General features: G+C 42.1%; 4 protein-coding genes across 6 annotated transcripts in view; all 4 read left to right on the plus strand.

Moving 5' to 3' along the window:
* The window catches only part of tnika (TRAF2 and NCK interacting kinase a), a 71169-nt gene extending 65715 nt beyond the window's left edge, over positions 1-5454 (plus strand). Inside the window, exons 30-34 of the mRNA XM_080837353.1 lie at positions 907-1007; positions 1347-1496; positions 2062-2221; positions 3114-3253; positions 3932-5454. Coding sequence (XP_080693479.1) covers positions 907-1007; positions 1347-1496; positions 2062-2221; positions 3114-3253; positions 3932-4015 — 635 coding nt within the window. The 3' untranslated portion in view covers positions 4016-5454. The remainder of the gene's footprint in view (positions 1-906; positions 1008-1346; positions 1497-2061; positions 2222-3113; positions 3254-3931) is intronic.
* A 1829-nt stretch (positions 5455-7283) lies between these two features.
* On the plus strand, positions 7284-12712 carry slc2a2 (solute carrier family 2 member 2; the record flags this gene model as incomplete). The annotated part of the gene is made up of 11 exons (XM_080836490.1): positions 7284-7298; positions 8313-8408; positions 8687-8889; positions 9167-9291; positions 9420-9535; positions 9706-9868; positions 10222-10409; positions 10614-10718; positions 11277-11378; positions 12047-12250; positions 12521-12712. The coding sequence occupies 11 exons, from the start codon at positions 7284-7286 to the stop codon at positions 12710-12712; spliced, it is 1509 nt and encodes a 502-aa protein (XP_080692616.1).
* Positions 12713-24365: 11653 nt separating this feature from the next.
* Positions 24366-28828, plus strand: LOC308363667 (caspase-3-like; the record flags this gene model as incomplete). Its single annotated transcript, XM_080836492.1, has 6 exons — positions 24366-24418; positions 26204-26343; positions 26522-26650; positions 27468-27643; positions 27905-28022; positions 28602-28828. The coding sequence occupies 6 exons, from the start codon at positions 24366-24368 to the stop codon at positions 28826-28828; spliced, it is 843 nt and encodes a 280-aa protein (XP_080692618.1).
* A 7399-nt stretch (positions 28829-36227) lies between these two features.
* eif5a2 (eukaryotic translation initiation factor 5A2) lies at positions 36228-59889 on the plus strand. 3 transcript variants are annotated; one of them, XM_080836832.1, is made up of 4 exons: positions 36228-36543; positions 36677-36781; positions 38229-38360; positions 59791-59889. In XM_080836832.1, the coding sequence occupies exons 1-4, from the start codon at positions 36370-36372 to the stop codon at positions 59869-59871; spliced, it is 492 nt and encodes a 163-aa protein (XP_080692958.1). In that variant the 5' UTR covers positions 36228-36369; the 3' UTR covers positions 59872-59889. The 3 variants fall into 3 exon arrangements, with proteins under 3 accessions (XP_080692958.1, XP_080692959.1, XP_080692957.1); XM_080836833.1 differs by lacking the exon at positions 59791-59889 and adding an exon at positions 39901-41418; XM_080836831.1 differs by lacking the exon at positions 59791-59889 and adding an exon at positions 39490-39864.
* Positions 59890-72089: the final 12200 nt, after the last annotated feature.

The raw sequence follows: 72089 nt of genomic DNA on the forward strand, positions 1-72089 counted from the left end.
GAATATGTAAATGTGTATGTATGTCAACTACTTTGTGCTTTTGAGGTGTAGTTTCGGATTATTTACTGCTACATACTCATAAAGGTAACAGTAGGTGTAGACCATTAGGCCTGCAGGCCAATTCCCGCCCCCCAAGCGATTTTATCCGGTCAAAGTTCCATTGATTAAAAAAAAAAAAACGATTTAAATGGGCCACCCCAACGTTAACCATAAAACTCTGGCCTCCCAATGACTAGCGTCTCTTTGAGCTGTTAGTTGTGCTAGTTTCGTTGGCGTGAAAACAGGCAAAATGTGAAAACAGCCTAAATGTCTGATATACCAGTGTTATTTTACCCTGGTGCATAATTGCCTAATCCGATAATTGTATTGGTTATAAGAGTAATGTCACATGCTAATATCCCGTCACAGCATCACACATTTTGTCATTGCAATTATAAATAGTGGTGACATGACACCATTATATAATTTGAAATGATCTGTCATGTAACTTTATGATTTTATTTAATTATCTGTTGCATGTTTATGACACAGTAGGCCTCTGAGTGAGTTTCAGTAAAGTGGGCTTGATTTCTGAAGGCTTTGTTTGGCTGTGGCATGGGGACACATTTCAGGAGGCATTAGCAGAGCATCTTCTAACAGACTGGACTTGGTTAAGCTCCTCATTGTTAATATTTGGCTTTGAATTTGGCAATGGAGGGAAACTTGTGCCTGTGTTTAAGTTTGGTTAGTGAGTCAGTGATGTGAAACCAGAGAGCTGAATTGTGTGCTGTGCTGTGCCGTGCAGTGTCCCAGTGATCCCATGCACAGGTAGAGCCTGTGACTGAGTCAGTGCAGACAGTGGTGGGGGAGCAAGATGGCTCTTAATTGAAAGGGCTTCTGATTTAATGTTTTCCCCTGCCTCCCCAGTGAAATATGAGCGAATCAAATTCCTGGTGATTGCTCTGAAGAACTCCGTGGAGATTTATGCCTGGGCCCCCAAGCCCTACCATAAATTCATGGCATTCAAGGTAACAGCAGTCCTGTGTTTTTTTTTTTTTTCTCCTCTCATATTCTGATTCACACAATCGCGCTGTTTTCCATTCATATTTTGATGTGACTATAAAATGGAAATTGGCGTAAAATGAAAAGAGCGTGAATAAATCATCACAGCAATATGCCATGGTCTAAGCACTTGACATTACCATACAAAGTTGATTTTCTAGTCCTAGGGGTTGTCATAACAGTTTAAAACTTTAATCTTTGGCTTGAAAGCTCTATGTAAACATTTCTGTCTGTCCTTTACTCTTTCTTTTACACTTTCTCTCATTCCTACTCCTTGCACTCTATTTTTTTTTCCCCTCTGCTAGTCTTTCACAGATCTGCCTCAGAGGCCTCAGCTGGTGGATTTGACAGTGGAGGAAGGTCAGAGGCTGAAGGTCATCTACGGCTCCAACATGGGCTTCCATGTCATTGATGTGGACTCCGGGAACCCTTACGACATCTACATCCCTTCACACGTAAGCCAGACCTAAGCACAGCTGACTATCTGACTGATGACTGAGAGTACCTGCCTTTCTGCTGAGGTAGCCTGCTGTGTGTAGCCTCAGAGCTGGCTTGCAGCCATACTGCACATGCTATCTTAGGGAGGGTCCTTTGTGTTTTAGTGTTATGCTGTAAAATTAGCAGTTAGGTGACCTGCTACGTGTTTTAGCACGTACGCATTTGCTAATCTGAGGTTAAACGCTGACATTTAGCAGTCAGTGCCGTAAAGGTAATCCTACAGCTTGGGATGAGTGACTGAGCTATCTCGACCCGCTGCAGTGTGCGTGTGTTTCAGTGTGAGTGTCAGTGTGAGACTGCTCTCGCTTTTGCGGTGGGTTCTGCTGCCATCAGGTGGACTGTTGGAAGCATTGACAGCATCCACTCACTCCCCAGCTAACAGCTTTTTTTTATTCATCTATCCCACCCTCTATCCTTCTGTCCCTTTCTCTCTTCCTGTCCCTTTAACTTCCTTTCCTTCCCTCCTGATCTCTCTCTCTCTCGCTCCTTCTCTCTCTCTATCTCTCTCTCTTGCCCACTCAGATCCAGAGCAGCGTGACTCCGCACGCCATTGTGGTGCTCCCCAAGACGGACGGCATGGAGATGCTGCTGTGCTACGAGGACGAGGGCGTGTACGTCAACACGTACGGACGCATCACCAAGGACGTGGTGTTGCAGTGGGGAGAGATGCCGACCTCAGTCGGTGAGGACACAATTTTCAGCTCAAGCCCACAATGGGGAAAGAAGCTGTTCTGCTAGTTTCCCCCGTGTGTTGTTAAAGTGTTCAAAATCCCAAACATGCGACAGCCAAAGGGCCTGTGGGAGGAGATTACTGTGAGTTCAGTCCGAGTTTAATATCATTCAAACTCCAGCTAAACTGTGACTGTGTGGTGATGGAAAGGAAGTGTGTGTGTGTGTGTGTGTGTGTGTGTGTGTGTGTGTGTGTGTGTGTGTGTGTGTGTGTGTGTGTGTGTGTGTGTGTGTGTGTGTGTGTGTGTGTGTGTGTGTGTGTGTGTGTGTGTGTGTGTGTGTGTGTGTGTGTGTGTGTGTGTGTGTGTGTGTGTGTGTGTGTGTGTGTGTGTGTGTGTGTGTGCGTGCGAGAGAGATGTAAGCGCACACAATCACTAGAGATTTTAGACATGCTCTCTGGTTGATTTTCTAAAATGAATAATTCCGTATACATGGGTTTATTAGAATTATTCATTCATGAGGGCTGGGTACCCCAGTACCCCAGCAGTAGTGCTAATTATCTACCTTGTTAGCTATTAGCTGTTGCTATTAGAGTATAGATCAGTGCTACAGTTGGATATCAACATCAGAACAAGCCAGTGGGGTAGCAATTATAGTTTGTGTTTAATATTCATGAATGAATTTCCTTGAGCAAATCCTTAGTGTTCTACCACAAAGGAGGTTCACCCTTAATTAACTCATCAGACTACATTACACAGTCTACAGTGAAAGCACAGGACTTTTCATTGAAAGAATTACAAATCCATTACAAACGTATACACGCTAAAGATATCTTAACTGCTCTGTGCTGTAGGTTGGTGTTAAGGGGAATGCAGGACTTACGCATGTGTGTATTTGTATTGCAGCTTATATCCACTCCAACCAGATCATGGGCTGGGGAGAGAAGGCCATTGAGATCCGCTCTGTGGAGACGGGCCACCTGGACGGGGTCTTCATGCACAAGCGAGCGCAGCGCTTGAAGTTCCTCTGTGAGAGGAATGACAAGGTAGCTGCTCTTTGTGTTCATATCTTCCTGTGCAGTACTGAAAGCTGTCAATGTGGTTCTGTCACTGTGGTTATGGAAAGTTCCAAAGTTTCGAGTGGTGATTGACTGTAGCCACAGACTCACCGTTGTTTGAATGAAGACCATAATAATAAACCTGGCGGGTGCTGCAAGAGGATTATGTCAACTGAGTTTTCAATTGAATTATGGTCTTAGCGTTCTTAGGGTAAAAAGAACTGAAAGGACCAAGAAAAATAAAATGGTTTTGTTCAGAGAGCCGTGTATGGATGTCAAAAAAGGTTACAGGAGGAAGTAGTGAAAATCTGCACAGGAAGTCACATCCGGTTTTGTTGAGGGAAACATGTACTTTGCTCCTTGTAACTTGGAGCAATAAGTATATTTACCAAAAGGCCTTTGTAATCTAGCACAACATGTTTTAATCTTTCAAGCTCAATTTTCACAAGATAAAAGCTGATCCTGTCCCCAGGTGATGAACTTTAAATTACTTCCCAATGCAAGGTGTCCAGAGTGATGCTTATTGTGCAGGTGAAAAATAAAAAAAATGACTAGCCCAAAGAAGGGAATGTGTTTTTGTTCAGGCACTTCCATTTCGTGATCCCTGATGCAGTTTAACTGTTCAATGACCCTCTGCTCACCATAATGCTGTCTTTCTCTCTGCAGGTGTTCTTTGCCTCGGTCCGCTCGGGTGGCAGCAGTCAGGTGTTCTTCATGACTCTCAACAGGAACTCTATGATGAACTGGTGAAGCTGTGAAGCTCCTGTCCGAGTTGACGCCACTGAGGCAACCCTAGTCACAAGGAGCCAAGATGGTGTCTGATTTTTTTAGGTACATTTAACACTGGTTCAAAAGAATGAAAAATGAAGAAGAAAATACTACAGTTCTAGAGAAACTAAAGAGCCTCAGACTCTGATCAAGCCAAGTTTCCAGATCTCCAGTTTTGGAAAGGATTGCCTTGTATCAAGCTTTTTGGTTGGAGAGCAACGGAACTGGCTTTTTGAACTGTTCTCCACAGTGACATGCCATCTCCAGCAGGGGGAGCCAGAGGCGGCTTGCTGTTGGGAAAAGAGACTGTTCATGGAGCGTCCTCTGAGGCCGCCCTCCACTTCTCTGTGTGCTATTCCACCCTCACACCTTACAATATGACTTTAAACCTGTGGACTTTTAACCTGTGGGAGAAAGTGCTGTTTTACTGCTTTACTGTCTCGTGCAGCAGAGGGGCAGGATTATCACAGCAAGCTGTACAGAAAATATGTGTGTGTGCGTGCGTGTGTGGGTGTGTGTGTGTGTGTGTTGGGTGGTCGTGGGGAATGTGAAAAGATAAAAAAAAAATAAAGAGGCAACCTCTGACCCGAGGGAAACTTCTAGACCATTGATGTTTTCATCCACAGTGAAATCAGGTTGTTTTTGTTTCTCGCTCCCGCAGCTCCTGTGATACATTGGTGTAGGAGGAGAGGAGTGCAGCAGGTTGGTGCTAAACATGAGCACTATACCTACACTGTATTGAGGGCTGTAGTCCTTTTTGGGGCTGGTGCTCTTGTTGTCCCCATCACCCTCTCAGCCTTCATATCACCACTGCTGTCTTTGGCTCAGGCCTTTGTGGAGTGGAACTCAGACCTTATGCTCTTGGACATTCCTCCTAGGTTCTGGTGCATCATATGTCTGAGTTTAACCTTGTCCTTCAGCTCATCACCTCCCAAGCCCGTAATTGTGTTCCAAACATTCCTGTCGATTCCCGCCAACCCTTCAAAATGCTCGTGTCTTCAGAACTGCTCCACCAAGCAGGCCCCAAATGTCAACACGGCTGCCTCTTGTGCACTGCTTAATCGTAACAACTACTGTACACGTTGGGACTGTAATTGACCTACCTCGTAATCATGTGTCTTGGGTTATTTCTTGTCAGAAAGGCATCGAGAGACCTTACATTAAAGCTGATACCTTCATCCTTATGAAAATCACAGTGGGATTGCCAGAATAGGAGAACTCACTTAAGACACAGTTTCAGACTAGGATCATTTGTTATTCTGATATGAGCAGGAAAAGAAAATATAGGTATATTTTCTTTTATTGAAATAATTTTGAATTTGAATCAATGTCCTCAGCAAATTGATGATGTATCATCTAGCATTGTAGAAAATCAACTAAAATAGTTCCCTTTATATATACATACTGAGGGGGAAAAAAAGATTGACCTTGTTTTAACATAGTAAATGTGACCTAAAATAATATGACCGTAAGTGTGTTTTAACTTGTAAGTAGGCAAAAGACAAGTCTGATTTATCACTCACAGAATGCAGCAAGCAGAAATGTGTAGCCCTGCTTGCGGATTTAAAACCACTGTAGCCATTCATTGCCGATTGATTGACATGGGAAAACAGACGGGGAAGCCAGACCATGTGAAGGAAGTGCCCTTGAGAAGGGAAGCGAAGGGGCTTTGGACTGGTGCCTCGTAAACAGGCTCAGGTGGGCAAGCCCCACTTCCATTGGTGTGGATCTGAGCACACCTCCACACATACCACATCTTCAGAACTCCTGGGTTGAGTCATGGGAGCAGCCCTGTACATCCTCTCAATCCATCTCATAGCTATAGGGTAGTATACACATTCCGGAAATGTCCGAAGAGTACACCGGAGTCCTAAAACTGGATTATTTACCTTTTTTTTCTTGTTTACTGTTTAGGATAAGGGAGGTGCTACCTTTTCTTCCTTTTAATTGATGTCTTTGAAATATTTTGTAAATATTTCACACCATCAAGTGACCACAGTTGAAGCGGTGCAAGTGTTATTTCTGATACAGCCATACTGCATCCATTACAGATTTGTTTATCTTGTTTTCACGTACACTGTAATTGTCTTAGTCCCCTGTGTGCAATCACATGAGCCCTGGGAGTGTATCTATCGTTCAATCTTCTGAACATCTCTCTGGGGTCATCTGTCATTTTGCACACTGTACATATTTTTATTTCAGACATGCATTTAAATGGACAAAGAGAAGAGTTATGTGGAGACATGAGTGTTTGCACTCCTGATATAGAGTTTTAGCAATAATGATGTCTTGCTGGGTGTGTGCGTGTGCGTTCATGCGCATGCGTGTGTGTGTGTGTGTGTGTGTGTGTGTAGTGATTGAGTGAATGTTTGGGAGGAACACTGTGCTAGCTTGTGCTTGGGAGTTTTAAAGAGAATCAGACTCTCCTGTCACTTTGACTTTCACATATTTGACTTTCAGTTCTGGTGGCATTGACACTTTAATCACCTCAAACAATGATTGGGTAGTGTTTTAGTTTTTGACATGTTCCCCAAGGAGACGGTCATGGTTTCCACCCACACAAGACATCAATGGTTGTCATTAATTTTGTTTTTTAAGAATAAAGATAAGAACAAAAGAAAGTTTTACCTTGTCCTGTCCTCTTGTCCTATCTTACTGTGTGAGATGGAAAAAAATGGAGACACAGCAGCTGTGTGTGTGTGTGTGTGTGTGTGTGTGTGTGTGTGTGTGTGTGTGTGTGTTGCAGCCCTTGTCTCATCACTCGTGTTAATCGACCCTCAGACTTTGGTCCCCCTGCTTTTACTGTGTATCATTAACCATATTATTTCAGCATGTTTTCCTCCACCTGAAGATTTGAGGCGGATATTGAGAATCACAGTTTACAACTGATTTCCAAGTTCTATTTTGAACTATGAACAATACTGTCACCAAATGCAGCCACGCACAACCACTCCATACAGCACATATAGGATGCCAAATCCTTTTATACATTGCTGTTATCTAACCATTTATGTGATGTTGTATTATAAGCAAGCGGATTGTTGACTGATTGTCAATTGTATTTAAATTCATAATATCAAAAGAAATGGTGTCAAGCCAGCACTGAAAATTAGCTTGTCAATGTCAGGGGAGAGGGGGGCGGTCAAGACCCCTTCTGTTGGGAGAGTGGCTACTGCATGAACTGACAGGATTGATTATTTACCAAGAAAAGCAGCATGTAGTCCTGTTCGCGGAGGGAGTTGCACCCAAAATGGATTCTGGAAAGGTAAAGTGCTATAAGAAAATCCCTCTTTTGACTTGCATACAGACCGGACCTTGAAACGGGTTCAATCATTATAGGAATTCATACACATTGATTGATTGAGTTTTGATTTTATAATAAAATGATAAAGCCGTTTTGACTTTTGCCATCTGAAGGTCTTAATATCTCGGTAAAAAGTATGTAATGTCCTCAGTGTTGTTTGATGTTTTTGCTGCTGTTGTTGATGCTTGGTGTTTTCAAATGTATTTATACATTTAGAGGGATTACAATGCGCTTGGTGATTTTCAATTGACAATTGACATAAAAATTGAAGGTAGTGAGATCTCAGTCCGTGCCAGTGCATAACAAACTAATTTGCAGGTTTCAGAGGTTATATCACATTTAGACAGTATATATCCGACCACAGAATTGAACTTAATTTCTGTTTTGTCTTTTTGTTTGTTATCAATATTTGTACTAGTTACGTGTGTTTGGTCTATTAGAATATTCTATTGCATAAACGAGCATGTACACGAGTCATTCTATAGAGGTCATTAACCCAGGACGTCAGAAAAGTGAACATACATTACATTCCTAAGTATACATTGTGTAATAAGTCTTTTGTTTCTTAGTGTCCTAGCTTCATGGCTTCTTATCAATTTTAGAGGTTGAAATAATAATTAGTATATATTTTTTCATCTGAATCTATATGACTCAGTTTTGGGGTAAAAATTGATTCAGGGATAACTGTTAACTATCATGGGATACTGTTAACTGAATTCAGGTTTTACTAGAGATGGTAAAAAATTGCTTTGCTTTCCCCCACTATTTCTTTCTTTGTGCATTTTCTGCTCTGAGGAGCTCAGATTTAGTATGTTACCCCTAACGGTTCCAGGTGACACTGTTGCCCTGCTCCTCACTCTATGCCTAGTATTAACTGTATGTAGTCTCATGCAGTCTCTCTACAGTACGTGTGTGTTTGGGCACCTGTGTGCACCCACTCTGCGTAGCTGATGTGCTTCTGTGCTCATTCTGCAGCAGCTCTCAGGGACTCTGGTCCTGGCCGTGTTCACTGCAGTCCTGGGATCTCTGCAGTATGGATACAGCCTAGGGGTCATCAATGCTCCTCAGGAGGTTAACCATCTTAATAAGCACATAAACACATACAATAGAATCTGACTGACTTGTTGAACCAGCATCACATCAGGATCATGTGTGGATCACAGATGATTATGTTTACTCACCAGAGAAGTTGGGAAAAGAATATTCCCATTTTTGTCTAGATTGTAAAGTTCTAAAATGAAATGCTCAATGTCTTCACTGAACAATTAACTGTTTGAAGAGTGGGTATCATTTGGCCATTGGTTGCGAATAGAACAGTGAGATACGGAGACCTTTTTGTACTATGGCAGGTGATCGAGAGGCACTATGGTCGCTCCCTTGGCTTTGAGAGTGATGACTTGACTCGTGTGAGCATGGAACTGGGCAACTCCACCGAGTTAGTGGAGCTTCACCAATCAGTAGTCATGTACTGGTCCCTGTCTGTGGCCATTTTCTCCGTCGGTGGAATGGTCTCATCCTTCTTGGTTGGCTTTGTGGCTGACTATCGAGGAAGGTGAGAACTATTTTATGAGTGAACAACCTATCCCGGAACCAGAATGTGATATTATTATTTTTCGAATCCATCTTTGTCATTATCATATTATGTCATAGTATGTCTCTACATTTTCATCTTCTGGGTAGTGTTTATCATTGTGTGCAAACCTCAGGTTGAATTGAAAAAGTTGAAAAACAAAACACTGCCATGTTAAATCATTTCGTCAGTGAGATGAGTCTTGGTATCAGACATATCCCACCAGATGCTAACGTCTCATCCTCTCCCGGCCCACCAGGATTAAAGGCATGCTAGCAGTTAATGTTCTGGCCATCGCTGCTGGCCTACTGATGGGCCTGGCCAAAATGGGCAAAGCCCACATCATGGTCATCGCAGGTCGGGCTGTTATGGGCTTCTACTGTGGTAAGAAGTCATTCAAAGTACGTTATAGGATTTTGCCACACTAGGATGACCCAAAGATACCAGATGAAGACCCAGTATGTCACTGTGTAAGTGACTGAGTTATTTGTATTATTTCTTTAACTGCTCAGGCCTCTCCTCCGGACTGGTCCCCATGTATGTTGGAGAAATTTCTCCTATAGCATACAGAGGTGCTTTAGGAACGCTTCACCAACTGGCAGTAGTTACAGGCATTCTCATCAGTCAGGTAATAAACACATCGCTGAATATGACTAATTCACCAAAGCAGAATAAGAGGCAATTTTGAAACAGCTGAAGCAAATCATGAATTTAGATTTTCAGGAAAAACATGATCCCCCACTGATAAAGTGGATCATTTGGAAGAGATAACCAAGTCTCCCCTTCTCCGGTCCATAGGTCATTGGGCTTGACTTCCTGCTGGGCAATGATGCCTTCTGGCCCCTGCTGCTTGGCCTGTCTGGTGCCCCTGCCATCCTGCAGACGTTACTGCTCCCTCTGTGTCCAGAGAGTCCGCGCTACCTCTGTATCATGCAGGGCAAGGAGGAGGAAGCCCGCAAATGTATGCTGAGAATACTAATACTTTTCAAACAGCACGGCACTGCTCTTAAGAACAGGCAGAAAAGGGAAGGCTCTTACATTTTAAAATACTGGTCAGCATAATGTTACTGGTCAGCACATATTATATTTATAATAATTTAAATAGGAAATGCTGACTTAGTCAAAGCATATATCTCTTAGAGGTTTGCAATTTATCATTAAAGATGTTTAGGTTTTCTTTGAGTCGTATCTAGGCTTGTCATAATAAATAAGTGGTAACCTGTAAAACATCTGAATCAGATATATTGAAGTGGTACAATATTTGATTGACTCTGCACTCTTAGTGATCTTAGCCTGACCCTTTGAATGCCACAGCACTGAAGAGGTTCAAGGGCGAGTATGACACCTCCAAAGACATAGCAGAGATGAGGGCTGAAAAGGAGGAGCTGATGAAGGAGGAAAAGATGACCATTCTGGCCCTGCTGCGCTCCTCTGTGTACCGCCAGCAGCTCTTGGTGGCCATGATGATGCATCTGTCCCAGCAGTTCTCTGGAATCAATGCCGTAAGAAAGCAGTCTCTGAGAACGCCTACATTTATACAAGCGCCATTCTGTTTTACAGGGCCTATCACTTTGATTGTGCTTTTTTATGGCTCCGATTTTCTCTTTTTCAACAATAATGTTTGTGTTATCTCCCCCTCTTTTGGCTGGACTCTCTCATGTCTACCTGTCTATCTATATACTTGTCTGTCTGTCTTTCTACTTCAGATCTTTTATTACTCCACAGCGATCTTTGCACGAGCGGGAGTCACACAGCCTGTGTATGCAACAATTGGTGTTGGGGTCATAAATCTGGTCTTCACTTTGGTTTCGGTAAGCAAGCATCTTTATTTTAGTCAAACATGGAGCATACATGCCCTCATCTCTAGGTTACACAAAAGTGCCCCCCCCCCCCCCCCCCCCCCCCCCATCTCATCTTAATTTGTGTTCAAAATTGAGTCTGGCACCCTAAGTACCACTAGGCAGTTTATGAATGCATCATCTTAGTATAGTTGACTCTTTACTGTCCAGTCACTTGAGTGGAACGGACCTGAGAATGAGCCATGTGGTGGTTGTGTAACCTTAACTGCAGACCTGCCTCTCTGCAAACTCTCTAGAAAGCCTGCGTTATGCATTCTGCAGCCCGTGGAGGGTTGCCAGGTTTTATCGGGGAAACTCAGCCCCATTTATCTTCCTGTTCAAGGACAAAATGGCAGTGTACACAAAGACTTGTGAAAGGGCTGTCGCTACCGGTGATCTTGTGCTACAGATCCAAGCCAAGCCTAATTTTAAGATGAAGAATGAATCACATAAGATGGTTGTAATGGTGTTATAAAACCACAAATGTCTTTGTGCGTGTGGATGTTTGTGTGTGTGTGTTTTTTTGTTTAGGTGGCTCTGGTGGACAGAGCAGGCCGACGGACACTTACACTGATTGGTTTGGGTGGAATGTGTTTGTGTGCCATAGCCATGACAGTGGGCCTTGTTTTCCTGGTAAGTGTATTGTGAACAGTACATTTCACTTGGTGTTAAGTTTCACTTGCAGTGTGTTGGAAAAAGTACTCCAAGCCTTGATTTATGATTTGACCAACAATATGTTGTGATCAGCACATACGATTTTTCTCAGTGCAGTTCCAAAAACACGACTTTTAAAATTAAGTTGGAACCCATTTTCTTGTTGCAGCGCCAAGGTTGACCTTGTAGGGTACCTGGGACTAAGCTGTCTAGCAAAAAAGAGCTGATATTTACCCACTGAAAATATTTGATAGTATGCAGCATTCATTTTACCATCAATCCTGGCTATAGTATGCTTATATTACCAGTCCCAGCTGCTCAAAGCATCCTCACAACGAGATGATTTTTCTGATTGTTAGCATCAAACCATTTCAATCCAAGGTTCAATCCATAAACTGCAGTTTGTTTCATCATTGCAAGATATACTACAAATGATTTGTGTCTATGTTCTTTGTTCAGCAATGCTGTATAGTTTTTACTTTTAGTATCTGAGAAGGTACATTTAAAAATAGCCTTGAGAGTCATACTTATTTAGGCCACAGTGAGCAGAAAAAAATGAAATTGAATTCAGGTTCTTCCCTATCTGACCTTCATCATCTGATGCGCTATAGACTGTGTTTGATACTCTCATCCATCTGCTTCCACAGAACACCTACTCTTGGATGAGCATTGTTAGCATGGCAGCCATATTCCTTTTTGTCAGCTTCTTTGAGATCGGGCCCGGACCCATCCCATGGTTCATTGTGGCTGAGCTATTCAGCCAAGGGCCCCGTCCGGCAGCAATTGCGCTGGCAGGCTGCTGCAACTGGACCAGCAACTTCATAGTCGGCATGTTTTTCCCCTATGTAGAGGTAAGAGACGGGAATCAGACACCTTCATTTTAGACACGTGAAATGGCACATGCATTTGGTCTCTCTATATCATGTTCTATTTTAATTATAGAAGAAGTCAACTTTTATTACAAAAGTAGTCAGTCTGTACCTTGCAGTGCTTTAGCTTCTTGATCTCAAGAACAGAAGTAGTCAGTCTGTACCTTGCAGTGCTTTAGCTTCTTGATCTCAAGAAAAAAGATTCAGCAGGCTCCCTCCCTCCCTGGCATTAATTTGGCTTTGTCATTTCAGGTTCTACTCGGAAGTTATGTGTTCATTGTCTTCGCTGGGTTGCTTTTCATCTTCACTGCCTTCACATACTTCCGTGTCCCTGAGACCAAGGGCAGGACCTTTGAGGAGATCGCTGTAGTTTTCCAGGGGAAGCGGAAAGGCGCCAGCGCAGCGACGGAACTAGAGCAGCTCAAGTCTTCCACGGAGGCCTGAGGATGAAAACAACAAATCTCTGATCTTGCAAATTGTTACTGTCCTTCTTTTAGCTCTGACTGAGTGAGGTGAATTTGTGGCACAAATATCACATGTCACATCACATCTGTTATGCCATTTCATAATTGTAAGTGAGATGAGACAGTACTTTATATTAACAGAGAGACTTAGTGATGATCTGGTAAGGAATTAAGACCTCTACATAGTGTAATTGTTTTTATATTTATGAAAGTATATCACATCTTGCTGCTTTTAATTAGGGCTGCTTGTTTTTTTGGTTACACAAAAAACTCTACTCAGAAGTCCCTTCTCATTTTCCCCTTTCATAGCCTAATGAAAGGTCTTTAAGTTAGTCCTCATTCCAGTTATCAAGTAGTCTAATAAGAGCAGAGCTGTTTTTTCATTAAGAAGATCTGGTAAGGAATTAAAGACCTCTACATAGTGTAATCATTTTTATATGTATGAAGGTATATCACACCTTTGCTGCTTTTAATTTTGTGTGCCACTTCTGAGTAATGTGTTCACAGGTTGTCTGATGTTTTTTTCTCAAGCTTGGATGTATACAGTATGTTGCCATGTATATGAACTTGAACATGAAGCTGGTGTGGTTGCATTTTTACTAGAAGGAGTAGGCATTTTTATGAAAGTTTACAGATAGCCTACCCTTCTCACACGGCACAGTGACACTAGCTAACTAACACTAAACCAGCATTTGCCATCGTACATTGAAGTAAAAATCTGTCAACACCATCTAACTGTTAATTTTTAACAAGAAGGAAATTGCAAACATGTTTGCCTAAGCAGTTCTCAAATATCCTGTTATGGGAATAAAACATGCTCATATGACAACTTCTTTTAAATGTTAAATGTGTAAATTACGCTGTGATGTGAACCTGTATGGGCCACTGAAGGGAGAAAGAGTACCATTAAAAGTAATTCTGCTGATACAACTGTCTTGTGAGGTACTTCTGAGCAGATATTTATGTGAGTGTGGGCTGTTTCTCATTTTAAGTTAGTCCTCATTCAAGTTATCAAGTAGTCTATTAAAGCAGAGCTGTTTTTTTATCAAGAAAATAATACACTCTTAAAATAAAAAATCAATGCAAAAGTTTTACTTCTGTGTATGCTACTTGTTTTTTGGTGTCCTCTAGTGGCACAATAAAAAAAATCACAAATTACACGTGAACTTTATGTTTCCCAAAAGCACTGTAAGTTGTGTAGTTCAAAGAATCCCTGTTATGAATTATCATTTTTAACAGCATGTCCTACAGGGGCATAATGCATTCAGAAGAGAAAAAATATTTTTTTCTGAACGTTAGTAATGTTAACCTAGAACAAGTTTATTATCTCCTTATTTTTGTATTGTTCTCTCTTATATCTATATTTTATGTTCTTATAAACTTATAAACTTCGTATAAACTTCTGTGTCTCTGAGACCAAGTGCAGGACCTTTGAGGAGATCGCTGTGGTTTTCCAGGGAAGCGGAAAGGCGCCAGAGCAGCGACGGAACTGGAGCAGCTCAAGTCTTCCACGGAGGCCTGAGGATCTCTGATCTTGCAAATAGTTACTGTCCTTCTTTTTACTTTGAAGGAGCAAGGTAGATTTGTGGCTGCTGCCAGTGGCAGTTAGATCAATTTATTTCATACCAGTCAAATGTACAGATTCAGTCTATTATGCCATTTTATTATTGTGCGACAGACGAGACAGCACTTTATATTAACAGAGGGACTTAGTGATGATCTGGTGATTGATTTAATAGTGATTGTTGGATGCAAAAACCTTTTTAGTCTCTCTCTGTCTTCCTCGCTTTTTCTATCTTCATTTTATATTCAACAAAACATGTAAAACTCACTGTGATTTGTATTCCCCATGGACCGCTCTCCCAGACAGTACTCATGTGCACTAACCCAAAACTACACAATTTTTTTTCCTGAATTCACAAAGTCCCCTGAGCTTTAAGCAGCCAGTATGGGAGGTAAATGGGGCTTATTTCCTTTCCAGACACTGTCGCACTGTGAGAACACATTTGAATGTGCAACCTACTTTCTATGAGAGGAATTGCCAAATGCACTAAAGTAACTGTCAGGATCCTGCTCTGTGTTTGTTTTGTGTTCCCTTGTTACCGACATGTGCTTTCCCCTGTTTGTTTATTTTGTCATGTGCTGCTTGTGTTTGTTTGGTCAGGCCATGTGTTTTCTAGCTTTGTCCTGAAACTCCGCCCCCACCTGCCATCTGCCACTTCCTGTTTTTTTTTCAATTACCTACCATTTCACTTCAATTTATTGTATGTGACAAATAAAAACACTTGAACTTGAACTTGAACACCTGCATTGTAAATCACCCTGTTTGTTTGCCTAATTGGTTTCTCCTGGGTCTTGTTAATTCCCCTTGTTTAGTTCAACTTTGTCTTGTTGTCTAGTTCCCCCTTTGGTATTTAAGTTCAATCTGTCTTGTGTTTTGCGTGGGTTCGTGAGAGATTCTGGTCCTGTATTCGTGCCTGTATTCTTTCTCTGCGTTGCGTCCATGTTTTTGATGTAAGTTAGGATCTTCTGTGTTTTCTCGGAATTTGGAGTTTTTGCCCTTGCTCTTCTGTGCGTTGACCTTTTTGTGAGTTTTTCCCCTGCATCTGGTCTGCAATTGGGTCTCTAGCTCATCATTTCTTTCATTCATGCTTTCTTTCTTTACCTGTTTTTTTTTTATTATTATTATGGTGCTTTTTGGTGATAGTCTTGATGGGCATTCACGTCTAGGCAGAGTCGCGGTATAAAGGGATTTGTTCCTATGGCAAGTCAGAGGCAGGTTTCAGCAATGTTGAGCAAGCAGTCCGCGGTCATGTTGAATGCCTTCTGTGGCCTACTGGTTAGGGTTTCGGGCTGGTAACCGGAGGGTGGCCGGTTCGATCCCCGACCAGTAGGAAAAATGTGGGCGGGGGAAGTGGTAGAGCACTGCTCTCCCATGCCCACATCCGCGGCTGAGGTGCCCTTGAGCAAGGCACCTAACCCCGATCACTGCTCCCCGGGCTCCGCTGAAGGCAGCTCACTGCTCTGGGTTACTGTGCTTCACTGTGTGCTTCACTACCCTGGATGGGTAAAATGCAGAGACTAAATTCAGAGTGTGTGTGTGTCACTATCTCTGCCGTTAAAACAGTCACTAGGGGTCCATTTCACTAGTCACTATTTGTCTTACAGTGGATCGATGGAGCTGGAATCTTTTGGAGATGGTCTTATAGCTTTCAGGCAGTACCTTCTTCCTGATGTCCTCGGATATAGCCTTTCCTCTCGGCATTGTTGATCTGTGTGGGTACACTTTGGCACTACAGTTTGGTTGGTATCCTCTCTCTTTTAATCTGTGTTGCCCAACCCTTTTCCAAAGGATGTCTCATTTGATTGGTTTGCTTAATTGACTAAATTTGCTTAATTGACAAATGTGTTTCACCAAATCTGTTACCTACTAGACTTCACCAATGCAGCTGGGGGCTCACTTACTTTTGCACATACACTTATTTCATGTGTTTTTTTCGCTATTCACACATTTCCCTCTAAACAAGTACATGAAATTGATTAACACAAACCTGACATTTCCTCTATGGAAATTGGTGATGAAAATGTTTGAAAAATCATGGTAAAAAAACAGAACCATTACTGCTCAAGGGGTTCACACACTTTCAAGAGGCACTGTATGTGATGTATGTCTGAGGTGGCTGAGCGGGATTTTATTCAATTCTTTTTGACTTATAATTTTTTGCTTGATGCTCAGTCTGTTGTAACTTTAAGTTTATAGTTAACATTTGATGGACTTTCAGTTTATTATTTGAATAAGGGTCTAATTGAAGTTAAATTAAGCTTAAAGGGATTTGTATTTGGGAGGTATTTAAATGTGATTGATTGGTTTAATTATACTGTTTTTCTGATAATGCAGTAAGTTCATATATAACTACATTTCCCATAGTGCACAGTGAGTTGCATTTCATGTTTACGTTTCCAACGGTCCTAGCTTGTAATGCGTGAGTGTTAAGTGAGAGATTTCTGCTAGTAAAAGTTCGTTTTTTTTACCCAGTTGTGGAACTCCGTTTATTTCCTGCTGGCTAGTGAGATTAATACAACACAGTCTTTTTAAGTCGAGGTGTACACCACTCTTTGAAGAAGGTTTTCAGCTCCCACAAGTATTATTAAAGTCACACCAGAGAGCACTGAACACCTATGTGTTTGAGATAAATGAAAATACCTACACTTATCTACCCCTTCTATAATACATTTTCTGAACACGGGCACAACAAATAAATCACTGCACAAGAAAAACAACGTAAGTGCATTGCCACTTTGTATATAGTCCTTCTGCTTGTGCAGCTTGTTGGTTGTCACATTCATATGGTTTGTTTAGTGCCTTCTTGAAAGTTCTGACACTGTACCAGGAGTGAATCAGAAATGGGACAGTCCACGGAGAGCTACTGGCCCCGATCGGGTGAGGAACCACGTAGGCTCATCTGTTATCTCAAAAGATGCCCGCTTCTGCAAACTGTATTTTCATCAATGTTTCATGATCAACAGTCCTAAACCAACTTCTCTTCGGGTTGACCTATCTTGCACTTTTCCACCATCAACTCTGAACAATCAGATGTGAACTGAAAGAGGGAGTTGAAGAGGTGTGGCTCAATATGCCAAACGGGTTCCGAAATGCTTCTGGCCTGTAGGGAAGACATTACAGCAAGTTATTTGCATGTGAAACTTGCGCAGACTCACAGGAAAGTACACTTTTGCTGACATTCGTTTTTAAAATAGTTTTTCACTGGTTCCGATGAGACATTGCAGTGCTCTGTACTGTCCTGATTTCACCAGAACTGCCACAGTAAGTCAGACTGGAAGATGTGTAAACAAGGCTTACTTTTTAAAAACGAAACGAAAACAATGTTTTAATTGTTCTGGCATGTCAGGGACAGTTTCACATTTAGCATTTTGACTTAACGGTCTGATTTATGCATATATTTCCCCAAATATAGTGTATGCTTTCAAAAGATACACCACACAAAGATGAAGTCTGTGTGTTTAGTGTTTCTCCCCCCTGTCTGCTGCAGTCTGGGAGTGTTGTTTTTGAATAGATTAACTTATATGCAACTCCGGAGTCCTGAGGTAACTTGAGTGAATTTTCACCTAACAAGCACTTTGCCAGTATTTGCCATACATTGTCCTCTTGTCACTGAGGACATCAAACTGGCCATACCAGGAAATGGGTGTCCAGAATGGTAGGAATATTTTTCAGTTCTCCCTCGACTCCCCTTTTTCACACTGCCAGGAATACTGGTTTTCATACTAGTTGGCCATCTACACCCTCATCAGCAGCGGCCAGGAGGACCATAGACATATATACATGTAGACATGGCTGGGAGGCCCTCAAAGGTGAGCAGGTCGGCTACTTCTTCTCGGATTGATTGTCCCCTCTGTAGGTGCCAAAAAAACACAATGCACAGATACACAGAAGGCCATGAATGTCATGTCTTATGACAACATTTACGTCACTCGAAACTTCAATCAAAATCGGTCACCGACTTGGCTATACAACAAAAACTGTGTCAAATCCCCCTCCGCCATTTTCCCTAATATAATTGCCGTTTGATGTGTGTGTGTGTGTATATATATATAGAAATGAGCCGGTGACGGTAACCTTAACCAGATGGAGCAGAAAAGTGAATTATTTTGACGGACAGGCTGCGTGACCGTGATATCTTACCTTCACGGAACCAGTTATGTTGGCATTTTGCATAATTACTTGTCATTTCATGTCTCTGACTTCCTGTTTCCTTTAAGACCTCCAATTTCCCTTCCATACATTTTGACCAGAATGCTATCGGTGTGGTGGCAACCTCCTGCAGGATAGGCTGGTTCAGCATGTGTAGCTTTACTCTATGAAAGTCTAATGAAGGTTTAGCCTGAGTGCATGTTTGAATTGCTGTTTAATGGAGCTAGATGTCTGAGTTAGTCATGTAGGTATTGAATAAAACCTGGAAATATCATGTTGGAACACTAATGTTTGAGGGTTTAGTTGGTGCAGTTTTCTGATATCTAAATAGATCCACATTGTGGTATTACACTGATAAGTTCTTAAAATTGCTTAATTTTTTTCAAGCCTATTTGGTGTGATCATGAAGCATACTAGAGGGGCATGCAGTAATGTAGATGGTTGGATTGTTTTGTTTGGATGCATGTTTCACAGAGCTTTTTAAATGTCAGTGTGGTTGAAATCTATAAAGCTGAATTGATGAGAACTGAAACCATTCAGTGTTAGATCTAAATTTAGGCTGTATTTTAGGCTGGTTTACAGGAAGATGTATGCTTGCTCACACCCGCACAAACGTGTCCAGGCCTTTTTGCTTCAACTGATGTGATTGCAGTTGCTGCAATAATCCAAAGTACTTCAGAGGTTCAAGGAGAAGGCCTTTTATTATCACATAAAGAGGTGCCATGATAAAGCACTCTGCACTGGTGCATTCTTGGGCCAGTGTCACATGATCCGTGGACGGTTGTGATCATAAATATATATATATGTCTGTGGTTGTAATCATAGTTTCAAAAGCTGATCAGCTGCCACTTAGAAGGGATTTTTTTTATGGGAAGCAATTCAAAGGCTGAAGTACACCCAGTGTATATATATATATACTGTATATATATATATATATCTGCGCTGTAAATGTTATTAAAATTAACACTGGTTCACCTTTTTGGATTTCCGAAGTCAAGATGCATCGGTCTGTAGTAACATGGAGTATACGTATCTAGTACAGAAGCTGGGCCATTATCTAGATAATTTTCAGCTAAACGAGTCAGCCTTGTTTGTCACGTTTCCCGAAAGTGGCCTTGAGCAACCACAGTGGGATCCGTTGAGAGTGTGTATTGCAATAGTTTCTTTATCGTTTATTAACGGTAGTTGAGCAACAATGCTTTTGGGAAATGCACGTCAGAATGAGATGATGTGACAAATAAGGCTTTAAGGGTATATCTACAATGTTAATCCTTAAACATGTTGACTCGTCATGTGGATACGTCAAGAAGGTATGGGTGTGCTCATATTGTGGAAATACGCCCACTCAGTTAAACTGAGTGACAAAACGTGATGGAATATGAAGAAACCGAGAAATACAATTTTTTTTACCCCTATTTCGAAAATCCACAGTATAACGTCCATGGTAAATAAAGTGCATGTGTATGTCGTTTCTGTATAGCCTTTAGAGACCCATTATATCTATAATATGTCTGCCACTATCCCTCTGCTAACAGCAAAAATAATAAGTAATGAAACTGCAGTTACAATAGTATGGGTGGAGCCCTCTAACAGTTCCCCTTCTTCCAATCCTCTTGCTGCACTGCAGTCCAGCACAGAATGGACCCCACCCCACAACAAGCTCCCACCATGAAAAACTGGTTGGGCCCCCGGCATTAGAGTGCTCCGCCAACACACTTATACAAACTGGAGTTACATGCCCAGTAACTATCGTTATACTTTGTATGTACCCTGCTCTCTAACAGTTCAGCAACTGCAAAAAGGCAAAGCCAGATCCATGCTTCCCAAAAATATCCTGGAAGGGATAACACCAGTGGTGTAGTCCAGGGTATACGCAGGTATACGGAGTATACCCACTGCATTGCGTATACCCACTTCTCAAAAATTGCCAAATTAAGAGTATACCCACTTCTCCAGGGACCAATACATCACTGGATAACACCATGGAACCAGTTATAACTCACTTAATGTCGACTACACCGGAAACCTGCTGCAGTGGCCTTAAACCTGCTGCAGCACCCTTAAGAAAATGTTGCAAAAAGTGGGTGTGAAAAAACTGGCCTGCCCTTCATGATACAGCAAGACTGCAGCAGTGTATTTCTTAGTGTTAGATGTGGCTCTGCCTGCATCCAGAAAAGACTCCAAAAACTGAGCGACGGAACATGTCACAGGGGTTGATGTCATGCTCTTCACACCATCCAGAAGATAACTCCCCAAAGTGTACCATATGAAGACATGGCCCCTTGAATAGTCACAATAACGCGTGCTGAAATACCATCTTCCTCTAAAAATTACGCCTTTTAGGAGCCAGGCCGTTAAGGGCTGCCCCAGCATCAGAGTTGGCCTGATTTTCCACTATTATGAGGCAAACCACCTCTGAAACCGAGTTGTGGTGATCCGGAGCAGTGGTGGACAGTAACGAAGTACATGTAATTCGTTACTGTACTTAAGTAAAATTTCCATGTATCTGTACTTTACTCAAGTACATTTATTTGGTAAGACTTTATACTTTTACTTCACTACATTTAAAGCGAAAATTATTACTTTTCACTTCTTTACATTTACAGAAACACTCGTTCCTTACTCGTTCCTTTTTATTTTTAATAAAATACCAAAAGGTCAAAGTGTATCGCGACTATAACCAATCAGCGGCAGCGCCCAGCGCGCGATTATCTGCTGAAGTTAACAACAGGTGTCGTCCTGATTGAAGAATTGCAAAGTCACGCTGGAGCTGGAAGCACAAGGTGGTGTACGTGCTTGTGGTCATTGAGAGTACTCCTAGAGATTATTAATATTATTTGTCAGATAAATGGCTGAGGAGCTGACTGCTTGTCTGGGAATTCCCCGCCCCTTCACTGCATTTCATTTGCTCAGTTAGTCTGGCAAACTACTAAATGGAGGTCCACTTCACTCACGTAATTGGACACGCCTTTAACCAATCAGACCAACGATACTATACAACGATACAACGATCGGTAATAAAGCAAACACATATTTTTTCTGTATGAATTGTTTCAGAGCAAGTTTCTGTTCTAATTTCAAAGAAAACTTGCCTTTGAAATCCTCCAAGACAGCCGCGAGAGCAGTTTATAGTTTGCAGTGCTTTTCTCTTAGGTTTCGCTTTTGATTCTAGACGTGGTTATTTTAAATCCGCCAATGGCGCGCCAGGTAGCCAGTAGCCAGTTTGTGATTGGTCCTAGAGATCCTGAGAACGCTGTAATGAACGGCTGTGCAATCTTTGCCAGACTCTTTTCAGAGGCAAAATCAAATTGGCCGGAGAAGAGGGGCGGGACTTCCCAGACTAGCTGACTGCAGCATCATCGGATGAAACAGAAGTTGGCGCCCAACACCCCTGGCCTTATTTAGCCGAATTGTTTGAATTCATCAAAAAGAAAAAAGAGTTCTATTACTTCAAGTGTCGCCTCTGCATTAAGAACACTACGCTGTCGGCATTCTGGAACTCGCCATCAAATTTAAAAAAGCACATCGAGGTAAATTCACCATTACATGACTACTACTAACAGAGTGGTTATAAATATGCCCCGGTTGATTATATTACATTGAAATACATTACATTAACAGGTGCTTTTATCCAAAGCAATATGCTAGCACCCAAATTATCTGTGGAGATTCTAAGTGCCAGTTTAATACAGCCTCCCTCACCAAACGTTAACGCCGGGGACACAGTCGAATTCATGGCCAAGCGAAGTGAACTTCGCAATTCATTCCTATGAGGGAGAAGGCAAGCACATATGAGCGAAACGACATTATTCGGCCAAGTTTAATATTAGTTAAAAAAAAAATAATATTATGAGTTCAGTTTGTTGGTTGGGCTGCTAGTTCTCGAGCTAACTTGGCTCTAGAGTTTAAACAGTTGTGAATGTGATTGGTATTTGTTATTTGTAAAAACTTCCATTTTACTTTTGAATCTCTGATTTTAAGGTCATGAATGAATGCTATTGACTACTCTGTTTATGACAAGTGCAATTAATGGAAAATAAAATAATGAAACTTGAAGGAATGCTTTTTGTGTTGTTGCTTCAAAACCACTTGGTCTTAAAGATAATATAGTTTTGAGTATTTTGGGTTTGATTAGGCAAATGTAAAGCATTGTTCACCTGTTCAAGTAGGGGTTTTGATGTGACAGTTAAAAAAAAAAATACTTTTACTTTTAATACTTAAGTATTTTTGAAGGCAGATACTTTTGTACTTCTACTCAAGTAAAAAAATGAGGTGAATACTTTTACTTGAGTAATATTCAATGCAATGTAACTGTACTTTTACTCAAGTACACAATTGTTTTACTTCGTCCACCACTGATCCGGAGCTGACCCTCTGTCTAGATCCTTTGGAGAAGCACAAGGATCAACGGAACCGAAGGGAACATATACAATGTTCCCTGCGGCCATACTCTCTGGGCCAGGGCGCCCACGCACAGAGGAGAGGGGTGGTCTGCCCTGATGGAACACCAGAAAGGACTCGGCATTCTCCTTCGAGGCAAACAGATCCGCGACAGGGTGTGCCCCCTTCTGATTCATGTCCGAGATGGTGTAGTGATTAGCATTGTTACCTTTCAAGCAATTCAGGTTTGATGATGAAGTCGCTTTGAATAAAAAAAACATGTGCTGTATACTTCACCTTTACCTTTAATCAATGTATGATGTCACAAAGTTACTGATTAAACACACAACCTACCCTGCCTAAGCCGTCTTATAGCGGCGCGCCGACAGGGGGGCACTGGGACCTGAAGCGAGTGCTTGTGCAAGGGACTGATTACCCTTTTGAATGTTGTCTTGTTGTGGGATGGTCATTGAGACTTTGAGTGCAACCCAATTCTTACTTTATTTATTTTATATATTTTCTTTTTGTGTGTGTTTTTGTTGTGCACAGGCAACTTATATGTTTATATCACCATTAGAGGTGACAGGATATTGAAAGACATTGCCACTATAGGCTATTCTTTTCACCTTCTGCTGCACTCCAGTTACCGGTAAAGTAATTTCGTTTCCATTTCATTTCACTGAATGCGTGCTCGATAGAAAGAGACACGTCTTTGTGTGGTGACGAGTCTTTACTGTTCGGTGAGATGTGTTTTGTTTTCGCGGCATTCATGTTGTAAATAAGTTAAGATCTTTCTCCTGCTGTGGGTGTAACTGCAGTGAATTACGCCTACTGGGTCGCCTTGTGCATACCCCTCTGCAGTAAATGTGATATTTTAGCAATTGGCCGTCATTCAATTTCCTTTCTGGGTCATAGGAGTGAAGACAGGACTAGCCCATTTCAGTAGGCTACTTCCACTTTCATTCTTCACCATCTCAAGGTAAGGGGTTTGTGTTGAGTCATAATGGACTCGCAAGTCAGTACTGTAAAGTAGTTACACATTTCTTGAATTCTTTGCCAGCAGTCAACAAAAGGTGGATTACAGTAAAGAGTGTTCTCTCTTTAATTCTAATTCTCTGGAATAAACTAGGTCGAGAATTGGTATATTAGACAGGTTAGCACTGGCCAGAGCCATGGCTGTAAGTAACAAAGTAGCCTAATGACAGTTACAGGTATGAAAGTAACGCAGATATATTTTCTAGCCATCGTATCTTTTTGTGTTAAACTGAGCTCGAGTACAGTGATTGCCAACGGCATGTCAGTCACCACTTTTCAGTAAGTCTTCTTACACCACAGATTAAAGCCAGTTTAACAGCACCCGGCTGTGGTTTAGGTGAAGGTTTGTGAACTTTTAAAATGTCCTGCATGTCGTGGTCGAGCGGCATATTCAGACTTCTGAGTAAACTAATACACCACGTAGCCTATTTCCCTTGGAAGATTAATGGTGGATTAAAGAAATTTTGTTTAAATGAAATAAGTGAAATTGTCTTCACCTTTATAGATGTCGGACGTGGTGTACGGTGATTCTGTGGACGCCCAGGCAACGCAGCCAAGGTGAAAATGAAAATTGGGTCACGGATTTAAACTCTGTCATTCAAGTAGAGTAGACTACATCAATATCTAGCTAAACCACTAGATACATTCACTAGATGCAACTTATATGCAAATGTTAAGCTTATGCCGCACTTTTTACTTTTACGAATATGAAAATAAGGTCGCCTGATGTCTTTCACTGGTTTACTAGCCTAACTTCCTTATGGTTGCGTAAGCGGAGAGGTCATGTCGTGACAGGTAACAGAAAAAAGTTGTTAGTCAACATACAAATCTATTGCTGATGAATAGCCTAAGCTAGATAAGTAGGCTATTAGTTTATTTTCTAATGTGGTCCATCAAAAACATCCAATTTAATATCTTTTTGAAAACAGTTATGAGTCATGTTAGGCCATTTGTTGATATGTGTAGGGACCTTATAGTGCCCAGTTAATGAAAAAAAAAAACTGAAAACCTTGTCAAAACCTCACAATGGGCCCATGTAATCAGTCCCAGCTACATTACTGGGACAAAAATATTTCATACTAGATTTCACACCAGCAAGCAACTTGTAGTACACCCTTATTTAAATGTGACTGATTCAGAATTGATGCCCTCTGACTTTGGGTGGGTGGGTCAGTGTGCACTAGTTCCTTGGAGAATGAACCCTCACTGACTAAGCAACCTACTAATAAAATCATGGATAGCATGGAGTCAGACCTCTACGTTTTGAGGAAATCATGTCCAGATCTGTCAAAATGAAAGCTGCTGTGTGCCCAAAGCCTGTGCAATAGGTGCCTATTTTAGCTAGACCAGTAAAAGGAACGTGTGCAGAGTTCATTGGTCAGTGCTTTGGTCACCGTGAGTTGTTTTTAAATGTGCTTTATAAACACATTTGGCTTGACTTGACGAGAGTTGGGGAGTAGTGGACTGCTTAGAATTACGCTAGTAGTTTCATTATATTTTGCAGTAGCTTGCTAGTTGTTGACCTACAGTCATATTTGCATTATGATTCAAGTAGTTGAATTACTCAAACATAAATTTAGTTCTTTTTTAAATTTAGTTTTTTTTTTTTTTAATTTTTTGTGTAACTACTGAACTGCAAACAATTTTGGGTCATAAAAGTAAAGGATTTAAAACATTTTTTACTATTGCTTCCCTATTGTAATTGAACCCCCTTTGATCAGACCCACCCCCTTTATCTTCTTCATGGTGGCCGCATGCCCAAGCAATGCATTTATGAACTAGCTGCCACCACACACTTGACCTTTGTGTAGTGCATGTATCAAACCCCGCCTGGACTCTAGTTTCTGTAGGGCAGGTGTCTGACTGATGGACATTCTATGCAAAACCGAAGCTGACATTCTTTGCACTTCCCTATGAAGAGTGGAGGAATTTTATTTATTGTTTTGTTTATGTATGATATTAGACATTTTTTTGCAATTAACTCAATTGAGTGGCATTTTTTGCTGGCATGTGACTTTTTTATTTATGTTTTGTTATAATTCCGTATCACATGTACTTTGTGAAGTTGCGTTGTTTTACAAAGTAGGTTGAACTACTTTTTCCAAGTACCTTTAGTTAACCAAACTAGATTTCTCCTTAGGGCAGCTTTGCTGTAGTTCAACTTCTTAATTGTGATTGGTTGTTTGCAAAGCTATGCTTTCAGAGTAGCATCCTCAGCCCTGAATATCAGTCAGGTCCTCCCGGAACCCACCTATGTTTTGTTGAATCTGCTTCACGTTGTGGTTCAATCCCCAGGGTGTTTCTGAGCTGGTGTGCCATGTCTGTACTCTCTCTATCTTGTAGGCCAGAGAAGCCTTCTGGCCCTGCAGGGATGTCACAAGTGGACGCTAAGCCTCCTGCTGATGCCTACAAATACAACATGAATTACCCATGCCTGGGCCAGTGTGTTATCATCAATAATAAGAACTTTGACAAAGGGACAGGTAAATGGGTCCTCGATACGATGAAACATTCATTAAGTCAGAATTGAATTAACCATTGACCCAAATCATTATTCATGTAATTGTATGGTCAATATAATGATTGTTTATATCTTTTACAAAAAATGATCATGTTTTCTGTAATTGTGCTACCACTGACTGTAACATTTAATCTGCCAAGGCATGGGCAAACGGAATGGGACCGATGCAGACGCAGGAAATATGGTGAAGGTCTTTTCTCAGCTTGGATATAAAGTCAAGACCAGCAATGACCTCACCGTAAAAGCCATAAAGACATTGTTATACGATGGTAAATTCAATTCCTCTTGTATGCCACTTTTATCTAAAATCTTTATTTAGCATCATATACCTTTACTACACTGTTTGGTACTTTTGGGCAATAACTAATTAAAACAATAAATACAATTATACCATAAACATCTGCTTGATAGTTTTGTGTAGATGTACAGAGGTTGCTATTGCATATGTAATCTTTCAATCTGATTTCAAGATAAAACTTTCTGGTTGCACATAATATATTAGATTAGGAAATCTCGACCTCATGTAAAAGTAATTAATAGATACTTGACATTAAGGGTTGTAGTGAACCTAGTAGAAACAAAATAAGCGATTAATTGTCATCATCGCACATGCAATTGTATTGTGCCCTTTAGCCTATAATTTGTTTGTCTCTCTTTTGGAGCTTTAAAGATATTATTCTGTTAGAATGCCTTAATTGAGTTCAGCAGAGGTCAGCTTTTTAAAAAGGTTTTTTTACGCTTTGGCAGCAGAGTAAGGCTTTTCCCGATCTTCATTGTGCTCTTCTTTCTCATCCCTTTTCTCTTTCCATTCCTCCTCATCCTCTTTCCTCTTTTCAAACCTTTAGACTGAAGAAAGGGAGAATTTTTAAAGGTGAGGTCCACGAATCTGGCTAAAGGTTGTAGATATTTGAGCTCAACAGCCAGTCAAATTACACTCCCTTCTGTGCTCCTGAAGCAACGTGTTGATCGGCTGGAATTGTTTATGCTCTGCATGAGCCGCTCCCTTTGTTTCCCAGTGCCAAGGCAAATGTACCCATGCAAAAAGAATAGTTGTCATTATTGACACCCAAATCTGCACCCTGACAGTCTCCAAGCAGGACCACAGCAAGTCGGCCTCTTTTGTGTGTGTCCTACTGAGCCACGGGGATGAGGGTGTTCTGTATGGGACCGATGCCCCCGTTGACCTCAAAGACCTCACTGGCCTCTTCAGAGGAGACAGATGCACCACACTGGTTGGAAAACCAAAGCTTTTCTTCATCCAGGTACAGCATACAATTTCCCTAAAGCATCGTGAACCAAGTGCACCAATGTTTTATGGTGTGTGTATAAGACTTTGGCACTTCAGTATTCAGATCATTGGACATGGATATGTTGATGTTAAATCAATTTTTAAAATAATGAACTGAAAGTGCTTCAAATGTAAACTGTAAACATAAAGTTATAACAAACACTATCCTGGTTGCTCGTGGGAGGCGTGGGTGTGTCAAGAAGCTTGGTCAGCAGCAGTGTTGTGTGTTTTGCAGGCCTGTCGAGGCTCCGAGTTGGACAGTGGCATTGAGACAGACAGCGTGGCCGAGGGCGGGTCCACGGAGAGGATACCTGTGGAGGCCGATTTTCTGTACGCTTATTCCACAGCACCAGGTAGGATGCGTCAGTGCATACAGTACATTTATGCTAAATCATTTGGCAGAGGCTTTTATCCAAAGTGACTTACAAATGAGGTACGACGATCAAGGCACCAGAAAGTTAGGAGATCTAATGTGAGGTAGCACTATACAGTTAATTCCATTCGCACTGATTACAGTACAACCAGCTATATCCACTGGAATTCCATTTACTAGTTGTCTATTTGAAAAGCTAGATGGGGAACGTGATTTAAAACTATTTACCTTATTATGCAGTTATGTCAGACACGGTGAAGACAATTGCATTGCCCCTGAACACACAAGCAAGAAGTGTGTTGAGTATCAGACCCCACTCTACTAGGCCTACAAGTGAGCTGGTGCTAAAAATCAAACTATGAGACATTTTGAAAGGAAAGTGCATGTCTGAAAACAGGCATAGCAGTCTATATCTATATGCAGTATACTGTGTAAAAGTTTTTTTATTGCCGTCTTTTTATACCTTTAAAGCCAAAGGACAATCTGTACACTGGAAAGCAAAGGTTTCATATTTATGTCACAGTTCTCATGAATTTATTTTCATTTATATTTTTGGTAGGGTATTACGCCTGGAGAAACCAAGAAAAAGGATCATGGTTCATCCAGTCCGTATGTGACATGCTGCTCCGGTTCGGCAAGGAATTGGAAATCATGCAAATCATGACACGGGTCAACCACAAGGTGGCGCTGGAGTTCCAGTCTAATTCCACCCTCCCAGGATACAATGAGAAAAAACAGATTCCTTGTATTGTGTCCATGCTGACCAAAGAGCTGTACTTCCCCTAAGCGATGCAACCAAAGATTAGGCTAATTACTGTGGGACTTATCTGCGAAACATAGTGGACCACTTAAAGTCATGAAATGTTTACTAAGATGCAGAGAAATGCTTGATTCAATGTCCAGTGATATGCATACAGCTGATGTATTAACTTTGGCATCAGTCATTTAATTTTATCATCTCATTGTTTTGGCCTTTTTAATAGATATACAGGAATTATTTAATTTTCTTTGACATAGTGAATGGTATAGATTGCATAACTGTTTAATATCAGAGCAGTCGGACAATTCAGTTGAAAATGTAAAGAAAAATATATGAATAAATAAATAACTTTTATAATGCTGAAAGACCATGTTTCTCTTAAGGACGCACTTCAGGATCCAGGACGTTAAGGGCTGCCCCAGCATCAGAGGTGCACTGATTCTCCACCTGGTTATGCAACACTGGATACAGGACTGTTAATGGTGTGTTTTTCGCCTGGAAGTCGCTATAAATCTGGCACCCTATTGAACGAAATTAAAAAGAGTGAACAGACACCAGAATGAACACGTTCACAGTATCGTTCATCAGGCAGTAATACAGTTAGTCCATGGGCCAGACAACATATTAGTACCATCTGAGGGGGCAAAACGTCACCTATACTAAGTTGTTTGTAGGACTGATATAAGTATATTAATATATGATAACCCTTTCACAAAAGCAGCTTTTCATATTTTTGGGCTATATTACAGTTTTCACTAATCAGCGCTTTAGCGAAATTTCCCCAAATCGCACATGTGCTAATATCATCTTAACAGTTATATCATTTTGGTCAATAACTCAATTATTTGTAAATTATTCATATAACTCAAAAGCAACTATTGGAAAAAATTAAGTTTGATTTTGCTTAAGGTTAAACTGTACAGCCATTTAAGCCTTTGTCACGCATATTAGGAGAATGTCCCGCTTTTTCATCGGTCTGCCCTTCCTTAAGGGCTCTTTTCCACACCCTGCTCCCTATTCATTAATAGAGACTCTCACTGCATTTATTAGACAGGACGGGGTCCTCTCCTTCTGCCACTGGCGAATGTGATCTACTTCATTTGCCGGTACGTACACTCTTAGAAAAAAGGGTTCATGTGGGTGCTTTATCGAACCATGGGGTTAATAGCCAAGGAGACCTTATGCCTAAAAAAGGTTGCTATTTCAAATACACGAGGGTTATGTGGAAGCGTTTATGGGACCTTTCCGAAGAAGCCCATTCTGCACATCACAATCATAATCATAACCTTTGTGGTCTGCATATAAAAACATAAAGTGAACTGCATATCAGAACAACAAACTTCTAGATTCTAGGTGACATCTGACCGGTAAGCGCCCACGGACGTTTACTAGGAACACCCTTGGGTGTTAACCAGTCAGCTGTTAACTAGAATCTAGAAGTTTGATGTCTCTGAATAATGTTAACAGCAGCTGAAAAAGTTCTCAGACAAAAGCCAAAAAGCCAAGCAAGCAGTCTAAAAGATGATCCTAGTGGCTGAGAGCCGACAGCTTCACATGAGTGATGTCTTGGCTCTTCCCCATGGCGATGGATCTCTGCGCAAAACCAATAAAGCTGCTGTAGCGAGAGAGCTGGAGAAAAGCGTTGCCCCTGTAGACGTTATCCCAGAACCATCAACAACCATCATCGATGGGATGAGCTTGGTGCAGCAGATGAAAGGGGATGACAAGACTTTCACACAGCTGGCAGAATCAGCCCCAGCCAAGGTCCTCCATGATGGAGACAAGAAACAACTCATTGACGTTGTCTATGATGTCTACAAGGACATTCATAGAAGACACGTAAAGAGCCAACAGAGGTCCAGACTAGGCATTCAGTTCAAGAACATAGCACCCGGTCACAACATCTTACAATGGAGGAAACTGCTCTGCGGTTCCTCCACTAAAGCAAGTCTAATCAAATTATTGGTCAATGAATGAAAGGGACCCAAACACAGAGGAAAAACGCCAGAACAAGGCGTTGAATGTCACATGTGATGAACTCTGCTTCAAAGAACTAATGGAGGAGGTTACAGAGCTCAAATCTTCCCAGGAAGAAGCCGACACTCGCATGCTGCCAATAGCTAGGATGTGGTGTCTCTAATGCCCTGCTTGGCATGCATGCCTTCATTGGTTGTGACACCATCAGTGCCTTTGCAGGCCGTGGGAAGAGAGGTGCCTTGAAGCTACTGAAGTCTGACAAGACCTACCAGAAGGCCTTCTGTGAGCTTGACGTTCTTAGGATGTGTCGGATGAGCTTTTTAAGAAGCTGCAAGCGAACACATGCCGTATGTTGAGCATCTCCTGAAACCACAACCATCCTCCTCAACTGAGGCTACAGAAGAGCAATGTAACAGCTTAATCGACTTTTTCCAGATCAAAGGTCGACAGCATTCGCTATGAGATGTCCAGCTCTCCATCTCTGCTTCCCTCTGACGCCAACACCCTATCTGCAAGTGTGCTGTCTCCCCTGCATCTTGCTTAGGTTCAGGAGAGCCATGTTGAGGAAATCATCAGAAAAATGAAACCCTGTACCTGTACCCTGGACCCCATTCCCACTGCTCTGCTCAAGTCACACACCCCCACTCTCAGTCCTCTCATCACCAAAATTGTCAACCTTTCCCTTCAGTCAGGCTGTGTCTCACCGGCTCTCAAGGTCGCTGTCATCCGTCCCCTTCTCAAGAAGTCCACCCTGGACCCGGAGGTCCTAGCCAACTACCGGACTATCTCCAACCTTGCCTTCCTGTCCAAAGTGCTAGAGAAGGTAGTTGCTTCTCAACTTCAGGACCACCTCAAACACAACAACCTGTTTGAAAAATTCCAGTCAGGATTCCGTTCAGCCCACAGCACCGCCTTGCTCAGGGTGACGAATGACCTGCTGATGACAGCCGATGCAGGATCACCCTCACTCCTCATCCTCCTGGATCTGACTGCTGCTTTCGACACAGTGGATCACACAATTCTCCTAGAGCGCCTCCACACCACCATTGGACTGTCAGGCTCTGCACTCAAGTGGTTCCAGTCCTACCTGTCTGGCAGAACTGAGTACGTCTCACTGGGAAGATGCAATTCCAGACAGCTCCCTGTCTCCTGTGGTGTTCCACAAGGGTCTGTCCTCGGTCCCATCCTCTTTATTATCTACATGCTCCCCCTCGGCTGTGTTGTCAGCAGACATGGGATGTCCTTCCACTGCTATGCCGATGACACACAGCTGTACATCAAAACTGCCCCAAGCCCCTCTGCTGCCATGTCATGTCTCACTGCCTGTCTTGGGGGATAAAGGCATGGATGAGAAAAAACTTTCTCCAGCTAAACAGCAGCAAAACCGAGGCCCTTCTTGTTGGCACTCCACACCAGGTTCAGTCATCCTCCATAACTCATCTCACCTTCGACAGTCAGGTCATACCCCTCTCCACCACAGTCACAAATCTAGGAGTTAGGTTTGACCCTCACCTCACCTTCAACGATCATATAAAGCATCTGTGCAAAATCTCCTTCTACCATCTCAAAAACATTGCCAAGCTCCGCCCCACTTTAACCCTGCCAGATGCTGAGAAGCTCGTCCACACCTTCATCTCCTCAAGACTGGACTACTGCAATTCACTGTTCACTGGGATCACTGGCAGGAACATCCAAAACCTGCAGTACATCCAGAACAGCGCTGCCAGGATCCTGATGAGAGTCAGGAAATACAACCACATAACCCCCATTTTACACTCACTGCACTGGCTCCCTGTCTCATCCCGCATTGACTACAAAGTACTCCTACTCACCCACCAATGCATAAACAGTCACGCCCCCCCTTACCTGCAAGAACTCATCACTCCCCAAACATCAAACCGCCCCCTCAGATCCAATAACAGTTTGTCCCTGCAGATCCCAAACACCAGGCTACGCACCATGGGCGACCGGGCCTTCTCCGCTGCATCCCCGCGACTGTGGAACAGCCTCTCGGACCACTTAAGGGCAACACAGACACTAGACTGTTTTAAGACTGGCCTAAAAACCTTTTTATTCATAAAGGCATTTCCTACTTTTTAAAAAATGTATACATTTTCTTAAACTGTCCTTTTGTCCTTTAGCACTCTGAGATTCTGCTTGAATGAAGAGTGCTCAACTAATAAAATGAATTATTATTATTATTTATGTATGTGCATTCTACCCGCACAACAACGAACACCCTTCGTCACCAACTCTTCCGTGCTAGACTTGGCGAAGCAGAGTCCAGTGATCTCCCACTGTGTGAGGATTGCCTCTTCATGCATGCAATGCAATGCATGCTACCTATCAGGCTGCAATATGGAGGCGATCTCTAAGACCCAACGCTCCATACCAGATCCCAAGGAAAGTGGGTGGACCACCGAAGATGATGGGAAAGTGGCGATTGAGTGGATATGTCTCACCAATGGCCTGAAGTGCACAGATATGTGAAAACTGCCAACCTGTTTAAACTAAACTATTTTACATGCCTGTATCATGTTTGCCTGTATAATGTAAAGCTTTATCATAATAATTGTGGCCTAGAGGCCTTGGTTGATTTTATACAAACTGAGGGACTACTATTTAGTTAAATTTAACTTAATATTGTATTTGAAGAGAGAACCACTAAATATTGTTATTTGAAACTGCACTTTCGCAAAAGTAGACTAAATACCCTTATAAAATTGACAATGTGAACGTTCAAGTACATAGGAGGCCATTAAAAGTATTTATAGGTGGTTTTATTTCAATGGAGACGAGTTAATAGTATAATGGTACAGTTACACATGATGACTGGGGCATTCATCTTTACGCATTAGCCTGATAGGGGTCTCTCTGTTTAAGAGGTGAAATCCACTAAAAAGCTGCCACTCTGAAAGGGTTATCACATCAAACATAATCTAGAGATGTTAAGCTGGTATAGTGATTAGCATTGTTACCTTTCAAGCAATTCACCAAGGTCTGATTCCCAGTCAAAGTCCCTTGGAATAAAAAACGTGGGCTGCATGCTTCACCTTTACCTTTTTTCAATTTATGTTGTCACAAAGTTACTGATTAAAGGCACCCAGTGCAACTTTATAGGCTTGAGACTCGAAAAATAAACATTCAATTTCTAGTCTTTTTTACACGTAGTAAGTTTCAGTAACTCCATACCAAAACATTATTGACATTCAAGGAGCAAAGATGAGACGTCGTTGTGTGGTGAGAACTGATTTGTAAACAACAACAATGGCCGGTGGGGAGAGGCCATTTTCCCATTGACTGGAATCCTGCTTTATTTATTGGTGGCACCAATAAATAAAGATTTGGGGGGGAAATGGCGGCCATTGTTGTTGTTTACGATTTTCTATCAGTTCTCACCACACAACGACGTCTTATCTTTGCTCCTTGAATGTCGATATGTAATGGTATGGAGTTATTGAAACTTACTACGTGTAAAAAAGACTAGAAATTGAATGTTAATTTTTAAGCCTCGAAAGTTGCACTGGGTGCCTTTAAACGTCCGGGAGCAAGTGCTTGTGCCAAGGACTGATTGAAATTTCCCTTTTGAATGTTGTCTTGTTGTGGGGATGGTCATTGAGACTTTGAGTGCAACTCAAATATATCTGGAAACCACTTACAGATTCCGATTAGCTAAATTTGCGTCTGGATGGAAAGGTGTTATCTTTCCCCATCCCACCCATGCTAAGCCATTTCTAGCATAACATGCGATCTACCGTGGAAAACAGAAGGCAAGCGATATTTATATATGGTTGTTGTGTGTTGTTGTTTATGGACTGATGTGCACAGGCAACTTATATTTTTGTTATTCCACCATTAGCGGTGACAGGACACTGAAATACATTGCCCCTAAATACTAGGCTACTCTTTTCACCTTCTTCTCCACTCTTTCAGTTAAATTAATGTATTTCCCATTTCATTTCATTGAACACTGTCCTTATTCAGTGTAGACTAGGCCGTATGTTTAGTCAGTAACTTTGTGATATAATAAATTAATTAAAATTGGGCATGCTGGAATTCAAACCTGATCATATGCTTGGTAGGCAACAATGTTTACCACTGAACAACTATTACACTTGAACACCAGAAAATACAGACTATTTAGCCACTATTGGCCACGGATCTGGAGCAATAGTGCCAATCTTTTTGGCACGGAATTCCGTACCAATAGTCACTCCGTTTGTTAAAATTAAAAACAGTCTTGAGAGCTTTTCCAGTTACGTCATGTACCGGAAGTGAATCCTAAGTAAAGCCCCGCCCTCTTTAAAAAAACCTGCCGCAGTCAAAGTAGATGAGTCTGCGCAGTGACGGATTCCTTTTGTTAAAAGGTAAGAAATTGCATGGCGCATGCTTCCTTCGCAGTTTAGATAATTGTTATCACTTGCAATTCTCAATTAAGTCTTTATTATGTAGATACGTGAAGTTTTCCTACAGAAAGGCGTGAGTTTACAATTGTCGCTAGTCGCCTATCCATGCATCTTGTCCGAAGAACGCGCAGCAGGGTGTGGAGTCGTGCTACTAGCTAGCTATTATGTGTCTCCCTCGAGCTGATGAAGTGAAAAGCGGGCATGCGGCCTTGTAAGCTGTTTCGGTAACATTAAAATATTCCGTTTCAAAGTGGCGTGAAGCATTTTACTTTTTTACATAGTTGTCTGTTTCATCTGCTCGGACCGGCGAAGATGTTGAACTGCATGACATCTATATTTTACACTAATTCGGCAACTGTTGGCTAAGTGTTAAAAAGGGGATTTACTTTGCGCTAACATGCTAGCAAACTATTGCAGTTGGCAGTATCTTGCTTGCGAGCTAACCTGCAACGTTGGCCATGCCAAAAATGTCTCGATCCAAGCACTGTCGTTCAGCTAGCTATCAAGATTTCTTCTTATTTACTAAGTTCACTGAAAGTACATTTTATGAGGCCTTGTATAAGCCAATGAGTAAAAGTGTTGCCATTGATATGTGCCGAATCAAGGTCGTGCCACCTAAGTAAGCTAATTGAACCCTCCAATGTTTACCCTTTATCAATCTGCTTTGTATGTCCTTCGATCACCTACCTTGCTACCGGTGCAGATGCGTCTACCTACTGCTTGTCATCTCGGCAGATGCTCGAATTCGCTGGTTGTCCTCCACGACTGTTGGTTCAGCTGAATGAAAACTGTTGACGTGTCTAACTGACATATTAGCTCTTCTTACGTCGTCCTCTAGTTAGCTTCTAGTTTCTATTTGAAATGGCTTATGTTACCAATAGCTAAGCTTAATTGCAGTTCACCTGTTTTATGCAGTCCTGCTATGCATTGGTCGGTTAATCTCGATTAGTTAGTTAGCGGTTCTGTCACCCAAATAAACTCATTGTCATCACTCTGTTTACACCAGTAAAACACTGCATGCATGCTCATGTGTATACCAGAAGTTGTGAGTTGCGTTGGCCCCATGTCAACGTTGAAATAATGTGTGGGCCTTAAGAAGACTTAATACAGGTTTATTGCGACAGCAAACACGTTACTTATTTAGATGTGTTTATTTCAGAACCCCAGAAACCTAGCCTCCCATCATGGCAGACCATGAACTCGACTCCGACTTCACCAGTGGAGATTCTGGGGCTTCTACCACTTACCCCATGCAATGCAGCGCCCTGCGCAAGAATGGCTTTGTCGTTCTGAAGGGACGTCCGTGCAAGATAGTGGAAATGTCAACATCCAAGACTGGCAAGCATGGTCATGCCAAGGTAAGCACTGAAAATGTGCTGTTGGTTTCAGAGGTCATGTGACCAGTATTGGTCCAGAATGTCTGCGCAACTAATGTGAGCTGAAGTGGCTCTTGTTAACAATGATTAATGATGGTGTCCTTGATATTTTTAGGTGCACATGGTTGGAATTGATATCTTCACTGGCAAGAAGAATGAGGATATTTGCCCTTCCACTCACAACATGGATGTCCCAAACATCAAAAGGGTTGATTACCAGGTAGGCTCAGCTTTGCAAGTGATCATAAAGTATGTATTATCTGCAAAGACAAACACTATTGGGGTTAAATCTTAAGTGACGTCTCATTCAGAGTTGTAGCTGATAATTGTTAGAACTCTGAAGACCTAAAATGATCTTGTATTTTCAGTGATTACACATACCAAACCACTATTCTCTCTAGTTTAGTGGTGTTAATGTATGAGATATTTTCAACTTCACTACAATACTTGGAAAATCGTGAAATTTGGACTATTTTGGATACTGGATTTTTTTGGGGGAGGTGGTAGTTATTCAAACACCTCGAATCTTCATACATTATGAATTTGACCCAACAGTTTTTGTTTGTCATAATTCATTTGCCATCCTTAGCATACTAGCTAACATTCTGAACCAACAGTGGTTAGGGAAGACAGGGGTGCTTCATTTTTTATGTGTGTGTGTACAATCACTAGTGTGCACACTTGATGTCAGCAGTAAGCTGGAAGGTGTCTGGATATAATTCACATTGTTGAGTATCTATACTGTTTCACCTATTCACAGGGGTTAAATTGGGCCAGGGCTGTCTGGGCTCAGCAGTGGCATATACCCTCTTAAGTTTCACTTTTTCCACATATCTCTTTCAAGAAGGTACATATATATTTTATTTTTCCATTAGGCTGTTATGTACATTTTATATTGAGAATCTCAAATGTAGAAACTTGCGAACATCAGAAGCTTTATAGGGTTCCGCTGTGTACTGTCAATTAATTCATTTCCCAGAGAGCCACTTTGCAGATCAGCACGCTCTTTTGTCAGATGACGCAGATACCAGATTTAAAGCTAGGGAGAGAAATGGATCAGAAACTGATAGATTTCCTCTTGTTTCCTAATTTAATGTATATTTGTTCAAGTAAATATTCAAGTTCTAGTTAAACTCTCGCTAGCATGGTTTGAAGTATGAATGTAAGTACATTGTATTGTGGTATCTGGATAATTTGATCAGCAGGAAAGCATTTTGCCTCAAAACAGAGGCTTGATGGAACTTTTATCCTGTAGAACCAGGCTGGGAAATTTAGAGTAAAGATTTAGTAGTAGTCTTAACCTTTTCTTCTTCTTGAAAGAGCGTGCACAAGTAAGGTTATCGTTGACATTTTGTTGACGTTAGTATCTTGAGTTATTTCCAGCAGATACCAATGCAAAGACTCGATGACCTTGGCTCTACACCTGCCAGTGTTGTTGCTGACTGAATCAATGGCAGTCCTTAGGAAAATGCAGTATTGCATCACCTTACTCAAGCTCACTACTGGTCTCCCTTTGGAATGCATTGCCGTGCCATTACAAGGCCGCACATTGTCCCCCTTGGTGTATGTACCCCTTGTCGAACCTGAGGTCTGAGTGTAAAAGTTCAAGTGGCCTCAAGTTCCCTCTCCGCAGGAATACAGCCTCACCCATGTGCTCTCTCTCACAGCTGGTCAACATTTCCGATGGGTTCCTGACCCTCCTGAAGGACAACGGAGACCTTCGTGAGGATCTAAGGCTGCCTGAAGGGGATCTGGGAAAAGAGATAGAGAACAAATTTGAAGCTAATGAAGACATCATGGTAAGCAGTTCTCTCCTGTTGAACCGGTCATTTTTGCTGTTGCTTCATTCAACAGCTTGAAAGTAAATGTTATGGCTTATTTTTTCGCAATACAGCGTCACTTAGAGGTGTACTGTGGGATTTTGCTGTTCACCACCATTAGTCTTAACAGCTCCCTCCCTCTTATTTTAGAGTGCTGCCATCCTCAATTAGCCTGTGGATTGGATTGTGGTCTTGTGTGCACTTATCTATATTTTGAAAAGGATGACTCCTTTTCAGCTCAACAACATCAACATTTTCAGGGACAAGTTATGTAAAATAAAGCAGGTAGAAGAGCGCTCTGAGAGTACTGACCTCTTCCAAGGCCCAATCTTGTTTCTTGCAACATTGATTAAAGTGATGATGGTTTTTCCATAATCTTGCTTACAGACATAACCTCCTTGGCGGAAGTATTTAAACACAAACTGCAAGGCGGCATTCTCTTAATACCGTATTAAGGAATTTTTATACTGCCGCAGCCCTAGTTTAAACCAAACAAAATTAGGCCCCATTGTGGTGAAATGTTTCAATTTGTCACTTTTGTCAAAGAACAGTCATACATAATACAGTCTTTGGTAAGCTTTTGGAATGTAGATGTTTGCACATTAGTTGATGTTGTGATGCTTAATTGACACAAATTATGCTGTGTCTTGGGTAATAGATCCAGCATCTTCTCAACTGAATTTGGCTTTGAAGCATTGCCATGTGTAACACATCTGCAGTATTTCTGTGGTTCGGAAATGTAAAGTCTTTGTTTGAATACAAGTTTTTTTTCTTTTTCTTTAATCCGCCAATAAGTTAGAATTTGAAGTATTCTAGATCTTCTAGTGTAGTCAAGTATATAGACTAAAAGTTTGTGACACGAGATGAAAAGATCTGAACTCGATTCGTCCCCTCCTTTGTCATGTATGTTCAGAAAGGCGAGCACATGTGACAAATTCCAGACAGATTGAAACTTCCACATGGGGCCCGACTGAGGCAGAAGCCTGGGGTATTAGTCACCAATCAGCATTACTTGTGCTGAATGCTAATGCCAACGGTTACCATATGTGATGTCAATCAGCCATGATGTAATCCCAATGGACTCCATCTTGCCTGTCCACCTGTGTAGTCAAGAAATCTGATTCGATGCGCTCAACCTGGAATGGACACACCACCTAACCACATCTCCTCTTACCTGCCTCAGAACGACGGATAGGGATTTTTGGCGATTCAGGTCAAAAAAAGTCCTCAGTTGGACAAAGGGTTTGCTATGCATGTTGGCAACAAAAGGCCAATTGATTACATGCTGAGCATTGGTGTCTGATTTGTGTGTCTGCATTTACACTAGATCCAGTGAAACCTAGGCAACATTTGCACATTAAACATTTGACCCTCTTTTATGGGACAATTTGGCTAGTATGTAATGGCAACACACACACACACACACACAAACAAAGATTACTTTTGAGGTAGTGTACAATTGCTTGTTAGATTTTACCATGTTTTTGAAGGACTGTTTACCTCTGTTTTCCCCCTACAGATCTCAGTTCTATCTGCTATGGGAGAGGAGTGTGCGGTTGCTATCAAGGCTATGACCAAGTAAACCAGTCAGGAGCAGGCTGTTTGGGCGAATACCCATCACCAGAACGTGTTGGTTTTGAAATGGCACCAAAGCTACGGCCTTTGACAAACAACCTCGAATCATTTCAGTTGAAACCCAAAACCGTGATGGACCTTTTCCCATAATGTCTCTTATGTATGTATCTGATGGCTGATTGGTTGTCTCCCAAACCATTGAGTACACCTCTACCCCCAGCAATCTCCTTCCCACCTCATCACCCCTGCCACCATTTCATTCCACCCTTTCCATTTCCACTTCTTCCATCAACATTCCCTATTTGAAAAACACAAATTATTTTGCTTATTTTCATTCCTTTTAAGGTGGGAAGCATGTTTGGTTTAGGAGGCTGTGAAACGCAGCAAGAGTGCGCCATCGAGAGGATGCATCTTGGTTGGCATGGCAGGCTTTTATTCCAGAATGTGTGCCCAGTTGGTTGCTGCCCTGTACTCTATGCCACCGTCACCTTCCCCATCACATTCCCAATCCTACTTCCATCACTGATTTTGGTCGTAGGTAGCATGCTTTCTGAAGCAGGTGCAAGGGTGCAGTGTTCACCTTGACATCGTATTCCACCTGAACGGTGGCAGTTTTTCCCCATATCCGGTCTGCCTTAAAAAGATTCTTAGTCTAGGTGAAGGAGAAAATGAAACCTAAAAAGCAGACACGGATGAGCTTGCCCATGCACAATTTACCTCTGATTTAAAACAAAAGAAGTTGGTTTGTTGGTCTGTATTTGGCAAAACTATGATGAAATCTACCACCATACTCGAAGCCTGTATCGGTCATCTAGGTAGCTAGGCTCTTGTTTGTTTGTTTTGTTTTTGTTTGGATTTTTCTTTTCCTGAATGTCGCACTGCCACCTTGTGGGCTTGATAGGAGTCAGCCAGGAGAAACTGATATTTACTTTATCACTTGAGGCCTTTTGTCACCAGACTAAGGAGTGTTAACATCAACTAATACCCCTCCAACACAGACACACAGTCTTTCAAGTTTGTTTCTTCATTTTTAATCTGAAATTGAGGTTATGCCTCTTTGTTTACAGCACAACATTTGGTGTTTGCTTATTCTGGCTGAAAATGCGTCCCAACAGGCGAGTCCAAGGGCTACTTGATTTGCCCCTGGAATCTTGGGTTTTACAAAAGTGGGGATTGTGTCTAGTATTACCGTGATTACTTTCTATTCTGAAAAGTGATACACCCCCCCCCCCCCCCAACACCCCCCTTTGTGAGAATATTAAAGAATTATTATTTTCGTTGAGTAAGTAAGGTGACTTCACTTGACCAGTCTTGAGGCAACAGTGCTCCCATTTGCGATGGGTTGACACTGCAGGACCACTACACTTAAGCAGTGTGCCCTAAGCCATATTTCAATGTTGCGAATACTTAGCACTTAATTGACCTGGCCCTTCTCGGAGGTTAATGCGTAAACTCTTTTTTTTTTTTTTCTTCTTTTTTTTTTTTTTTTGGTAGTGGCCGATAGACTGTATTTTGAAATTACAGTGAAGGGATAGGCTTAATGAGTCTTAATCTCTTCAGATGATGTGTAATATTTAAGTAATTTAGCTCAAGTTTAAATGGTGATCGTATTCATTTTGTGAGCACTTGATGTTCAAAAGGATTATTTTTCTTTTTTGGTCTTTTCTTTTTGAGAAAGCTCAATTTGGTACCGTGTCACTTAGTTTTTTTGCTTAATTGTGTACAACTGTGTAACCCCCCCCCAAAAAAAACTAAACATGGTTCAAAATGTAGAATGTCAACATGTTTTATTTGCTGCACTTGTAGAAATTAATTATGTATATGAAGAGATTCTGAAAGTTGCTGTTTTAAAGAGTGTAATATAGTAAATCTGATTGCTACCCCAACCAAAACCATACGTATTCATTCTCCCGTGATGTTTTGCACAGTGTGCCCTCACGTTGTTGTCTTGGAAGGCCTCTGGTAAAGCACAAGCTGAAGACTAATGGCACTCACTACTTCAGAAGCCTTATCAAGCATTCCTTCCCCAGACATTGCATATATTAGGTGGAACAGTAGTAGTGGTATGCTCACATAAACCACTAAACTGAAAGCTCAGTGTCTTTAAATTTTTATTTGCTTTCTCCCTGCTCTGGAAAGACACTACACCCCAAAATACAGCATCACCTATTTGGAAGTAAAAAGGTAGATAAGTAGTGTTTTGTCGTGTTAAATATAAAAAAAGAAAAAAAAAATCCGGCTAGATAGCTTCCGGTGCCCACTGCTGTCTGCATTTTTCTATTTGCACCCCATAGAACAGAAACTCTATTAGTATTTACGGGATAGCATGAACGGAAAAACATTTAGCAAAGTGCATCACAGATTTCCTAGCATGGTGTGTTGCGTAAGCCCTTGGAATGTTTTTCAAACTCACATTGGTTGCGCAAAATGTAGAATTTGGACCTAAGCAAGTTGTAGTGAGTGTATGGAAATGGATTTCACTGCTGTCTCTGATGGCGCTTATTTATGTAATTTCTGTTTTGTGGCCTGTATCGCACCTCAGGACACATTGAACCCCCCTTCATAACGCTGTAGGGTCTTGTAAATACTAAATACTCATCCTGAAAGCATTAACACTTACTACACTATCAAAAGGTCTATCGAAGTTGCACTTGGACTCCTTGGTGCTTGCTTTTGGTGTACATGAAAATGTTTGTATGCCTCTCCGCTGCCATTTCCTTTTCCAAGACAGGACAAATCATGGGGTTTTCCAGTCTGTTTCCATTCCTGAAGTATTCTGTGTGTATACTGATGTGTGTCCTTGAAGGCAGATGTTTCCTCCTCACCCTGGGTGGCAGCAACAGTAATTTGTTCAATGCTTACATCAGGAGTCATTTGAAATTGTGGGTTTACTTATATGTAAATCTCAAATGGCAAACTGTCAATGGTCAAAACGTCTATCAAAATCAATTGGATCTCTGTGTTTGGTCCTGGTAATGTTGGTTGGTGTCTCATTCATAAACTCTTTCATAAGATGAGGGAAGGCAACTGTCCAAGGTTTCATAGATGTGATGGAAGCTTTTTTTTTTTAAATTATTATTATTTTGAAGCCAGGTCTCTTAAGAGCATCCTGCCTTATGTCTTTCATTGTGTACACCTGTTTGTACTGAATGCAAATTCGTTTGGATCGGAATAACTACGGCAACAATATGTGTTGGTCATGTTAATTGGTATGACTGCTTTTGACCACTTTGAGAATAGCCCACTTATGGCAGTATTGCATGAGACTGGCTTACCTTATAAAAATGAAGATCTAAAAAAAAAAAGACGAACTGAACATCAAGATTGTGTCAGGTTTCCAGTGTTCAGTTAGATGTACATATGGCAGTAGATATCACTGGACATGCATTTCTCCTAACAGCAACTCAAATCCTTCTGAGTGAGTAATACGGTTGTATGGTTCAGTGATTTGTTTGTAATCCTTCAGACCAGCTGATACCTGCGGAGCTCTCTGTTCCTCCTCTCCTTCCCCTGCTGTGATGCTTGGCAGTGTGTTTGTTAGTCTTTTTGTTCACCCCTATAAAGTTCAGGGGTGTATTCCTAACCAGGTATCCATCTGAAAGTGTATTGATCTTCCAGTGGTAATGGTGCTTGCCAGGGGTGACCAGTCTTGTGACCCCTGTGCCCATCATGTCCCATCACTCCAACCCTAACCTCACCTAAGAGGACGGCCCTCCTTTCTACACGGTCCGTGGATGGCAGAGAGCTCCAGTAGCAGTCAGCTGATCTGATGGGACTTGGCAGAAGTTGGGCCCAGGTGTCGGATGACTAGATTCAAATTGGAATTACTAGTACAGTGCGAGACTGTTGGTTGATTGAAATTTTGTAATAAAGATGAACATTGTTATTTTACATGCCCCAGGTGAGATAGGAGGGTAAACAAGAGGAATTAATTAGCAATAAACTTACTGGGAAAAATCTGCTTTTGTGTTTTGGAAACATTTGCTGTCATTTTCTGATGCTTCACATAGGGAAGTTAAAGAAAATATAATTGCTTATATTTTGTGTGACACAACACCGCTTAGAAATTCTAACTAATGTGTAAGTGATGACCAACACTGACACTTCACATTAAGTATGGTTTGATGAAGGTAATAAGTAACGAACAGTTTATCTGGCTTATCAAACAAGAGCATCTTTAGGAACGGCTAGTATTAAAAGAAAAGAGTATGAAACAGTAAACTGATATTTTTTTAGTGACGTGTAAATATGTTTCATGTATAATAAAGCTTTTCATTAATTAGCAAGAGTATGATTATTAGAACTAGGCTAAGAGTCCTAGGGATATGTAAATGCATCAAACTAAAACTAGACATATAATAATTTGTTTTGAGTGTACTGGGGATAGACCTTAAAAGTATTACTTCCACAAAATAATCGGCTAGATGTGTATCTTTGCTATTTTTCAATACAGTTATTGGGGACCAGCAGGAGGTCCAGACATCAAGGGATGTCAACAACCACAACAAATGGACAAGGCACTTTGAAAAACAATCTCTGAGGGCAAATTGAAGTAATTTAATTTTAAGGTATGAGAATGTGTTGAACAGGCTACTGTTTCACTGCCTGATCCACAGCAAATCTGATTTCTGTATAGGGTCCAGAAAAGCCCGCAGGCACTTCAATGAGTATGTAATCACCTGTTATTTATAGAAACTGCAAAGATCTTAAGCCAAATTGCCCCTAATTTATTGCAGCTACACCCATGTGTGCCTACTTTCTTGATTTGAACACTAGGTGGCAGGATAATACAGGATAGATCTATGGAATCTTCAACTCTGCGATTGTACTGAAATGCTTTTCTTCCATTTGTAGACACAGCATGCAGGTGGTACCTACGAGGCTGTTTTCCGTTCTCAGTTCTCTTATGAGATACAAGCACAGGGTGCGTGTGCGTAAGCATCTGTGGGTGGGGTGATGGTGGCTCTGATGGTTATTGAGATCGTTGGAACACCATGTGTAGTTAAGTCTGGGGTGGGGAGGGGCCACACATGTATGAATTGAAATAGTTCTGCTCTGAGATCAGCTCCCACATTTGGAGCAGAGCAGCAGCCAGGCTCAGTGCAGATGGGGGTTGGATATTAGCCTTGCAGCCCCGATCGAGCCCATTTCAGCACTAGTGACTTGAGTTGCACAGGAAAAGGCCCAATCCTCGAGCTGCCCGTTTCATCCAGAGCACTTATATTCAAAGAAACTATCCCAGAGCATTTTCACTGCTCATGAAATGAACAGTCCCCGCCCTGTATTTACAATTTTTTTTTGGTGTAATCGGATAAGGACAGGCAAGTTTACATTTTGTTTTAAATCTATCCTCTGTATGCCAGAAATTTTGAAAAGATGAGGTCAGTGTCAGGAAGTAAAAGTGTACGCACTGCATACTTGAAACACAAAGCTTCACTTCTATCATTAGCAGATAAACACAGAATAACCACTGATGTTCTTTTCAAACAAATGGTCATTTATGGTCTAGTTTTAATGCAGTTTTGCCCATAATGCAGCATCTGGACTGTCAGTTCCCAGACAATGTGCACACATGTGAAAGACCCATGTCCTATACAGTGGCACCCCCATGACACTGATACAGGTATTAGGCTGAAGCTTCTATCAAAAAGCAGTTGCATGATAAAATTCCTCTGTTGACTGACTGACTGACTGACTGACTGACTGACAGAAAAACCCTGAGGCTTAGACTGCCTGACCTTGACCTCTGCTAACTCGACCACCTGTAGTCCCCCTGGCTTCTGGAGGAGTGACCTTTCACCTTGAGTGGGGGTGCTTGGCTCTGAACCGCATCTCTTCGAGGCGCTCCCTTAACCTAAGAGCAGCATCTGTATAAGATTGGGGAAAGGAAACCCTGGAGCAATTCCCAATAATGTCTCCCATGCTTCCATTTAAGGTTCTTTCACCGCCTCTTTTTGTAACCTCCTAAAGGACCACACCGCTGTGACTCATCCCGAAAAACAGGTGGGAACTCTGCTCCTTCCCCCACTTTGGGATGAGTATTTCGTCCAATCACCAGTGCAACGATAACCCACCACGTGGCTCCTGTTTTCCTGATGGGCACAAAATAAAGAGTGCTGCTCTGTGCCAGGTCACTCTAATCTGCTTGTGGTTGTTGAGGAAGTGGGCCGCTTAAAGGGCTGTTTGGGGTTCCCAGAGGTCACGGCTGACTGTCTTTCCGTTTTATCAGCTTGTTGTCACCACCACCATCCGCTTTTCATTGGAAATGTTTTCTGTTCTTCACAGATAGTATTTCCAGTCAGTAGAAGGTACTGTGGAACAAAACTGCTGTTCAGATTTTTCACAAATAAGTGGATATGCATACTGACATCTCCATAGCTAAACATTGTTTTAAGCTTGGTGTTAAATGTACAGCAAGTCATTACTTTTTCAGTAATGCTTTTCAAAACCACAATGTGTCCATGAATTGTGGAAATGTCCATGCTCCATTGCATTTGATGCATCTTTCTTTGCATTAAGTGTTATATATAAATACTTTTTTTGTATATGAATAACTTTTTTGAACAAATGCACAATAGTATTTAGAAACACTTTGAATCTTGCTGTTAGAATTACATCATTAATATGGGCCTGAGAGAATCTCAGTATTTCCAAACCCGTCCTCTCCCTATTAAAGCTAGAGTACTGCATCAGAATGAAAGGGGGTGGGGAGGGATGAGGGCCTGTGGTGCAGCCTAAGGCTCTGGCCTTAGCCGTGGCCTCTCCATACACCGGAGGGATGCTTTTGCGCAAATCCCCCCTGGTGTTTGAAGTTTGCACACTTCACATGAGTGGGGGTAAAGAAACCACACCGCTGCCGCATATGAAAATGCTGTGTTTAATAAAATGTACCTTACAGCGGGATTAAATTGCGATCCAGCGCATATCTGAGCCTGCATTCACGTTCCCGTCCATGGGCCTTTGGGAGCCTGTCTGGGAGCTAGTTTCACTCTGCATCCATGGCTCTACGCAGATTTCTTGGGGATCAGACGCTTTCCTTTAAAGGTCCAGGTGGGTAATTTAAGGAGTTAGTTCTCTGGCTTCAGGTCCTGTTTTCTTTGACTTGGAAACTTAGACAGTGTTCACGTTTCAGGCTTGGTGGTGAGACGTAGAGCGTGGAATTGGTTCTCATAGCCACTTTGGGAATGTTATGTAAAATTACATAAGGTGTACTAGAAGGTGGCAGCACATAAAAGCTCCTGGCAAACCAGATAAAGATGAAAGATATATTGGTAAGAAAGCTAATATACGGTCGGTGCTTCAGCAGTGTTTGTTAAATATCTTGTTGTAGGAGTGACACCCCATTTGCATGCAGGCATGTGTGTTTCAGAGTCCCCAAGTGGAAATGATTTAAGTAAATCAGGGTAATCATTAAGCAAATCATTTACTAACAGAAAATGACATATGGACAGATACATCAGCAATACATGGGCTGGTTTGTGTGGCCATGTTACACTGTATGAAGTCCTGAACAACACCTTATCAGTACATCTCGGTTCTGTTCTGTGAGTTCTTATTGTCTCGAGGACAGACCAGTGACTGGTGAGCCATCCTCATTCCTCTTTTGCCTTCTCAATATGGCAGTGCCTGCACTGGCCACCCCCACCAGTCTATGCTTTGTGGTCAAGGTCAGCCTCATGGAGTCCAGTCCAAAAAGTATCAGATTCAGCTGGAAGCCATGGGATTGTTGGGGGAATGTTTGATCAGTGGGCCAGTATGCCGCCCTATGTTGTTCCTGTTCCATTGTTTTTTTTTATCAGTGGCTGTGGGTGTGTGTTGACAAGCGGGGGAGGTTATAGGGGTAGGGAGTGATGGGCACCGTGTTCCTTGAGGTTCATAACAGCTCCTGCATGTCCCTCTCTCTTCCCACTGTGTGCGAACTATTTGAGGTCAGCTATTTGGAAATACAGACTGTGACCAGGCAAACACAGAGTAAAGGAGGAGTAAAAAACAACTGAAAAGTACAATGAGCTCTCATCACCGTAACTTGAGTTATTTCTCTTTTTTTTTTTTTTTTTTTTTTTAAAGCTGTAGTGGGTATGTACTCTGGCCTAGTTCCACCCCGTCATTCGGAGGGTAAAATGAAAGCAGCAGTGGAGGCCCGGGGCACGGTGCCTTTAGAAATAGATTTGTAAAAACAGGGCCCGGCCCTTACACAGCGGTGTGTTTCTATTTTATCTGACGCGGTGATGACTTCTCAGAGCACCTGAACTGGAAACCTCGCTGATGCAGTACAGCTGTGTGTGTGTGTGTGTGTGTGTGTGTGTGTGTGTGTGTGTGTGTGTGTGTGTGTGTGTGTGTGTGTGTGTGTGTGTGTGTGTGTGTGTGTGTGTGTGTGTGTGTGTGTGTGTGTGTGTGTGTGTGTGTGTGTGTGTGTGTGTGTGTGTGGTGTGGTGTGGTGGTGGTGGTGGTGGTTCTACAAAGGCTTGGCCCTCAGCCAGGTTTCTGCGATGACAGCACTGTACCACATGTTGAATGTAGGACATTCAGATTATATTACCTCACTGATTCCTAGGATATTCAGATAATGTTACCTCACTGATTCCTTGGATATCTGACTGGAACATTTGGAAGATATTTGAAATAGACAGCTTTGCTTTGTAATAGGACAGAGTGGCATTGCTGTGAGTCATTTGTTTTATAATATGAGGAATTCAGGTATCATGTCTACTATATTATAACTATATAATAGCCTGATGGAGATTGATAAGAGTGACTGAAGCTTTTAGAAATGTCTGAACCTCTGTTACCTAGAGCCTTTACAGGATGTAAAAGGCTACAACAAATTGTACTCAAGTGTGAGGAGTTTGTTATTGAATGTCAACCGGGGAGCAGCCTGGTTTGGCATGGTAGAGCCTTGTATTGTATGTACTATAGTGCCCCAGAGCCCTGAAAACATCACATTCCTCCCTGTTTAACACTAGCCAGACATTTCCTCCTGAGTTACAGAGTTTATATGCTACTCACCTCATTGGGAGTGTGTTATCCTTGCTCGTACCACCAACTTCTGCTGGGTTTCTGTGATTCTTTTTTCCCCAGAAATGTTCCCTCTGTCTGTCGTTGCTCTCTTTTACTAAACACAAGGGATCTTCTGATATGATCTGGTGCAATGAGACAACTGTGAATGAAAATGACTAGGAATGGAAGTCCCCAAAGGTGTTTATATGAGACTGAGCAGTGTGTGCATAATCTCATCGTCTGAGAACATTCCAGAAGCCCCCTACAGCAGTATTCCCATCATAGCAGCCTTGCACCCTTATCATATGGCAACCAGTGCAATGGGAGAGATCTGCACATACAGCAACACTTAGTTTTACATTATGGGACAAACGCATTACTTATTCCTCAGAGAACACCATGAGAATAATGCAGACAATGAGGTCTATCCGCATGTGGGTATACATCACAAGTGTTGACAACAAAGGAATTCAGCAGCTGCTATGACTCTTAAAAACAGCCTAACCTAGATCATGTTTCAATATCCAGATTATATGAATGGTAAATGTATGAAAAGAAAACTGCCTTAACCTAGACATAGCCTTGCCATATCTGTCAAGTCACTGGCCTCTGAGTGAAATGCCATTAATTAGAGCTTGCCCCTCATATGTCAACACAGATAACTAACCCACTCAATGACTTAATGACATGACCTTTCATGGAGACCTCTTCTCTATCCCCTGAAAATAAACTAATCAAATCTTTCCGTACTTCCATTTGTTCCCAAGACATCTGTCTCAGACGCAGTTTGTGGGGGCTGATTAGCTGCAGATTATTTTCCATTTTAGCACACCTGCATCTGCACGCTGCCCTGTGCTAATGCAGCGTCTCCCGGCCTCACAGCCCCCAAGCAGGGTGTCTCCCAGAGATTCCCTCAGGCGGTTTAGCTGAGGAGAAGCCTGGTCACATCTGGCTTTCAGTCTGTCCTTTGGATCAATGTCAATAAGAAGAAGAGAGAGGGAGAGCAAAGATATAGGTAGAATGAGAGAGCCCTTTGAGATCAGAGGGAGGAGTGCCCAGATTGAAAACAGATGAGTTGGAACTGTGTAGTAGCAGAATGCTCTCTCTGTTTCTGTGCTGTGTGTGTACTTCCGAGTGTGAGTCTCTCTTATGTGTGTGTGTGTGTGTGTGTGTGTACAGAGCATTTATGTACATACACACCTGTAGCGTATACTTTTCCCAAATGTAATTAAAAGTAATTCCATTGTCTTTCAGCAGCTATCGAATGACGGTTTATTGGCCGATTTGCCTCTTGTTTTTCAAGACTGTGGTGTTGAAATTCCTTTCATACGGTTAAAGAGCTTTGTTGTCATTTAGCATCCTTCTTATTTTTGTCATAATCATGCACTGTATCCAGGACTTTCAGTGTGACCGTTTAAGCAGCTGCTAGTGAAAGTGGTCTTCGATAGTATATCTCCTTCAAACCCCACTGTTTTATGTTTATGAGTTAAAAACATGAATTTCCGTTCTTGGACGAGCTTCGTATATCCCCTCCAGGACAATGAACTAATACATGAATTCAGTTCAGATGTATGGATCAACAGTTGTAGCTGGTTTAGCTAGCCAGCTAGTTTACAGCACTAAGTGGGCAAAGACTAAAGAAGTGCACATTAAGAGTGATTTTAGAGTCTGAAAACATTTGTCGTTGCTCTTTTCTACACATTTTCCTGTGAAATTATTTGAGAAGATGCTGTGATCATTACCCATGCCTTGAAAAGTTGAATGGCAAGTTAGACACCCCCAATGACTTTCGGTTACTCTAACTACTGCGTAGGAGTAAGGTTTTCCACATTCATTAGCATTCATCCAGATCAAATGATGAAGTGATTCAGACTGTAACTCCTGGTTGTCGTTTGCTATTTCACCGATGGACCGGCTAATTACAGCCGGTGCTCCAGATTTCAATCATGCAATCATGCAAGACTTTGTTAAACCCTTTTATCTCTTCATAAATAACATGCCTTCATTTGTGCACAGAAGCTATGCAAACTCGATGGATGGGTTCTTCACAGTATATTTGATAGTATTGAAGAGTTGCAGGAGTTTCTGATCTGCTCCAGCTTCTGAGGCCTTTACATCAAAGATTAAAACCCGCTTGTGCTTTCAAAATACTACTGATTTCAGCCTGCAGCAGTGGCTTGTTACATCAATGCCCGCTTCGTGGTGGTTGTGCTGTGTGGGCTTTGCCCATGGGGCCTCTAGGGTCCAAAGTGCCTTGGGTTGTTCAGAGGAAAATTGTGATGTGTTGTCAATGTACATAATGAGCTTTCAATCCCTGGCATATCACATGGGCATGGCAAGGTGACAACATTGCTAAATACGTTTCTAACAATAGATGACTGTCCAGTATGATGTTATGATAAGTATAATGTGATGCCTTTCCGTCAAAAAGCGATCTGTAGTGAGTTTATTGGCATGTCACATCTCAATTTTCCTTATATGTTCAAAGAATCTTCTTACCTCGGCTGTAAATATGAAACATTCACATTTTCTGACTTTCAGTACTAATGTAATTCTGTACTACAATGCATAATGACACATATTATTGTAAAAGCTTACAGGTGAAGCAGAAATCTGTAACATAAGTGCGAGCATTTGTGTGTGTGTGCAGGCGTTCGGGCGTACGTGTATAGGCCTATGTGGTGAATGTTTCTCTGTTCAGACCAGTTTGGGCTGCCTCGCCCAGACCAAATGAAGTGTTCTTCATGGAGGCCAAATTGAGCGCACATGTGCAAGCACCATGATTGTTTTTAGAAGCTCAGTCACGACGAAGTCAAGAAAATAGCGCAACCTCAAAGTACTGTACGTATAGGTCGAAGGTCGATGCCCCCGTGGGAGTGGTAGGCGTTTTTTGCTCTTCGCGGTGGGGAGCGGATGACCTGGAGTGCGCGTCATCAGCAAAGCAGCAAAAACCGGTCGTTTAAAGGAAATGCAGTCCTACCGGGCCGTTTGAAGTGTTATTCGTGACTATAGGCGAACATGATGTTTCAATTAGATTTGACATTAGCGTGACATAAACAATTGAAGGGAGCATGTTTGCCTTTCTTGTGATTCGGATGCTCCGGTTAGAAGATAATGAAAAACCTGGGAGGAATGTTTTAAGGTATATTGTTCTTTTTTCAGTCACTTTGCTATCTTTTGAGTCTTCTGATAAACCAGCCAAGCAGTCCCTAAGGATCCGTTTGAAAGAGGGCGGTACAGTACGGCCTTTCACCAGGTGAAAAAGAGAGAGGGCACATCCGAGTCAAATAAGGCCAGTGTGTCCTGTGTTAGAGTGAGACTGTGATTGAGCCTATAGTGCATTATAAGAACAAGTAAAGGGGATGCTTTAAGAAGTACATTTGGTTCACACCAGGGTCTGTGTCTGTCCTAGACTGATTTTGTGAAATTATCACAAAGATAATTTGAGGTCAGTATTTGGCCTTTTGAGAGCACAATCTGGTCTGACTGCGTTTTCCATTACTGCCATTCACATATGTGGTTATTTGTCATTACCATTCATTGAACTATACCACTACAGTTGCTCTTATGATCAGACAGTTATATATGGAGTGCACGGTTGACAGTTAGTCCATTTTGACTAGTAAAGTAGTGTTTCCATTTTGCTGAAATATGATACAACATGATAAAGTAAACAGGTTGGATAGCTTGTGATTCTGCATGATTTGCAGTGGATGTATAATCTGCACCTCACTCAGTAGATGGCGCACTTCTCTCTCATCGCACTGGCCCGAAAACATTAAGGCAGATAGACAGACTTGACACTGTCTGACAAAAAAAAGGTTTAACTCTAAAATCAGGGTGCTTTGTATTAGATGGGTTAAAGGGAACTTGATTAACACAGACTTTCCAGTATGACTACAAACATAATCAGCAATCTAAAAACAATCAGTTGCCCTGAGAAATCAAACAGTGAATAAGTCCTGTGCTCACATCTGTTCCCCACCTGTCAAGACGAGGCTGCCAGGACAGCTCTGTCTGTCTGTAAACACCCAAGGCTCATAAGTACCTGTGAGCACTCTGCAATCACTCTAGACACTTGTAGTGCTCCAGAAACTCATATTCTGATACTCAAACATGCACCTTAACTCACCACTGTAAAAGGCACTATGTTAGAAAATAGGCCAGATCACCCAAATATATATAAACACCTTTTTTAAATCTGGACTCACCAAAAAAGAGAAAATGAGAAAAAAAATTGCTTGGTGTTTCCTGCCATAGAAATGCCAAAGTTGATTAAAAACAGTATGAGGTTTAGTCAGTGTGACACTGATAATGCATGGCAGACCCGGTGGAGTGAATGTGTTTGGTTGAACATTGTCTCTTATGCTGCATGAGTACTGCCTGGTGTTCTTTGCTGACCAAAGAACTGATGCATTAAGGAACTGTTTTAGTTTTTGGCATAGTGAAATCAACCAGAACTTTTTGCAATGAAGATGAACAATGAAGGCCTGAACCAAAAAAGTCAGTACTACATCTACAACCCCTCCTCAGAACCATATTTGTGGTTATGGAACCAGCCATAGACCTGGTCTGTTTTTAACAAAGTTTCTGAGAGTGAAATCTAATTTGAACAACTTGTCTCTTTACAAGTGTTTGTAACACCCCCACCCCCCCCCCCCAGTTTTCAGTTGCAAGACCAACCCCTCTCATATATTTTGTATGTCCACAAACACTCAAAATCAGTGATTTCTGCCATGTCAGATTGTGCTCTGATTTGACAAACTATCCAAAATATTGCTGATTTTTACATTGGACACATAAACTTGCCACCAGAACACAGAAGAAGGGCAGATTCTCAGAGCAGAACTCTCTATTCTCATTTCTTCCGACTTGAAATATTTTGAAGTCATAAAGGATTTCCGCGGTCCAGATGCAAGCAAACACCAAAGGTGCCGTAACATTGATACGACACGAGGAGAGGAGGGCCTTGTAATTATTTCCTTTAGACGCCCGCCAGGACATTGTTCTTTGCTTCCACACACACACACACACACACACACACAGACACACACACACACAAACACACACACACACACACACACAGTAAAAAGGTCACAGAGCCTGTGGGTTTGCTTATCACTCAGTTTTGTGAGTGTGAGTCCAGCGCATCCTATTTAACAAAAAAAAAAAAACAGTGATAATATTTTGCCGAGGGGAAAACAAGTCCAGATGGAATATTCCACCCAGCAGCTGCCGTGAGCCGATTAACTCACTCTCGCTTCTCTGACTATTGTTTGGTAGGCCTCATCACTGCCTCTGTCAAATAATAAAGGCCAAGTCAAATGTCAAAACAGTCCTTCAGCTCTCTATTATGTTTACACAACATCTAAGAGGGTTTAAGAAGGTCGGAATAGGAAACTTCAGTTTTTCCTGCTCTTTTGTGCACAGATAAAAGGAACATGTTTAGATTCTTGATTGAGGTCTTGGACTATCTGCCCTCTTTTCCAAAACATCTGTTGCATCGACAGCTCTGCACTAGTGGTGAGCAGTGACTTGCTCAAGTGGTGTAACCTGATGCGGTTTTTAACCCCTTTTCCTTCTCTGGTCATGGCAATACATTTAATCAGAGGCACTTTTTCTGCCTTTCTCCTGATGAGGGGGGTCCTTGCCCTTCCTTCCAGTGCTGATTGTAAACCTTCCTACATTGCATTTGTTTACTTCAACGTTCCAGTGAAACATCTCAGATTTGAATCAAGTGGTATGCATATTCAGATGAGATATTTGTCTAATTTGTGTATGTGAACATACATGTGTGGACATATGCATGCACACACCAACGCCTCCATGAATGCCTGAGTGTGTGTGTGCGTGAGTGAGCAAGTGAGTGTGCGTGTTTGTGCGTGAGCAAGTGCGTGTGTGTGCATGTGCATGTGCGTGTGTACGAGCAAGTGCATGTAATACATGTGTGTGCTTGCGTGAGTGCATGCGTGTGAAAGAGAGAGTGCATGTGTGCGTGTGTGTGAGTGTGCGTGAGCAGGCATGTGAGAAGGAGATGTGGGGACTGAATTGTATAAAAGAATGGGGAGCACTCATCGCCGAAGCGTGCAAGACTCTCTGACCCCTGCATTACAGTCAGGGTGACTTTCCTCCAGAGTGAGCCACGGTAGAAAGGCTGAGAGAGAGAGACAGAGAGAGATAGAAAGATAGAGTCATACTTATTCTCAGAGAACCGGGAGCCTTAATTGAATTAGACATGTCGGGAATTCATTTGAAATTCGGCCCATCCTGGTGGTGAGGCACACATAAATGAGCTCTCAGAACTGGACGAATGGATGGAATGTCTCTTTTGTTTCTTTTGTTTCTTTCTTAATGTGTTAAAGATATGATACATTGCTAGCTGGTAGCTGCTATTAGATTAGTGAAGTGAATTTTAAAGGGCTCTCTTTGTCCACTTTCATAGAATCTTGTGTGATATGCCCCCTTTCGCACAAGCGTTTCAGTAGTGTTGACGGCACTTTTTCACATGATCAACTCAAAGCTCACAATACTGCCATGGAATTGGTTGCAAGAATCCCCATAATATTGTCATTGAGCCAAGAATCACAGAAATAAATTGACACTATAGGTTAATCATTTTTTGCAGACAGATGGTGTCAGTCTAGATACTGCATGGCTTATTTGCAATATTCAGTTTTGCAATCAACATTTGGCCGTAGCTACCGGGTCAGTTTCTTAGCTGTTCAAAGGTGAGTTTTGGAGAGAGGCTACTCTTCGCCCACTCAATACTCAAAAACAATGTGGATGTAAATTGTGAAATGGAAAATGTGTCATTGGATATATGTTTTTCTAGACAATACATAAACATATATTCTCATTAAATGCCTGCTATCATGGAAATTGAAAGTAACAATCTATGGTCGATTTACTCAGACTCTTGTTGTCCTAGGTTTCAGAAATGAACTATTGATCCAGCTGTGTGCTGGCCACTAGTCTGTCTTGGGTAAACAAGGTTGCTGTCACAGACTCTTGGAGGAATGGTTCTAGCCCGGGTCCATGTGTGCAGGCAGTGCCCGTTTACATTAGTGCTGAGCAAGCCTGGTATTTGGATTGGCACCAGCGGGTTAGCAGGAAGCTGCCTCTGCCCAAACATGTTTTCTGTGCTCTTGTTTTGATATCACTCTCAACACACTTCCCAAATCATATGGCGTGGCCAAGCTTTTCCCTCTTTCCTCAGGAATCACGCCTCTCGCTAAAGAACAAAACGGCACGGCGTCTAGAAGGAGGCTTCCTGATGGGTGAGTTATGGCCCCAGGCAGCACCCTACCTTGGGGAGAACCTTGATGTAGCTGGGAGTCAAGTACTCCTACATTAGCACAGAGGGCAAAACAGGAAGTCTGTCTCATGCTGCCATGGCCATCCATCCAACGCACACAGCCTCCGCTGTAAACCTGTTCACCACACTCATATCCCATATCTTTCTCTTCCATTCTTTCTTTTTTTTCCATCCCTCCGTCTACATCCTGAGCAAGGACTTGTGAAGAGGGAGGGTTTGCATATTGAGGAAACTAAGAGGGTTGGTTGTAAAGGGGGGTTACTAATGATGTGTGCAGTCACATCAGCACTTTTTTCATTACCAAGACCCCTCGTCAGTGTGAGCTTCAGTATTCTTGGCCTGAAGAAGTTTCAGTGTCCTTGGCCTATTTACACTGAGATCAAGTCAACAAACTTACAATGTTAACATTCAGAAACTCACTGCTCCTCTTTCCCACTGCTCCTCTTTCTTTAAACAGTGATACTCTAATTCATTGTATTCTGGAGAATTACAAACTATGAGAAATCAAACTGCAGTGTTTGCCACTCTGTTCAGAGCCCCCAAAAGGAGCGAAGCTGACTGTTTTTATTTCTGTTGCGAATTAGCATAAATTACATTTTCATTGCAGGCCTTATATAAATTGTCTTAATTTCTGCAGCTGTGATTAACAGCTGTCTTGCCATTGACAGGAACATTAAATTTACCAAGGATACAGGGTAGACCTGAAAGAGAGGGATAGAGGAAAACAACAGCCCTCTAAAAGGGGGAGAGGGTGTAATACCTCTGAGGGGGGAGAGAGGGAGTGAGAAAGAGAACATATCCACAAGATATTCACAAGGGAAAGGTTCTGCCAATTTTGTTCCCTATAATTTGCACCTGTTGCCAGGCTTTGACAGTTTGAGGAGTTTACTGAATCAGGAGTGATGAAGCCCCCATAAGAGTTTGGCCTAAGGGTCCTTCAGTCAAGAGGGGGGGGGCAGGAGGTGAGGAGGAGGTGGTGGCCCAGTCATCACCCAGGGAATGTGTTGCTTGCCTCCCACGCTGTCATGGATGTCCTATTATCAAAGATGGCTGCACGACAAGGCGGTGTGAACATGCATAGTGGCGTGTAAGGAGACAGGAAAAGCTCTTTTGATAATGTCCAAAGAAATGGGGATCGGTTTTCCATCGGTTGTTTGCACCTCCGGTAGGAAGGGCTGCCTGTCTGCTGTGGGTTTCATATTTCAAGGGGAACTGTGCGCACCCTTCTCCCTTCCACAACATGTTTGACATACCTGAAAGGTGTGTGCATGTGCAAAGAAAACAGTCTGGTGGTCGAAGCAAGAGCGAGGTTGAGACGCTGAACCCCAGCGGACCACTGGGATCCTGCCTAGCCTTCCAGTGGTCGTGCTTTTGCTGGCCTCTTTTCTCCTTTCTTCTGTTATCCCTCACTGTGGGCCATCTCCTCTGCAGCAACCCCAGCCCCAACTTCAAAGCTGGCCCCCTCTCGAGCTGATGACTGAGATAGATGGAATTTTCTGTTGCCGTGAAATAAGCCCTTTCAACTTATGTTTTGATTTGCCTCGCTTTGTAACCGGATGAGCAGCATAAAGAGAGTTTTGGAGGTAGGTGGTGGTGGTAATGGGGGGGGGGGGGCTGGGGGGTTGTTGATGAAGATAGTTTCACTTCAGTCTTTTTTTTCTCCTTGCGGTTATTATATGGAAACGTCACCGTTGGGATTTTGGAGTTGCTTGGTGAGGGTCCAATCACCGTCCACCTCCATGGTGTGTATTTTTAGTAGGAATGTTAGTTTGGGAGCGTTCTGCTGGCATCGACGGAACACCCTGATCCATCTGTGTGATGCTGCCTTTCCCTCCCACAACGTGCTCTCTTTCATGGGCTAGATCATGTTCAAATACCTCCCATCTGTGCCATACAGATTTTTTTTTGCACTGGAAATTAAATGTACTCTTGAACCCCCCTCAATCCCTGTACATTTCATTTATAAAGCTTATCTACTCTCTGGTGGGAAAATATTCCTGTAAGAGTGATTCAACTCCACCTCTCAATAACCTGCAGGTTCCTCAAAGCTCATGTCATTTTTTTTTCACTCATAGGTATCAATCAATCAGTTTGCCAGTTAATCAGTGAAAATTGCAGAGCAGGAAAACTTGCTCTTTTAGCCCTCCAGTTAACTGCTATGATTATGTTATTTGTGTGATTGTAGATTTAAAACACACCTTATTATGCTAAATGCAAGCTGTCAATCCCTACAGGCTGCCCAGTGACTAAAAATACAGCCCACTGCTGAGATTGTGTCAAAACCAAATGTTATTGTTCAACCAAAGCTGAGCCTTCTGAGAACAGGGAGAGATGTGATTAATATTTCCTTCCTAAGCTTAAACAAACCTGCTGGAAAAGGCGTAATCACACCTCTCTATCAGAACAGGGAAAGAGGTATTTGCTCTTTCAGCAGAATCTGGTGTTTGCCCTTCTCAAGTTTTTTTTTTTTTAACTCTCCATCAAGTAATAGGGGCTCAGTTCTACACAGAGAGCAACACTCTCTCCAGCCTGGTCACCCTTTTGGTCTCTCACATGTGATCTGGTCATGGCTGATGAGAGAAGATCATTCCCAGGGAAAAACAAGGCATCTCCTGCCCAGTAATGGTGGCGTAGAATAAAGGTAGAGTTATTCCACATAAGGTCTTTTGAAGCATATTAATAGGAATTTGTTTGTGAATTCACCAAGGTGGAATGATTCTCATTACTCTTTGTAAGAGTAAAGCCACTTTGTGTTTGTGCATCTGGTGATGATTCTGAATGTTCTGGCATAAGCATGGTTGCGCTCAGTTATGTGTGTAGTTCCTATTGCAACTTAAATATCTGATGAGAGTGCTTATACTGGGAGAGGATATAGGGGTTTAGCTACCTGATCTACTCTACACTCTGGGAAGTGATTTTGTGATTTGCAAAACCGCTTTTGCTTTGAGAGAGTAATTCAAGATAGTATGTGACTGCCAGGTGTGCTATGGACAGACATTGGAGGGTTCAAGAGATGATGTTCCTTTTTTCAATCTCTGCTACTTCTGCTGTTCACTGCTTTGTATATGACATTAGTAAATATGACATATTGTGATGATATTGACATGTGATATGATATTGTGTGGAGTAAGAAAGCAGAAAAGTTAATTAAAAATACATACCAGCACTACACCACTCTTAAATATCAGACCATTCAGCAAAGTATCCCTGTCAAATTCCTTCCAAGACATGATGGTCCATTAAAGTGGTCATAACCTCTGCTAGCCTGGGGCTCTCCCAACAGCTTCTCCCTGGCCAAAACAAGAGTCCAGGATTAATTGCCTTAAATGCTTTTGTTTTGAGAGCCCAAATGGCATCCACGCCAGAAGAATGTGATAGCCTCCATATGGTCTGAATTTTGTCCTCTATTGAATTCACTAACACACAAGCTCACAAGCTTCCAGACACTGACATCCTAGAGTGCAATCGCAGAATAGAGGTTTGACCTTATCAGTTAATCATTTCCTGCTATACCATTTCCAGATTTCAAAAATTGGATTACTGATTAGGCTCCCAGAGAGAAAAAACACTGGTGACAAGCAAGAATTCATGGCCCCATTATGAGATGTATCTTAGGTCGACTCATATTTTGATTGAAATGCTGAAGCCAAAGGTATGATGGCCATTTCCTCCCAAAGTGATTTTTATTGTTGCAAATTTAAAGCAAAATGGAGGCAGTTGTGTGTTCATTCTTCCCACTGTTTATCTGCAGGTTATTCAGGGATATGTGGCAGGTAAACATCCTGACCTACTGAAGATCTGAAGGACGTTTTCCCCACAGGCTCGGCTAAAAGTAGCCAAAACAGAATAATGGTCAACAACGGTCACTTTGCTGAGAATAAACCCGTTTCTCACTTCATCTGTTGCCTTCATTTCTAATATCCTACACACGTGTGAGTCACACAGAATAGCTCTGCAGAAATTTGGAAAATAGCACAGGGCCCCATCTGATGTGGAGTGAGGAGGAGTGAGGAGGAGGAGGAGGAGGAGGAGAGTGAGTTGATCCAAGTATACGTGTCTGCATCCCAGTGTGTGCGCTGAGGGATTGGGAGTCAGTGCTGCTTCATGATGTAGCTTTATGTTCCTGCCAGATTTCATGGCATGACTGAAGCATCATCCCACATCAGTGGTGGTTAAGACCCCCCCCCCCCCCCCCCCCCACACCTCTCTAATAGGACTGATCCTCAGGACTGCTCTGTTCCCTCTTTAGGCCCCCAGGTAGGAAGTGAGGTGTAGAGACTGTCTTCAGGTCACCTGCCCCAGACTAAACCAGCAGGGAGGCCCAGCTGTATCCAGAGAGTCGTCTTGACAAGAGCCACAGCAATGTATTTAGACACCAATAAGATTATCATCAGTCTGACTGAGGAATCACGTTACATTGATGAACTGAACATGTTAATGAAAGGTCACTTGGTTTTGGCTTCATTATAAATTTGCATGAATCATTGGAAGTGATCCAACATTAGCAAATGTGAAAGTATTTGAGACTTCTAGATACATATCGGATACACACACAGAGATGTGTGTGTATGAGAGAGAGAGAGAGAGAGGTGTTTGTGTGTATGTGTTTTTGTGTGTGTATGTGTGTGTGTGGGGGGGGGGGGGTGGAGGTGGTGGGTGTTGTGTGTGCATGTGTATGTGTATGTGAAATCCATATCAGGCTCTGTCTAGTTTTTAAGTCACTGCTCAGACCTAGAAATCTCCCTAAACAATCTGAGTTATGTGTCTAGGTGTGTGCCTTTAGCAAACCCCTCTCTCCCTGCATCATGACTCATCTATTATACACACAAACACAAACACAAACACACACACACACACACACACACACACACACACACACACACAAAGACAGAGAGAAAGGCAGAGGCTTTTTTTCCTGATGCACTGTCATATCACTCCCACAGTATTGCTCTCTTCACACACGTGCAGTCCTCCCTGATGAGTGATCTACTGCACATGGCTCACTCACCATTTGTCTCTGTTTTTATCAGGATGCCCTATGCTAGCAGGGGCAGGTTAAGAATCAGGGCTTATTCGTTTATACGTACATGTGCAGCAGTTTGTCCCATACCATGTTTCAGAAACTCTCCTGAATATGAATCCATAAGCCTATGTCAAGACTGACTTCCAGATAAAAATGCAGATCTTCCGATAATTTCTCATGGTTGGCTGTTTTATGAGTATTGGCAGTCATTTTTGTCTTCATGTGCAGAGTATTACATTAATTCTCTCTTGATGGAAGAGTGACTATTCTCTGAAAAAGCGGGCCCACCTCTACGATGTATTTGTTTTGTCATTGCTCACAAGGGTCTGTCCTGTTCGCTTGTGTTGGCACGCTTCAAACTAAGTTTCATGGGCTGGTCTGGTCCAGAAATGCTGCGTCAACATTCCAGTGTGTGTATGGACAGTTAAAGGGCTACAAACCAAGCAAGGAAAGATACACAATCTAACACTGGCAGGGGAGTGTGAAAACCTTTTTGTGTTAATCTGTTACATTTTATAATTGTTGGTGTATGTGAATCAAACCGTCTTTACATTTCTTCAGAAAAGATCAAGTCAGGAAAGTGTTGAGGTGCTGAGTTCTGCCTTCCATGACTGTAAAATAGTCTGATGATAACGACAGCAGTCTGTATGTGTAGTTAAGAGCAGAATAATACACACATACGGTGATTCGGAGGGATGTCAGAGGAAGAAACCCCACCAAGCGTTCACGCTTACCTGGTCATTACTAGGCAGATTTTAAAGGATGTGCCCTTTTTTCACACAGATGGTATTTAACAATGATACCACTATGGTGCTGTCTTTATTACTTAATATCATTTTACTGCAGCTTTGGGGTAACGTGTTGTGTATGCCAGATTAACAGGAGCAGTGCGTTATTCAGCTCTCTTCCTTGCATCCTTGTCTGTTTGCAACAGTCTGTGTTTGTCTGTATGCTGCAGCCTTGCACAGGCCCCCTGGAATACTCTTAACTGATGGTTCTGGAGTGTTCTATAAGGGAAGGGTTTGTGTGAAAGAAGCTAAGGCCATCTCAGTGGAAGACCATACTGTTACGGTTACACAACAACTCCTCACTCTGCCCACTGACCTGAGTTTTGCACACCATGAGTACACGGTTATAAAACAGAGTGAAGCTGCAAGCTGGAGATATGGCTGCTTGTGTGAGATTTTTTCTAATGCTGCATAAAGGTTGATATTCCTCCTGGTCCATTGTAAATTCCATGATTTTACAGCAGTTCATGAGAATTTGACTGATTTAAAATACTAGACACTATTTCTTAACGATCCATCTGGTGTGACTGTTAATCAGAACGTTACGTGAAGGTCATATCAAAGTTTTGTGTCAAAGAAAACTATCACACTCTCATCTTCGTTCATGAAAGATGTAGTCCATGTTTCGTAGGGTTTGCAAATGAGAAACAATCTCAAGTGCTCTCTGTGCTTACAGTAAGCATGGTGATGACACACAAATCACCTGAGTTACTGCTCCGGCCCCTTTGGAGCTATGCTTTGATATGTGATGCTGCTGTTCTGATGAGTGTGTGATTTGTTACGCTGATCAATAGTAGAGAAATCTTGTGCTCCTGAGACACTGAGTGTTTGGTGGAAGGCAGCCCAGATGACTTAAGATTATTGATAGGATCAGTTATGTTTCTCAGCATGGTGGATGCGTTGCCAACTGAAGAGGAAGTCTTGATGGCTTGCCAAGAGAAGAATTACCTTCCATCGCGCTTTGGGAGAAGCATATTTTAAAGACACTGATACAAAAGACACCCAGTGCCGAACTGATTGCCAATACATTTAGTTAACATTTAAACAGTCACCTCATGTTCATTTTCTTTTTTTCCGCCAGTAAGGGGATTCAATTAATTGTTTCTGAGAAATGTCATAAATCTCGATCTCAATCATCTTGCTTGGTAGATTCCACTTGTGTGTATTTACCCCCCTGGTGAAATGAGGGCGTGTGTTTATTTCAAGCAAACAAGACACACAAGCCCTTTTTCCCTTCTACGAGAGCATGCTACAGGGGACTCTCATATACACAGTAAGAGCTCCTAACCAGATGTGTGGCTTAAGAGAACTGGGCGTGATCGCATTGTCTGCCTATTTGGTCTTTTTTCCCATTCATATAAAGGTTAAAACCTAAACTTCAAAATTACTGAGATTCTTCCATGCTTCATGATTCCTTCATAAAACAGAAGCTTGTCCTACATGTAGGCTACAAAAAATGTTTCATTGAAAAGACTAGTCAAGACTAGACATAGATTTTTTTTGTCCTTGTTACATTTTGTTCAAAACAGTTTTCTCACAATGAGAACCGGCACAGTTGTCATACCGCCTTCTGTGAAACAAACAGGTTTCCTCTCTTCAGCATTTCAATGGCAGGCAGATGTTTTGAGAGTGGGTTCCTTGATGTCGTCCTTTATGGCAGTCCCTGGCATCCCTCCCATGCCTTCAGCCCTCTCACACGAGATCTCCAAGGTCTTTTTCCCACAGCCTCTGTCGGTCCAGCTGTCAATGGAGCCTCTTTGTGTTTGCTTTTTGTTCAGGACCTCCTCCTCTCACCTTCCGTCGGTTGACAACGCTTCTGTCTCCGCAAACTAACAAAGGGGAGTTTATTATGTATTCCGATGAGCTCCACATGTTCCTAAAGAGATCCGCCAGAGAGAGAGAGGGAGGGAGGGAGGGAGGAAGAGAGAGAGAGAGAGAAAGAGAGAGAGAGAGAGAGAGAGGAAGAGAGAGAGAGTATACAACCATTACATAATGTCTTCCACAGACATCTGAAGAGGACGGGTTCATCTCAGGTCTGAGCACTCACAGTAGGACTTTTCATATGATTCAGAGTTGGGCCTCTCTGATGGCATCTATGCAAAACAATTGTCACCAGTATGAGAGAGATCAGCGAGGAAATATTATCTGTTGAAATTAGTAGAAGAGAAGGAATGGTGAAGTTGAGGTCACTTCACATATCACCAGATATTCAATGCTATATATTTCAAAAAATAAATGAATACTTATGAATACCAATGAATAGTAATTCTTGTAAATACATGGCAGCTGTTACATTGTAGTAACAATATATTAATCGATCAGGAACACCAGGTTGGGGAGTGTGTTGTTGCTGTTTTTTTTTTTAAAGCTGAACAATGGAAAATACCCTCATTATGTTGCAACTAAATAAACTACAGCTACTTCAGATATCATATAACTTGTTCCTGTGTACCACAATGGTGGCTTCCACACTGAGAAGGCTGATTTCCAGAGTCACCTGATGTCACAGCTCTAGAATACTGTTCACATGGCAAAGACAAGAAGGCCACAGCAACCAGGGACACTGAGAGGTGGTGGGAGCCTTGTAGCCTTGATGTGAAGGCTAGCTGTGTCAGATGTGTGGGAGGTACAACCCCAGACACTCAGCACAGGTGTTCTCTGACTATACACAGACAAAAGTGCATTCATAGCGTCAAGTCATGATGGACCTTTTATTTACATATTGTAGACCGCTGGATTTGATACAATTGTCTTTGAGTCATTTCTCCCTTCTTATGTTACAAGAAATGCCAGTGTTAAAGAATGCAAACCTTTCTCAAGAAATGAAGGAATGTTCTTCCTGTAGCTTTCCCTGTGGCCATGAGTATGGCTACATTAAACGTTACTTTGGTTCCTCATTGATGGAATGAACAACACAATTTTGTCTGTGCTAGTGAAATCCTTGGTATATTAAACATTTAGGTGTTTAAACACCCACCTCTTCAAAACCCATCTACAGTATGCTATTTATTTGTTACATGTACCTACAATTTTGTTAACTTTTTTTTGTTATACTTTTGTTTTGTTATTGTCATTGTGATCATTGTCATGTTTTATTATAATCTATTAATAATAATATTGTTCTGTGCGTAAAGGTTTAACTTTTGTTTTAACTATCGTTAATGTTTTAAACTTTTAAAAAGTAATTTACACAAAAGCGTCTGCCCAGTGCCTTAACCGTAAACTTACGTGCTTAAGCAGGGAAATTGCACTGACACAGCAAGCTCACAGTGGGGGAGATATCTGAAGAAGACTGACTCATCTCATCAACATTTTATGGCTGATATATTTAACTTTTCTGTGACAAAAGAGAGTTGCTGCCATGTGGTAAGCTGCTTGTCGTCGAGTCTGCTGTTGTCTGACATATCACAGGAGGTGCTTGGCCTTGCAAAGTGTTTTCCTGATTCACTGGCCCATGCCGTGCCATTGGTATGCAGTGGGTGTGATCTTGCTGTGGTCATCTCATTATTACCCACTGCCTCTGACTCCCTTTGTTTTCCCCTGACCTTGCCAGGAACCATAGGACGTGACTCACCATATTTATGAATGTCTGTAAAGGAAACTATTAGGTCAATTCAGCACAGTCCCACCCTCGGTGTCCTGCACTCCCTGGGCTGATGAAGTTGAGCTGACAGAATCACACTACTCTGAGTCCCTGAACTCTCATCAGAGTGGACTCTGTCTGTGCGATAAAGAAGGTGATGAAAAAGCTCTGGCTGAGGTTTTCAGTTGCCAGGACATTAAAAGATTCAAGGGCAGAAACAAACATTCAGGGCCGTACCTAGGATGTTTTAGATGGATTGATATTCTGTTTCATGTTTTTATGATTTATTTTTTGATTGAAGACTTTGCTGACAAAGCTGGTTAAAGCTGGCTACTCAGCTGATAAAGGTGCATTTCTGTTGCTTTTCCACTGCAAAGAAGTGACTGTCAATAAGAAACCTACCACAGGGCTGGTGCCAGACAGGCACTAGAAAGTCTAGTGCCAGGAATTAGTCTCTGCTAAGTCTCTGGTTGCTTCATCAATGCAATGCAAGCCCTATGTCTATTAACCTCTTCCTGATGTAACCTGTAAATTGAGGCAGATGATGTGTGGACTGTCAGTGCTTTACTCTCTACTCTGGGCAGTAGTGTGGGGGGAGACTGGCTGTGATGAGTCTAATTGCATTTGGGGGCCTGAGCTCCGCCAGGCTTTATTTGCTCTGGAAGTTTAATTTCCTGTCCGTTCCTCTCAAAACGGTCATCTGACTGTTGTTTCTATGGCGCTGTGTTTACAGAGCACAGGTGCTGCCTTTCATTCCTATGTTCACAGTTGATAGTCTGCTGCGATAACAGGGCGTATCAGCATGGAGGCTCACCTTGCTTGGCTTTTGAAGTTGGATTCCTCCAAGAAAACTAACTGCTATCTTAACTTCACCTAATGAAAGACGCCAGGGCTCTTTCATGTAGGCTATGAGTGAATAATAAACATAGGGAAGGAAAGACTGTACTCAGAGCCAAAATGTACTGTTCTGTGTGTTCAGACTAGGATGCATAGGTAGGCCATTAGGCTCATTGAAAATTGAGGTGAAGGACATTTTACCACCACAATGAATGAAGCTCATTGACTCAGAGACTGTGCTGTTAATGCCATGGGCATTATAATATGCTGTATAATCCTTGTCCCTCTCTCTCTCTCTCTCTCTCTCTCATATCCCCAACCCTTCAACATTCAGCGCAAATGCTGGTTCTCTCTGTTTTGTTGTTATAAGAAAAAACACTCAGTAAAGATGTTGTCACTTCTCTCACATCTTGTGTCTCACACACCTCCCACACACTCCCAGACATGCTCACAAACAGACACATGTGCACCAGGGGACAATCAGATGCAATGGACTCCCTTTCTACTGGAGTCTTTCTCTTCTATAATTAGCCCCAGCCAGAGTCTTGAGAGCCAGAGAGAAAGGGAGAGAGGGAAAGAGAAGGGGGAGAGTGGGGGGAGGGAGAGAGAGGCGGAGAGAGAGTATAAGAGAGAGCCAGAAGCCTCCATCTGTTCAACGTGAGAAGGAGAGGTGGATGGTGGAGGAGGGTGATGGGGGAGGGGGAGGGGGAGTTGAAGCCCTCTTCAGCAGTCTTCTCCCTTATTAAACTCTAATTAGTTTACATACTCATTACCCAGCCTCCTCGCTCTGGAGCCAGTCAGAGCTCTGAGAGGCCTGTCCATCCATCGCCAGTTAGCGGGCCCTGCTTCATGGGTCCTCACAGAGCCACTCCAGCCCCTGCCCCTGCACCACGGGCTGGTGACGCCGACCCTCTCTGTATACTCACATGCTTTTGCTCCAGTTCAAGGGCCCTCACAGATAACAGTGTGAGACAGAGGGGATGTTTGCAGGTTGTGTGGGAAAAACAAGATGTCTGTCTGTGTGTTGGGGATTACATGTGTGATGTGTCAAGGCCAAAGTGTGTTGTGGATGTTTGAGACTGAATGGGACCATGGTGAGGCATAGTGGGGAGGAGAGGACAGGATAGGGCTTCACTGACATAAACTGGAAGTAGGAAGACTGCCTGTAGATGTCTCCAAATGCTTAGATAAGGACAGTCTGACTACCATTCCCATTCAAGATTTCCAGCTCAGATTTTGGCCAGGTCCTTGTAAGCGCTGTCTAATTTGTTGAATCTGAGTCAAAAACAGACACTGTGTGTAATGTCTCAGACTTGTAGCGCTGATTCATAGAGATGTATTAAATTAACCATGTCATCATGTGGCCATCTTCAAATTACCCCATAGTCTGTCAAGGTGCAAAATGACAGTGGTTCAGGTACTGCAGGGCTCCATGCTATAGTATGGCTTCTTTCATCAAGCTTTCATTTTACTAGTGTTCAGTGCACAAACAACAAAGTTAATCTGAGGGTTCACAGAACAGATGTTCATTGAACCATGGCTGTTGCAGTGTTAAGAGGCAGTCTTCACAGTTCATTTCTCCTCTACCCTTGACATGCTTGCAAAACACTATAGGCCACACACACACACACACACACACACACACACACACACACACACACACACACACACACACACACACACACACACACACACAATTGTTTACCACCCACATCATAATGTGCCCACCTTCAACACAAACAGGCACACACACACACACACACACACACACACACACACACACACACACACAGACACACACAGACACACACACACACACACATACACACACACACACACATACATGCACACTGTAAGGGTTAATAATGCAAGGTCAATATTTAGTTAATGGAGAACCATCTCTTTAGTCACTGTCTCCATGGAGATTGCTGGACCAACTGACTCCTCTGGAGCACAGAGTTAATTCACTCCCCATCTTACCAGTGTTATTCTGCTTATCATAATGAACACCAGGGCATCATTATAAAAGTCAAGCAGGGGACAGCCCATTTCTGCTGCCCAATTAATGTTTCCAGTGACCATCAGAGAACCTGTTTACAGGCCTGATAAAATGGTAGCAATTACATTTTGTTGCACGGTGATACTGCATCAGGTGTTGTTTTCACTGGACATTGTTTTTTATTGATGCAGGTTTGAAATACTTCAATCATGGGAAATCCAACAGCAGGCCTCTCCCCTCTCCGTTGTGTCTGCTGAAAGCCCCTATGTCTGCCCCCTTGTAACATCTGTATCAATCACAGGAAAAATAACAGTGTGAATTTGAATCTCTGGCTGATGAATGAGGTCTTGTTAAATGGATCCTTAATCGTTTGTTGCATTTTTAATATCACTGGTGGTTTAGACAGCCTTTGTTGGAGAATGAGAAGATAAAGTGAGGGTCTTTTTTTGTAACAGCTTTAAGATCTAGATCAGGAGAGGTTTCTTATGTGGATAACTCATGGCATGAGTAGGAGGGCCGCCGGACGGAAAAAGTCAATAGTTACACTCCAGAACACTGGTGGGTGTACGCTGAAGCAGTCAGAGCTAATTATTCCAGCTGCTTTAGATCTGAGGTGGTTTTCCAATGACAGTGTATCTTAGTGTTTTATGAAGACTTCAAAGGTATACCTTTAGGGTCGAAAGAGGGATCCTACGTTGCAGAGCGGTTTCCCGACGCCGCACTTAGCTTAAGTTTATCTTTCGTTGAGAAGAATTCTACGTGTGGTCAGGACCAGTAGTAACTTCACACTTAGCGATGCAATCCACCAGGGGCGTCGTTCGGCCTATTATAGAAGAAATCCAAACGATGTTTCTGTGTATAGCACATCATGAGAATGTCATTGTTTCACCTGCCTATTCCCATCAAAATAGAAATAAAGAATATTGAGTATTTGAAAATAAAGATTATACAAAATGCCACCCTCTTGGAAATCAACCAAGAGGGTGGCACCCGCTAGCGGCTAGCCTATATATATTTATTGAGGTATTGTTCTTATGTCGACACTTGTTATATTGGAACTTCATTAATGAGCCTATACATGGGTTTCTTGTATACAGACATTGAAGGCTGCGCGCGCAAATCCGCGGCAGAAAGCCATCTACCCTAATACAAATGAATACAGAAAGCCCAGTTTATATGTATTGTTTATTACTTATTTAGCCTACCGTTCCCTATTCTGTTGCCATAAATGCTTGCACACACCCTCAACATATTCCCAAACGTATCCTTGTACATTGTTGAGCCTTTTTCTATATTTGATTTGATTTGATATTTGATTTTTCCTGGCAAACGGATGCTTCCTCCTAGGTATACTGAACAGCTTACCAACTCTGTTAGAGCAGTTCACCACACAACAACTCCCTGTCATGTTGCCTTCCTCCACAGCTTTCTCATCCACTAAAACGTTATCTTGCTTCTTTCTGCCGCGAGATTGCGCACGCAAGCAGTGATGACGTATCCAAGAAACCCATGTATACACAAGTGAGAAAATCGACTCGTCTGACATCGATGAACAGGCGACCTCCACCCTAAGAGATACTTAAGAACTCGTGCACGTGGCGCTCGTGCACCTGACTTTAAGATGATGTTCGGGAAACGCTCGTAAATAGAAAGTGTTACTGAGTCTACTAAGTCGCCAAAATCCACGTAGGCCATTAAAATACGTCGTTATCGGGAAACGAGGCCCCTGGACACTAACACAACATTTCTAGACTCTAAAACAGTTGTTTTATCTGAAAACTGTATTTCAGTGGTCCAGACCAATCATGTGAAAGTATGATCTTAAAGAAGGTTCACCTTAGTTATAGTAAAACACCTTGAAACGTTAAGGTACAGCGCAGGTAAAACTTACGAATTACGTTGTGTTAAGAAGGCTTTGTGAAACCAACCCCAGGGCTGCAGTCATATAGTCTATTATGCTTAGGAAAGCTCCTAACTGAGTAACTTGTGACATGGTATGCTTTCCATGCATTAAAGAACACCTCAAGTTGGGCTCATATACTGCTTTACTGTAGTTTTGGGATGTGTGGCAATTGCTCTCACCCCCACCTTCCGCAGATGAAAAGAAGGAAGTACTGAGAAGGATAATCCCTTTAGGCTACAGGTCTTTCTAGATAGACTGCCAGATATATTCTGCTGTTGGTTGTTATCTTCATTAGCGAGTGATCCTTTTAACTCATTCAAAGGCCTAGTGTGTTGGGCTGTGTTAAAGGGGCTTGAATGGTTGCCTGGGCTACTTAGGGTACACAGCACTAATCACATTCATGCTTATTCATTCAGTGGATGGTTGGAGATGTGTTTGATTTGTGTGTTTGTTTAAAGAGGTTTTTCTTTTGTTGTGCATTGCCCTCCACTCTGGGAGAGTGCATCTCTTGTTGTGAAGAACGGTGTGGAGTAAAATGAGAAGGTGTACAGTTTTTTACCCCTCACCTCCCACTGCCATCCCCAGCTCAACACATAGCTCCATAAATCTACCACCCGCTATCCCTCCACCTTTCCCAACCCTAAACATAGGTGAGGATTGCACAAAATGAATGGTTAAAGGGACAGTTCTGCCCAAATCAAAGCAACGGTGATTTTTAAATCCTTTCTTTCTTAGGAACAGCCCAGAAGGAAATTACATGTTTGAGGGAAATGTGTCACAATTCGGTTACATAAATACAAGCCGCAGAAAAATTTAAGAGACCACTTCAAAATGAACAGTTTTCCTGGTTTTACTATTTATTGGTACGTGTTTGAGTAAAATGTACATTTTATTATATAAACTTCTGACAACATTTCTACCAACTTTCAAATAAAAATATTGTTTATTTATTTGAAATTTGGTAGAAATGTTGTCAGCAGATTATAGAATGCAACAAAAATGTTCATTCAACTTTAACTGATACCAATACATAGTAAAACCAGAGAAACTGATAATATTGAAGTAGTCTCTTAATTTTTTCCGTGGCTGTATTTCATGTAATCCTTTTTAGCACCACCACACTTTCATAAGTTGTTTGCACCCAATTAACCGAAGCCGTAACATTTTGGGACTGAAAATGTATGTATCAGAAGATCAACTTTATTAACCCTTTAGGCGTTAGGAGATTGTTGTTAGGAGATGGACTAAAGTTTGTTCAGATAGGCTGGTTGGTGATGGGATTGGAGAGACAGCTTCCTTGGGTGTGTATATGAGTGTGGATAGGAAATGCGATTGGTGGAAGTGTGTATCAATGCCACTGGGGCAAGGCACCGAGCACCTGCCACGCATGAGAGGCCTGATCTCCTCATGCACTTACCGACTTTCCTAGAGCCTGGTAACCATAGTAACACCCTCCACCTCAGAGCAGACAACATCAGAGCTCATCTGACTCATTCTTTTCTTTTTTTTTCCTCGAAGGTGAACAGCCAATGACAAAAGAGCCCCCTTTTAATCTTACTGGGGTCTGTTTCCTGTGTGCTTTCATTCCCACTGACAAGCTTCTCTGAAATCTTGGCTTTGACGTCCTTACTTCTCTTCAGCCACATTCAATGGGTATTTCTCTCCTGACTCAGAGTTTGATGTGGCCC

This window comes from Sprattus sprattus, assembly GCF_963457725.1.
Source record: "Sprattus sprattus genome assembly, chromosome: 4".
In the NCBI taxonomy this organism is placed as follows: domain Eukaryota; kingdom Metazoa; phylum Chordata; class Actinopteri; order Clupeiformes; family Clupeidae; genus Sprattus; species Sprattus sprattus.

Coding starts and splice junctions, on each gene's coding strand:
- eif5a2 (XM_080836831.1), top strand. CDS start 36,370: ATGGCAGACCATGAACTCGACTCCGACTTCACCAGTGGAGATTCTGGG. Junction 36,782..38,228: donor TCAAAAGGGTTGATTACCAG/GTAGGCTCAGCT, acceptor TCTCTCTCACAG/CTGGTCAACATTTCCGATGG. Junction 38,361..39,489: donor AAGCTAATGAAGACATCATG/GTAAGCAGTTCT, acceptor CCACCTGTGTAG/TCAAGAAATCTGATTCGATG.